Source organism: Neopelma chrysocephalum, unplaced genomic scaffold (genome assembly GCF_003984885.1).
Source record: "Neopelma chrysocephalum unplaced genomic scaffold, ASM398488v2 Primary Assembly neopelma1_89, whole genome shotgun sequence".
Taxonomy (NCBI): domain Eukaryota; kingdom Metazoa; phylum Chordata; class Aves; order Passeriformes; family Pipridae; genus Neopelma; species Neopelma chrysocephalum.
This window is the reverse complement of record NW_020897751.1, coordinates 2,939,887-2,995,630: the sequence shown is the minus strand read 5'-3', so window position 1 is coordinate 2,995,630 and position 55,744 is coordinate 2,939,887. Positions and strand designations below refer to the sequence as shown.

Here is a 55,744-nt window from a genome sequence, read left to right as displayed (position 1 = left end):
CATTCTTTTACACACATTCAGGTGTGGCATTTAAAAATTTTCGTCTTAACCTCCTTCACTTTTGTTTCTACCCTGGTTTGAAGCAGATATACAAGCATCAGCTCTTGGCACTCGTAGTTTGCTGTGTTACAAGCAGTAACTGTTTGTCTGCTGTCACTGTGCCATCCAAGCTGTCTCCTCACAGAAGATGGCATCTTGCACGAGTCTCCAGACAGAACTTTTATCTCAAGCAAACTGCCCTCGTCGGGTTGTTTTTAGAAGTATTCCTAGATATCACATGTTCTTTTTAGCAGAAAAGGGAACAAACAGATCTGTTAGTAACCCGCTATCAGTCTCGCAAAGTAAGTCTTCTTCCTGCGTGTTTGCCAAGACAGAAAACATCTCTTCAAGACAATCCCAAAAGAGCTGTGTTTTCTACTTATAAAAACCTCTGCAAACACCAAGGACCCCAGTCTTCCAGAAAAATGTTGCCGTTTGGGAAACATCCTTTAAAAACGCATTTATGTCTAAGTAACAACTTGCTCTCGAGAGGGCGAGAGGAAAATTTGTTTGTTCCTTCAACCCTGAAAAGAGCCTCTTTGGACGCATCATTGCAAGCTTTGCTAATCTTCACGTACACCTTCACATGATACCAGGAAACAGAGAGCTTGATTTGTTTAATATGGCTAAAAACACAGGTAGAAGGGAATATCTTGGTATAAATATGTGGGTGGGAGAGGAAGAGCCACAGCGGGGGGAAAGAGGAGCCATTTGAGTGAGAGGACAATGGTGGCACGAGAACAAATGGGTGCAGGTTGGCCTGGAACCCAGTTAGGCTTAGAATTGTGAGAGGGTTTGTAGCCATGAGAGCAATAACAGCCTACAAGCCTCAAAAGCCAGAGCCACCCTCCTCGAAACATGTTTTCATCCGAGAATACCTAAGGAGCTGGCTGATGTCATTGCAAGGCCTCTCTTGATTTTTGAGCTGTTTTGGGAATCTGGAGAGGTCCCAGCTGACTGGAAGCTGGCAAACACTGTCCTGATTTTCAAGAAGGGCAAGAAGGATGACCCTGGAAACTACAGGCTACATCACACTGAAAATCCTCAAAAGCATCCGTAACTGGTGTGGTGCAGATCAGACTAAGAAATTCGTCAGTCAAGCAGTTAATCTCCAAAACCTGGGGACATAATTACTGAATCATTTTCAGGAAATAATCTGACTGCTATCTAGGAACAAAAAGGAGCAGCAGCAAAGCTAAGTTTAGCAAAACTAAGTGATTCGTGAGGATCAAGACCTATATTTTCCATCCAAACATCCATGATGCCAACACAGCCCAAGTCAACTGCTTCTGTCATTTAGTTTTGTTAGTGTGGTTCTGTGCAAGTCTGGAGGGAGCAGAGGCCAGGAGAGATTTGATGGTAAAGGAGAACATTTTCTTCTCCCTTTCCCTTCCACCACTCCGTGGCTCACATCAGGCAGGTGGCCATGGCATTGCAAGCCCAGGGAGATCAGCTGAGTGACTGCTGGGGCACAACCCACCACATGGGATGCCAAATCATGCACCCGTTGGGCATAGAATCATAGAATACCCTGGGTTGGAAGGGGGCCACAAACCTAAACCTGATTTTGCCAAGATCAGATGTGATAAATCAGAGGCAACCACTCACGTACCTATGACTCAGGACACTTGTAACTCGACTGTGAGATGCTGTTGTAAGGACAGCCTGGATTTAGGCTGTTTACAACCCTGGGTTGCCTCAGAGGCAAATCTGGTCTTGAGCAGACACTCTGAGCCTCGTCTCAAAGTACAGCACCAGCTTAATCAAAATTTACAGGGCATAAAATTAAACACAGGAACACACCTTTGAGGAAGGAGGACTGGAAGAAAACTCACAGCAATCAGAGGAACAGAGTTTCAAAAAGCAATATAAAACCAAACGACCTCTAAAGGGCCCTCACAATGAAAGCCAAACATGGCTTTACATAAAGAAACATTATGCCTGGTTAGTCCAAAATTTTCCAGTTGATTTGATTTGTAACTAAACAGCTCAAAAACAGTAGCTGTTTTCTACACGAGCAAGTTCTCTCCTGCAATCTCATCCATACAACTTTATATTGTGCACATAGGGGCTCAGCTCCTGAAACAACTGTACACTATTCCTACTTGGCAGGCAGCAGAAGTTCTTGTCTTATGGAAAATTGCCCTGAAATTGAGGGAATTAAAAGGAATCTGATTTCTTTTCTTGTTTCCAAGTTGTTCAGGAGAGAAGCTACTCAAAGTGCTGAAATATGAGCCCTCAAAAATAGATATTTATGTTGTGCATCTTGTGATCTTGTGTATGTATTAAAGAACTACAGAGATCTGGTTTTATATAAACTCTACAGCAGTTAAAGGACAGCATAATACATTTTTAACATTTTCCTCCTGGAAACTTCAGAAGTGAATTAGCTTAATAACTGCAGCTCAAGACTGGGAAATGGCAAAGTAGTCAAAAAAATGGAAGTTCTCTGGAAGAAAAACAGGTACAGGGGATTATTTTTCCTCTTTCCTGTCCAGTTTTAAAGCCCCATATGTAGCTCCCCAGAGGAACTTGTTGCCTTTCAAAAAGAAATGAGCTGTTTGCGTTAGACACCATCTACCACGAGCTGAAAACAGGAAGCTTTCATCTCCTTGAACCACCCAGGATGCTGAGGAGCAGATTGCAACACCGACATTTCCTGGGCATCCTGAGGGCTTCCTGCCCGTGCTGACCCCACACCAGACATTTCTGACAATGTTTAGGGCAAGAACACTTCAAGCTTTCCTTTCCAGGGAACAGTCCTGCTCAAAGGACCCTGAGCTCCATCCTGTCCCAGTTAGCACCCACAGGATGTGCTTAGGGGCCAGCTGGGAGGTGACACCTCCTTGCAGCATTCCAGATCTGTTCCAGTGCCACCCTCTGGTCCTCCCAGCCTGTCCCTCCCATTAACACTATTGCTCTGGGAGTCTGCCCTTGTTCCTGTGCAGGTTCTGTGTCTGCTTTCACATCCCTGTGATCTCCATAGGTCTGACAATTGCCCTGCTCAAAACACACATTTCTTTCCAAAGTCACTGGATTTATTGAAGACCAGTGACATAAAAGGACAAGATGGACCAAGCTGCACCAGTGTAAGCACTGTCTTCCCAGGGCATTTGCGTGCATGAGATTTCACCATCAAGTGCCATCTCTACTGCCCCAGGAAACCCTCTAGACATGCACAGAGAGGTACCAAACAAATGTAAACATCATGTTGCTGCTGGGAGGCAGGTCCTGGCATTCCTGGATGCCCTCAGGTGCCACACTGCTGCCCTTTTTATTGAGGATGCTCTGGGTGCAGCAAACTGACAAGAGTCCTCACTCAAAGCAGGGGAGTTGTTTGTTTATTACTTTCTTAGTGCCACTCCTTATCCATAGAACCAAAAGACCCCTGGGAATCTAACCTAACAAATCCCCTCTTCTCCTCCTCCCCTGGCTCACTGGTAGTTCTCAGGTCTCACTGGGGAGCAGGTTAAAGGTACACAGGAGCTGGCAGAGCTCAGATTTTGGCCCTGGACTTTCTTCTATAGCTGCAAGAGTTCAGAGGTCTGGGTTAAGACACGTGTGAGATGCTTTCCAGCACCATGATCCTAAAACAGCTTAGGGAATCCAGTGTTTTGGATTCTGGTTTAGCTGCATAGCACACGCTACATGCAAAGGCACCTCAGAGGAGGTTTGAATGGGATCCTTACATTTGCAGCTTTCTTTTTGCTGCCTGCACAAGCATTTTGACAGTGTTTCACCACCCTGAGCACCAGGATACAGCCCAGTTTGGAGCAATTCCATGAATTACCACATCCTGCTGCATGCTGGTTTTGGTCAGCCATCCCAGCAGCAGACTAGCATCACTCCAGAATACACTGGGGTGGTTTGTTGTTTGGGGTTTGTTTTATTGCATCAGGTGATGCTCTTGGCAGTTGCAAAATAGACTTTAAAAATTAAGCCAGACTTGTAAAATCAAGAAGATGACAATTCCCAGTGTAATGGCAATGGTTCTTGTGATTGCTGCTTGTTCTAGAACAGATGTGTTGGTCACATAATCTGACCAGTGGATGTTTAGGATTGTGCGGAGGCAGCGTTGATGGAGCGTTCTAGGAGTCGCAGGTGGTGGCGGTAGATGACCCATGATTCAGATCCGTATAAGAGAGCAGACAGCACTATGGCTCTGTAAACACTGATCTTGGTACTTTTCTTCAAGTGTTTATTTCACCAAACTCTTTTATGAAGTCTTCCATATGGAGTATTGAGGCCATGTTGCTGAGAACACAGCTGCGCTGGGCAGGGCACATCTCCAGGATGAAGGACCAACCACCGCCTCCCTAAGATCCTGCTCTATGGTGAACTTGCCACTGGCTGCCGCAAGAGAGGAGCCCCGAAGAGAAGATACAAGGACTCCCTGAAACAACATCTCAGCCTTGGCCATATTGACCAACATAACTGGTCTACTCTGGCCTCCAATCGGGAGGCCTGGACACACACCATCTATAACGCTGCTGTTTCCTTTGAGAAAGCACCAGGATCACTCTAGAGGAGAAAAGACAATGCAGAAAGAATCGTGTTTTGCAGAATGTACCACCTAAGGAGTCTTTCTGCTGTGCCTTTTGCAACCGAATGTGCCTATCTCGTATTGGCCTTTTTAGCCACCAATGCGCTTGCAACAAGCGTGGGTAGAGCCCTTCCCAAATCTTCGTTCTCGAAGCCCGGCCATGATGATGATGATGATGGCAATGGTTCTACCATCGGACTGCATTAGCCCAATACATATTAAAAGAGTTGGATACAAGCTTCTTACCACTCCATCAGCTCAGTCCAGGTTGGAAAGCGATGCAAGCTGTTACCAAACATTTAGACCACAACCCAGACAGCTCCTAACACCTTTCCAGCAGAAACTGTCCAAATTCAAGAGAAAATCCTGCTTGCCAAGGACTAGGTAGAGGCACTGCTCCCTGCCAGAGGCACCTTTCCAACAGGATTTGCATTACTGCAACTAGTACCTCGTGGTGCTGCCTTCAGAGTGACTGTAGTGATGTTTGCAATTTCAACTCCTTCAGTGTTGCAATTGGTTTCCCACTGATTTCTTCAGAGCTGCTTGTCAATGAAGAACTTTCTAGCTCCGCTCTGGAGGCAGGAGAGAGAGGCAATAACCTCTCCCTTCAAAACAGAAACCCCACAGCACAGCAAGCAAGCAAGCAAGCAGAAATTAAAAGCCTTGCTTGTTACCAAAGATTGCTTGTTACCAAACAGGCCCCAAATCCTCTCCAATGTCACGTAAATGCCAAAGAATTTTCATCTTTGTTTCTTTTTTCTCGCACGCTGACAACAAACATATTCACTAACAGAGCAATAAAATATTGGCTATCCCATATTGCACAGTAAATTGAGCCCCAGCATGGGAGAATCACCCCGAGAAAGCTGATTGCAAGACGGGTGCCTGGAATACAGCTAAGCCCCATCTTGTAAAACCATATTCTACCATCTTCTGCATGTCCTCACAAATACCAGTTTACTATCTCCAAGCCTCACAGGGGACCTGGTCCTATAACACAGCCACAGCTGCCACCACTGTGTTGGTGTATGGACATGCAGAAGCACTTATGGTCCCTTGACAAAGTCTGTTGACAACCAACTACTCTCCACAGCCCCGTGGTGGGAATTAGCCTGAGACAACTGTATAATGCTCCTTGCTGTCTGTGTGGCACAGAAACCACAGCATGGATTTATGCCACTTCCCTGAAGTGCCTGGGATCAGAGCAGTGTGATCTGCAGCTGATGGAAAAGATTCAGCAGCAAGATTTTCCTGACCATGAATAGGCTGTGTGGCCTTTGGAGGTGTCCCTTCCTCTGCTGCTCCCAGCAGAGCAGCTCAGAGGTGACTGAGCTTCTGAGTGTTTCAATTTAAGCCCCCAAAGCAACAGAGGAGGAGCTGCTGCCCATGTTATACCTCACAGCTCTGCTAAGGAGCATCCAAACCCACGTGTGGCCAGCAGGTGGGGATGCAAACCCAAAATCCCATCTCCACATCCCTCTGCACTCAGTGCTCTGGTCTGGTTGACAAGGTGGGGGATTGGTCACAGGTTGGACTCAGTCTTGGAGGTCTTTTCCAGCCTAAATGATTGTGTGATTCTGATTGTTCAAAGCTCATTTACAAACTCTTTCACATCTCCAGTCACACCTTAGCAGGTGTGTAGGCCCAGACCCGTACACTTGAGAGATTTACCACCTCAAGTGGGATCTACACCACAATTTTAGGAAGAGGCAAGACTTCAACTACTAAACAGAGAATATCCAACTCTGCGAGAGCATCCTCTGTAAAGACATCCTGCAGGAAGGTGTCTCCCCCTCTTCTGACCATAGAGGGAGCTGAGTCTCCAGTGTTAACCTCTAAAAAAGAAAACAGAAAGCGCTCAAGCTCCAAGTCCAACTCCCAGAAATTCCATTGGCCCCATTTCCCAGCACAGTACCAAGACCTCCCACGTAGAGGAAAAAGGCAATGTAGATTAAATAATTAATGCTTCTGGATACTGTTTTCCCCTAAACTACAGATGATCACAGAGGAAAAAAAACCAAACCTAAAGATGATTGATTGCTCTTGCTGGCACAATAAGAGAAGGAGAAATCACACAGGAATATTCTCCATCATTCTGCTGAGGCTCTGTCAAACACTCTACCTCCTGCACTTCAATGAATAATAAATTGCTTTTAAGAAGTGACTTTTATGTCAGTGAGCATGTTATTATTGATTAATCTCATGCTGGAAAACACTCTTCAACCCCTGCTGCTCTTTGCATCGCCCAAAGAGTTTAGAGGCTGCTGTCTGACAAGCTCTTGAGTCATATCTTCCTTGTCAATCTTATCAACACCTTGTTTAATTGTAAAAATGTTAATAAAATGCAGCAAGCATTGGCCTAATGCCTCAGGACTCACATATCTCTTCCAAAGAGAGAAACACGAGATTCTTCAGCTGTACTTGAGGCTTGTAAAACATCATTTCAATTCTAAGCAAGTGCTGGTTCTCTCAGAGCCACAACCAGTGGTTTGAAGGATAACAAGACACATATGTCAGAGTCAGGAAAGCCTCCATGATTCCCTTATATCTGAGGAATATCAATTTAAATACCAGTTTAAGAGCACCTGGGACCGCCCATGACTTTGTTCTCTATCCTCACTATGAGAGACAGTGATGCTCTTGGTGGCAGCACAGATTAGGAGCAACTGGAAGATGATCCCAGCACTGGCTTTTCTGGCCGTTTTTGGTGTTTGTTTGTGAAGCCTGTTCCCATTTCCAGCTAGCTTTGATCATACTGGTAAATGCAACATCTTGCTTTCAATATCAGGATGCTCAGCAAAGTAACAGGATAGCCAGCACAAAGCGGAGCCTGGTAGTTACATCCCAGCATGTAAGCAAAGACATTGCTGATGTTATCATGTGTGTTGAAAAATTGATGGCCAAACAGGACCTGAATGAATACTGACACGAAGCTTTGCACATCCTCTGGATACTCCTGCTTGTGCAAGCCCAATCATCAAGTCTCAGGGGCTACATCATAGAATGGTTTGGGTTGGAACAGGCCTTAAAGATCATCCAGTTCCACTCCCCGCCATGGACCAGGTTGCTCTAACCCCTGTCCTGGAAACTGTGTTTCCACACAGGAAAGAAAGCCCTTACCCTCTGTCTCTCATGTGCAGTGTGTGGGCCACTCTTGGCACTCCATGGACACACAGAGCTTCCTGTGCTGGCACTGTTTGTCTGGGAGGAATCTTTGTCCATATTCAAATTTGGGAGTCAGACTGCCAATTCCAGCACAGAGCCAGAGCCAGGGACTGGAGCACTTAGGAGATGGTGAGTGGCAGAGCACTTAGGAGATGGTGCTCCTAAGAGCACTTAGGAGATGCTGAGTGGCAGAATGGTTGGGGTTTGGCCAATGTGCTGCTAAAGTCATGCATTGATTTTGGTTTCCTTTCTTGGAGCTGACAAAGAGAAGAACCCAGCGACTGCAGGAACCTCTGAGCCCGCCGAAGGGACGTGCTTTTGCAAGGTGGATTGACAGGCTGGCAGGAATCTTGGTATATATATGCAATTTTGGAGTAGGACTGGCAATTTCAGAGCAGGCCTCCGAGAAGTGAACGACAGCCCTTTTCCCCAGGAAAGAGAGCACATAACATCAATCTCTCAAGTGCAGCTGGTGGGACGCCCTGGGTACTCTGTGGGAAGCAAGAGCTTTCTGTCCTGGCACCTTTTGTCTGGCAGGAATCTTTGTCCATATTCAATTTTGGGAGTCGGACTGGCAATTTCAGCGCAGGGCTCCTGCAAGTGAACGACAGCCCTTCCCTCCAGGAAAGAAACCCCTTACCCTCGCTCTCTTTTCCTGTTCCTTAACATATAACCGGCAGGGGAACTTTCCGGGATCTCTTCTCTTGGGTATTGGGAAGAGACACCTGCTCCCACGTCTAACATCCCAGGCAAAACCATCCTTTTTAACACCTTGCCCAACCTTTTCCCAAAGCCGAGATTTTACAGGCGTCCCATAATTATGGCCCAATTCCCCAGGGGTGGAATTCATGTCCTCAATGACATCACTGCTGTCCCTGTGATGATTTTGGAATATAAATACAGTGATACCTGAAAGACCTCCCCCCTTCACAAGCAATCTATAATTATGTCATGATTTTGGGGTCTAAGAGCATCTTGGATTTTACTCGTGGAGCAAGACTGCCATCTAGCATCCATTTCTCCTGCGAGGGGCAGTCATTTTCCCAGACTGATCTTCTCGCTTGACAGCCCTCCCAGCATCTCTGATTGATCCATCTGAGCCCTAACCACTAAACTAAATGTTCTAGGACCAGCTAAGACACATCTATTCATCACTGGTTAAAGATAACTAGGACTTCCCATTAGCTTAAACAATATTTAAATGAATTTCTTCTTAACAGAACAATCTCTTATTGAACAAGTTTTCTGAGGCATGTAAGCTAATTTCTTGAAGGTGGGCATACGATACACTCTCTATTAGTTTCCATGTATCATCTACCTTCTACATCCTGAAACTAATTGTAGTCTTAAAAGAAAAGACCACTACTATGACAAGAAAGCAAATCTCTTTGTTGATTAGGATTTAATTTTTATCTAAGCTAAAACTTCTGATTTACTGAGTCATTTGGAAAGGGGATCCTCTCTCCTTTCAGTGCCTTTGTGACAATATGGGGCCTCACGTAATAACCAATGGAACACTGAACACTGCAGATTCCCATGGAATCAAGTGGCTATTGTGACACTCTAGGGCCTCAGGGAAGAGGGAGGACATGCAGAGAGGCCTAACAGTTCACATATTTTCTTTTCCTTCTACCCCGTCCCAAATGTGACAACAGCAAAGGAAAAGTTTTTATGCACCCATAAAAACCCCACAGAATAAAAGTCCAATAAAGGTATGTTCATACAAAACTCATATGGTCTTTAATTAAATGTAACATACACAAATTAACAGGTACAAAAAGACAGATGCATAAAATGAAAGTTAGTATATTTCTTGTGCCTGTTATTGAAATGTAGAGCATTTGTCTTCACTACCAATACTACGGAGGGAATAAAACACAGCATCACTAACTCAGATTTCAGCTTTTATTTACAGATTTTAGATGGTAACGTTGTAGAATATTCTTTCTTTTATAAAAAAAAAATCTTATAAAAGCTGGCTGTTATCTACCATTACTGGAGAGCTGTGCTGATGTCAGTGAGTATCAGTATTCATAGCTTGATTAACTGATTGCTGTTCCACAGTTCAGCCTATACCTGCAGTGATTATTTCAGTCAGTTCTGAGAGACAATGACTCCTCTCTTACCTGATCACCTTTCCATTGGACTCTTTCAAGGGTCTTTAGGGCTTTCAAATTTCAGTGCTAACACTGACTGCAGCATTAACGCAACAGGATAGAGACATGACAACCAAAAGGGATTAAATATAAAATACTTAACCATTTTACTCTTCTGTTTTTTTCAACTTCAATTTTGCCTTGTTACCCAAGGAAGTTCTGGCTCTGTCAGCTTTCTTTGCAGTTTCAGTAGGTTTCTTTTTTAGCCTTTTCTTTTTGGAACGCACCAGGTCTTCACGTCCCAGTTCAACCATTTTTGCTTCCCACGACTTCATTTCGTTCTCATACCGAACCTTATCATCTTCAGCAAGCTGCAGGTATGGCTGGAGGAAAATAAGGCATCAACAGTTACAGGAGGGGCTTTGGAAAAGTGCCATGACACAAAGGTGACTTAGAACAACACCTGGGCACTGGCACAGCCCAAGTATTTGCGTTCACCTCCAGATAATTAAAAAAAAAAAAATCAAACTTGCAGAAAAATACAAAACTTTAGCACTAAATTACGGTTATATCAAGAGCTGCCCACTCCTGAAGCAGAAGTTTATTCAATATTGCTACTAACAGCTAAGGCTTTTTATTTGAGCACTAGTTTGAGAGAGGTGGATTATGTGACGAACAGGAACAGATATCACTGCAGAATTATTTCAATTTTTTTTCTACAGTAAGATCATGAACCCAGGGTGTGTCCTAAGCACACTCAAAACTGATCTGGACAAAGGTCATTTGGGAGGAAGAACAGTAAGGTACAGAATACCTAAACTGTGACATTTTCAGATTAGATTTCAGTATAGCAGCCCTCATTTTTCATCTGGCCATGTGCAGATTTGTATTTCAGTATACTGAGAAAGCTGGCAGAGAATAATCCCCCAGACAACCAAAGTTAATAAATTACCCTATGCACATCATTTGTAGATTTGATGCTTTTCCCTGTCAAAAGTCTTTCCATGAGCAGCAAATTATTATGATGGTGTTTAAACATATTATGTATTATTAGAAAAAAGTCAGACTGTTGCACATTATTCCACCTTTCCCTCTAGACACTGCTCAGCATCCACTACCAGGCACACTGAACTTCCATCCTATCCCACTGGCTTACATTTCAACAACACTGTGAATAAAATGGTCACTACCACAATAAAGGTAACAATCTTTTTCAAGATGCATGAAGATCTTAGAGTATTTTCCTCAGTATTATATTTTGAGCAACTTAAGTTCAAGATTTTGTATGAATATATCAATTTTGACTCAAGTTTGTCATTTTCTGATTACATCAGAGCCTCATCCAAATCCACTGACATACCTGCTTTTGAGAAGTGGAGAGTTTATGCCATGCATCAAATACTTTCTTCAGCTTTGCCTACAGGATACAGAACATGAGGGTTACTTTAGGAACAGGCTGACCTCAGAGGGGTACAGATGAATGCCACACAAGTGAAAGTCAAACATAAACCAGTGCAAAAAAGCACAAAGTCACACAGGTTTAACCCCCACCCTTTTAATGTAGGTAAATAATACACTATATGGTTCAAAACAAGCTGCTGGGCATCATGTGAGCCATGTTTCCAGCCCAGGCCTCAGCTGACTGGAGAAGCCTGCCTTGTACATGGAAAACCAAGGAACAAACCAGATCCACCATCCCAATTTACTGATTAAATGTGTAGGGTAAGGAACATATTAGACACACAGGGGAGGTCTCCAACACTTTGAGTGCTGTAATCCACCAGTGTCATTTACATCACCCCAAAGTGCAGTTTAGTGCAGAACTTGTGAATTTGCTGAGGAACTCTGGCATATTCTGTAACACCACCTGAGCTATAGGAGGTACAATGAACTCGTATTGCAGGAACAGGAGCAGACCACCACAACTCTGAAAAACTAATGTGTTTCTACACCAAAACAAAGAGGAGAATAATTCTCTCCTTACAGAAGGAACAGATGAAGTCTGTAACACTGAAGTGCAAAAAATACTGCAAATCTTTAAAGTCTGTATACCCACACAGCAGTTCATAAAGGCCATGCCAGCGGCAGTATACAGGCAGATCACTGCAGCCTAAAAAAGGTAACCTAAGCAAAGCAACATGCAGATATTGAACTATTGAACAATTTCTTTGAAAATGACACAATCTAAACCAGATTTTTCTGAATGCAATGGATCTATTTTATAAAACAATCTTTCCTGGCTTACCGCAGGTGAAATTCCCTCACTTTCTTGAAATTTTTCGGACACAAAAATGTTAAGGGCGCTACGAGGTCTTTTAGGTTTTCCAAGCACAGTCAATTCCTTTAAAAACAACAAGAAAAGTTATTCCATCTACCAAGCATGCATTTTTTCCAAAACTAAGCTTACCGTTTGTCTTTATATTTTATACAAAAACCAAACACAAATTCTTTCTTTGGTGTTTTATTCTGTAAACTGGACTGTATGTCATGATGCTCTCTGTGCTTGTCAAGACTAATGCTGAACTAAACTAAGAAAAGCTAACAACTTGAGTTTTCACAGATATAGAAGAAGCATTTTAAACTGATTCTTACTTCAGCTAAGTGTTCCAGAAACCAAAGACTGTTATTAAATTCCTCTGTAAGAAAATAATGATGACAGGTTTTCTATTATTCTTCATAAGGCTTCTGTTTTTGCTGTGAAATACTCCCTGCTTGCAGAGAGGAGGGCAGGTGGTGGACTGTGGGAGGTGAGAAGGTGGAACAGAACCAATTTCCAGGGAAACAGAACTGGGTTTGCTATCAGAACACTTTGCCTGCAGGGATGATGGCACGAGAAGGAAAGTACAGCAAGTTATGAATGCAATTACACTTCTTGTTTTCTCCAGTCCTGACATTCCCACTGGAGCCTGGGTGCTGCAAATTAACATCTGCTTAGGTATTAAATATGCTAGCTAAATTCCTTGGGCTGCCATACTCTATAAAAAGGATCAAGACAATCACTGGGATTAAAAACTTCCTCTAAGTAGAGGTCTTTTAAACCAAATTAATTTCACTTTTGCTAGTTAGGGCAATGTCACAGTTTAATTCACAGAAATGAGCAAGCAATAGGTGATTTTGCTATGGGACCAATCCCAATATCATACCTTTGTAGATGGTTCTGTCTCTCAGGTTTATATATAAACCAGCTAAAAGGGAATAGGGAAGATGGTCTGCTTGAATATGCTAGAAAAGGATTCTAGTAAAGAGATGCCCCTCTGCAGCCCTAATTCACCATGGCAGCAGCAACACAGACAGCAAAGTCACAGAGTCCAAAGAAAGGAAGGAAAAAAGGCTCCTTCAAAGAGCTGCTCTCTGGTAGGGGCCAATGAGGTAAGAGATACAAGGCCTTTGTGAAAAGCTATTTCTGGACGTCTTCCCATCCAAAGGAAGTGTTGCTGGTCCAAATGCCTTTTATTACCTATCCTTTCTCTGGCAGCTCGAGGAATAGGGAGAAAAAAAGCATAGAGAAGCTACCTTTAAGCATAAAGATATGTGCTAGTTCTGTGTTCTTCAAGCACAGGAATGCCAAAACATCAGCAATTATATTTAGTCCATGGCATTTTTGGGGTTTTGTGTTTCTTGTGTATTTTCTTTTATTCTGAGTTGGTTCTGCATTTCTAAAACCATGCTTCAACTCTGCTCTATATACTAGACAGACTTCAGCTTCCTTGAGAGAAAAGAAACTTGAACTTCAAAATGCTTACTCTTTTTGCCCGGATTGATCTTCTCTTTGCCAGTTGTTTTCTCCTTTCCTCCTTCAAAGCTGCAGCCTGGGCTGGAGTTAGTTGGGCTTTATATTTGGCCAGCTGCTCTCCATATCTTTGCCAATCTGTCTTTTTTGCTTCCTCGTAAACCTACAGGACAAATCATCACCAGCCTTAAACAGATGCTTTCAGTCAGAACCACCTGATCATCAGACAAGCTAACACTTTTAAAAATTAAGACTGGAAAAAATTACCCTGGAACATCAGATTTTCATCTGTTTGACTTCCCCCCGTTATCCATTTCAGACACAAAAAGGGAAAAGCACACAGAGTGAGCAGTCCAAAAGGGATATGAGAGCACCTCAATTCTATTGAAAAAGGATACTACTTTAGCTAGAAAACTGCAATTAGTTCCTAGCTGCATTTAATTGCTAAGTGCAATTAGCAAATCCTAGAGTTGTTTTACATTATCGCTTGAAACGGCCACTCTTAGAGAAACTTCACTACTTATGACTAAAAGTTAATTTGATGGCTCTTCAATAAATTTACAAGTAGCAAAAAAAAGAGTTGGTCCTTTCATCAAAATTAACTGAGGTTTCACCTAACTTATGCACATGAAAGCAGAGTAACTTTACAAAACTTATATTATTATACATGTAATGCACCACGTACATAATTACCATGTAAAAAGGAAAAACATTCGGTTCCCAGCCCCACAGCCATATGGAGTGAGAGCTGTGCCCTTTCTCTGGCAACAGACTAAAATTATGAAAACCCAGGTCGTGTACAGGTATCAAAGTATCTTCCTGTATTGGGTTTGCATGGTCAGGCTTTGGTGGTGAGGGGGGTACAGGGCTGGCTCCCATGAGAAGCTGCTGTGTCCAATGGAGCCAATGCCAAGCAGCTTCCAGAGGCACCCACAGCTGGCCAAGGCTCAGCCCACCAGTGACAGTGGTGGTGCCTCTGGGATAAGAGCATTAAGAAGGGGAAAAAGAAAACTGCACAACTTCAGCCTGGGAGAGGAGTCAGATGTGAGAATGTGAGAAGATTATTCCTGCAGATCCATGGAGAAAGAGGGGAGGAGGTGCTCCAGGTGATGAAGAAGGTCCCCTGTGGCCTGTGGTGCAGCCCACGGTGAGGAAGCTGTGCCCCTGCAGCCCATGGAGGTTCACAGGGAGCAGAGATCCACCTGCAGCCCAGGGAGGAACACAGGGAGCAGAGATCCATCTGCAGCCCAGGGAGGAATCCCACACTGGAGCAGGGGAATGCCTGAAGGGGGCTGTGACTCCGGGGGGGTCCCACACTGGAAGAGCCTATTCATGAGGGACTGCACCCCATGGAAAGGGACCAATGCTGGAGCAGTTCCTGAAGAACTGCAGCGTGTGGGAAAGACTCACACTGGGAACAGTTCATGGAGGACTGTTTCCTGTAGGAAGGCCCCAGCAGGGGCAGAGTGTGAAGAGTTCTCCCTCTGAGCAGGAAGGAGCATCCAAGATGTGATGGACAGACCTTAGGCCCCACTCCCCATCCCCCTGTGCCACTGGCGGGCGGAACTAGAGAAACAGAGAATGAAATTGAGTCTGGGAAGAACAGGAGGTGCGGGGAAGGTGTTTTAAGATTTAAGTTTTTATTTCTCATTAGCCTACTCTGATTTGATTGGTCATAAACTGATTTCCCCAGGTGGAGTTTGTTTTGCCCTGACAGTAACTGGTGAGGGATCTCTCCCTGCCCTTATCCCAACTCATGAATCTTTGAGTATATTTTCTGTCCTCTGCCCAGCTGAGACTGGCTTTGCTGGGCACTCAGTGTCCAGACAGGGTCAACCCACCACATTGTGGGGTACTGATGTCTGAGCCTTTGTACACACGTGCTTTTTAAACCGTTGATTAAAAACAAACCAACCAACCAAAAAAATCACCACATGAAACAAAAAATCCACAAGGGACACCAAACCAAGTAAAACAACCACCAAGACTGTACAGAGTTCAAAGTACTCAGGGCAAAGATACACTCTTACCTGCTTCTGGGATGTTGGTAACTCCCTCCAAGCACCTGCTAATATTTTGGTCAGCTCTGTGCTGCTTGCTTCTGTATATTAAAAGGAGAAAGCATGAAAATAAAGATCAACATTGTATCTGTAGGAAGGTTCTTCAATTTTCCCAAGGAAAGGTGTCACAAGTATCTTTTTCCTGTAGAAACATTTTCATCCTTCCATAAAACTACCTTACTGTGGCAGTTAAACAGAACTGTAGTATTCTGGGGATGGGAAAGAGGCACCGCTCTTGGTTCAACCTGGAATGAAACGTGCAGTTATAAGATGAAGCACAATTTTAAGGCAGCTATTATCACTCCACAACAATTCAATTTTTTCCTTTTGAGATGGATATTTTTCTACACAATGCAAGATGGTCTGAATTTGGAGGGAGGAGCAGGGAAGAGACCAAAAGTAAAATTTCCAGTTCTCCTTTTTTAGCAAAGAGAGTCTGCTAAATTCTTCAAAGCAAGTATAATGTGACTTTATCCACCTGATATAGCACATATGACCTTCTCCTGTTCTACAGTGATCCTTGTGGGTCCCTTCCAACTCAGCACATTCTGTGATCTTTATTAAAGTCCTTTATTTACAATATTATTCAAAAGAAGTAAGGTTAAAAAAAAGGTAATTTCCTTCTCCTACAAACAAAATTGGTGACTTGAGTCTACTTTGGTTTTCAGCTGACTGCCTTTGACTCTGGCTCTTGTACCATGGTCATTTGATGAGGCCTTCAGCCAGACTTGAATTTGTGAAGGGGAGAAGAATAATAATAATTACAAAACCAAACCAAACCAACCAACCAACCAACCAAAAAAACCCCCAACCAAACTGAAGGGTGGTGCAAAAAGGATATAAGGTGGTCTTTTCTTGAAAAATCCTTTACAGGCTTTTCCTCTACTTCACAATTAAAAAAACCAAAAACAGATGAGCTTTTCTTCCACCTCAAATGTAAAGCTCAGCCACCTCAATGGTGGGAAAGCAGAACTAAGCTCTTCTCAGTAACCTGACTTCCAGAATTCTGGAAAAACAAGACAGATGGAGAGCTTTTAGTCCAAGTAGGTGAACCTTAAAACCTTTGAAAATATGATGCTTTGGCCAATGATAAAAGAGAACTAATAAATTATCAAGTTATTTTTGACCATTACCTCTATTGGAACAAGAAAACCAAAAGTTCTCAATTTGTATATAAGATCCAGTATATTTATTTGCAGATTATTCAAATTTTGAAAACGTGGAAAACACTGGTGTAGTATGTAACTACAATAAGCTCTGATAGTTCAGTTCCCAACCTTTTTGACTGTGGAACTGTTGAACTGCTGAGTGGGGTATCAAATGGTTTTCCCTACTTAAATTTACCTCAAGGGTTTGCTAATATGACCACAGTTTTTTAACCATGTTAACTTGAATTTCAACAATATTTCAAAACCAGCACAGCTTTCCATTTTGCTGCTCTCTGGCAAGAGTGACTGCACTGCCTGTAAATAAAGTTTTTGATAGCAAATTAAACATATTCACAGAAAACCATTTTCCTCTACATACATTTACTTTTTCTTCCATTTACAGCCAAGACAATCCAGTACCTGTAGTCTTTCAATTACCAGACGTCAAAATAAAATCATATGCACATTTTTAAAGTTATACGCGCGCTCATTGTTTTGAGTTATGATGCGCAGAAGGCGAAAATAACACACGTGTGCGCAGTAAGTACGGCCATGCTGGATTCGCTTGGGGCATGCTATGGATAAACACATGGGTTGGGTTTCTAAAATCAGGGTAATGGATAATTCCTGCACGCGGTTCGGTTTTACACAGACAGAGGCTGTTCCGGTTCCCAGCTCAGCCCAGCTCGGGGGGCACAGGCCGCGCCCCCGCTCCCGCACGGAGCAAACCGCGGGCCCCGCGGACTCGCCTCCCCTCCCCTCATCCCTCGTACCTGGGTTCTTTTCCCTAAACGCCGAACGGTTTTCCTTAATAAAACGAAAATAGGCGGTGAGAGGCCGCTTCGGGCGCTGATCCGAGCTGATCCCCCGGGACAGGCACTGCTCCGCCGCGCCACCGGCCCTGCACACAACGGCACCGCCGGTCACCGCCGCCCCACCGAGGCGGTCACCGCCACCCCACCGAGGCGGTCACCGGCACCCTACCGAGGCGGTCCCCGCTCCCCGCAGCCCCGCTCCCGCCCCGCACCTGAGGAGCCGCCGCCCTGCCGTGAGCAGGCCCAGGCCCAGGCCCAGGCCCAGGCCCAGCCCCAGGCCCGCGGCCCGGCCCAGCACCGCCGCCGCCGCCATTGCCGGCCCGCCGCGCCTGCGCGGGACGGCGGCCGAGGGCAGGGGCGGGGCCGCGGCGGCCGCACAAGGTGACCGTGAGCGCGGGCGGCGGGGACGGGGCTGTGCCCGGCCCTGCAGGGGGGGCGCGCACGCAGGAAACTAAAATACAGAGTCCGACTACGCGCTAATTAATTAATTCAGCTGATGACCTGTGGCCAAGATCCGCACGGTTTCACTGGTTTCCTCTTAATGGCAAGGTTTTGGGTACAGCTGTGTCTAAAAACGCACCACAGCACCAACCAGTTCTCGGGGGAAAGTTATTTTCTTTTCCATCACAGTAAACAACACAGAGTGGAGTAATGTTTCAGCTCTAATTCCCTGCACCCCCTACTGCCTTAAAAGAGCGTTTCTATAAAAAGCATTAACGGAGTTCTGAAGGAGCAGTAGTGATGTTTATCTCCAGATTAAGATCTTGCTTTATGGTGAACTTGCCACTGGCTGCCGCAAGAGAGGAGCCCCGAAGAGAAGATACAAGGACTCCCTGAAACAACATCTCAGCCTTGGCCATATTGACCAACATAACTGGTCTACTCTGGTCTCCAATCTGGAGGTCTGGACACACACCATCTATAACGCTGCTGATGCCTTTGAGAAAGCACCAGGATCACTCCTGAGGAGAAAAGACAACGCAGAAAGAATCGTGCCCTGCAGAATGTACCACCTAAGGAGTCTTTCTGCTGTGCCTTTTGCAACTGGACGTGCCTATCTCGTATTGGCCTTTTTAGCCACCAACACGCTTGCAACAAACGTGGGTAGAGCCCTTCCCAAATCTTCGTTCGCGAAGCCTGGCCATGATGATGAAACCCAACAACCTCACTGAACAAGTGAAGTTTTGAATAATGTATTTATAATTTCATTCCTATAATTCCAAAAGCAGTAAGGCTGAACTGCTACAAGGATCATAAGCATCCTTATGATGACTTATGATGATGCTGTTTTAGAGGTGTGAAGCTAAGACATTCCTTTTTTAGTATCTACATATGCCTAACATGCCTTACCACATGGGTGTTGGGTTTCACATCCTTCTGCTGGTTTCATACCATGATGCAAAGTCATTCTCGGGTGCGTTGCACACATCAGAAACATTAGCAGTTAAAGTAAAAATGTTTTCAAACCACCCCTAACACAAACTGACAAACCAAAAGAAAGTGAGTATCTCGAAATACAATACAAACTTCCAATTTTCATACAGGTCAGTACAGGTATTGCAAACATTTAAATGACTTCTAATACACACAGATTACTACTGATCTAGAAAAAATAAAAGCTCTGGGAACACATTGTGATGGTCAAAGTTTTTTACCATCATTTGAGAAGAAGTGTAAATGATGGCTTTGCCTTCCTAGCTACGTTGTCCTGGTTCACATATAATGAAGCACTTTGTAACAAAAAAATCCATTTTTTCAGTTTGCAAACTGAACGGGGATATTTTAAGATGAATAGAGCCACTCTCGACCAATCTGTTGTTTCAAATATCATTACATCATAGATAAAACTGTAGCACAGAAATTACATTTTCCCATATGTGACCCTTTAGGTCAGTAAATTGGCAAACACAAAAATTAATATTCCACTGGTAGGGAAAAAAGCTCCTACTGTGCACGCTTACCACTCATACCCTAAATTCCAATTTAGCATATATTAGAATAATAAAAAAACCCCAAATCAAATATATCTCTCATCTTAAAAATATATATTTTATGTTGACAAATTTCCCAACTGGAAGTCAGTTTTCTTTCATGTGCGAGGTACAGAGAAAAACATTTAGTCACCCATTTTTATTTTCAGATAACCAAGAAGAATGCACAGTAGGAAATCAGAGTTTTTCTGCTTCTAATCTACCTTTTAAGAACAAATTGCCCCTCTCCAGCACTACTGGTTTTCCACATGCATACTCTGAAGCAACTGAAGTGCCAGTTAATGGAAAAGTTACCTTTAAGTGTGAGGAGTTTACTGTAACGTTCTGATATTGCAAATACATCACCTTAACTAAGTGGCTGATGTTGAGACACTTGTGGTTATCTCCTCCATAGATGAATACAGGTGTAAAATGGCCTTAAACTACTTGAAATCCTATATTCAGCAATGGGCATAGCATGCTAAATTAGGCTAAAGGTAGCATAAAAATTAATTGCAACCCAGTTCTAAGTAGTAGATGATGCGTAGCTTTATTTGTCCTTCTCTTTACAAGACACATGCACATATACTATTGGTGATTCTGTAATGTTAGAACAAGTACTTTAAAGATACCCGTGAGTTAAAATAAAAAAAAAACAACCTCCAAGAAAAGTAGTAGAAAATGCATTTTATTTATATGGAAAAGGCTACATTTGGATTTGTAAAAGATCTATGATAGTGTTACGTCAAAAATCAGTTGTGAATAGCAACAAAATGGTTACATATCTCTCTACATAGCAGTGCAATTAGTTCTCATTGCAATAAAATTAAGTATGCAACAGAATCAAAACGAAGTGTTTCTCCATAATCAGCATACAAAGAATTACAGTGCAAAGATCATTTTAGGTTTTAAGAAATCTGCAGTCAGTCTTTAGAATATCCTAATGGGTGGGATACTCCAATTATTTTCATTACTAGCAGTTGTATCTTGTCAATACTGTGCACACACAAGTAAGTCTAAAATGAAATTACTGACATTGTAAATAAAATATTTAGTCTATACAGTAAAAAAATACAAATTATTAAGTGAACTAACAAAAAGAAATTTGAATACACTTATGAAACAACAACATACTTCAATGACAAACATACAGTATTTATCACATAAAACCAGCTACTTTTCCCAGCAAAAATAATTCGGTTGCTTTACAACTGCATTACAGATCTTGTAGTCTGAAGATGCAGACGTCCAACTCTTAAAAACCATAATAAATGTCTTCTGCAAAGCATACAAAGAGGATAAATATTCTCATCACAGTCATAAGGTTATTTTTGGAAGTTTATTCTCCCTTGCTCCAGAAACACACTTACGTGGGTGAAAAAAAATTCAAGGGGAGTCACGTTACATCAAAACCATAAATTGTGCTCCATTTCCTTCTAATTTTGAAAAAAGCCTAGAATTTACAGTACTCTGTGGTATATGAAAAAGTCTTCACAAGTTTACATTGCATATTTCTGAGTCCACTCTCTTGCATGTCTGTTGTATCTGTATGTGCAGAAAGAAGGCATTACAGTGAAGAGCTGTTAGTGAGACATTGACAATGGCCACATATTTACTTAATACAGGTGTTATTGAGCTTTTCACCTCTGAGCACTGAGTCGAAGAAGTTAAAATAGTCTAAGAGCCAAAAAAAATATACCCACTGTCTGTTCACTTTCTAAGGTTACCTATTACAGCTGTTCAGACTCAAAACCAATCTCACAGGTTTGCATTAAAATGCACATCATTGTGCCTACTTAATTTGCGTTTCACAGCCGGTTCCCTTATTTGTACCTTAACAGGAAATTGTTGTTAATTACTTCTAGATGCAAATGTTATTAACAGTCTGACAAAGTCCACGCATTTTAGTTGCATAAAATTCAGTAAAATTAACTGGAGTTTTATTCTGCCTTCTGCCCTGCCATCATCATTGCAGAACTTGAAAGGAAAATTTTCTGAAAAGCATTTTTTACTAGATTTTAAGTCTTTTCCTTCTGGCATGAAGCTGATTAGCAATCCCAAAGATAAATGACCTTAGAGAGTTCATAACTTCCCCTCTGATCTTTATGTTTGCTACATTCTGCTTTTCAGACTAGATTCACTTTCTTCTGGGTCATCAGAGAAAAATGCTGACAAAATTTTAAATCTGTTTCTTAAGATCAGTATAACAACTCATGAACTAACTGGTTTTCTTCTTAAAAATATGCTACCATACAAGTCTTAGGATCTTTACTTATACTGAAATATTCAGATAAATGCTATGGGGTAACCAGCCATATAATTAATTTCCTAAATTCAAGATGAGATAAAAATAATTTAATAGGTGATCAGCAGAAGAAGATAAAGCTATAGTCAAGACATTTTTCTCAAGATACATTTTCTCACTTTCTCTAGCAATGATTAAATTTTGAGTTTTGGAGAGAAAACACCTTCACAAACAGGAGGCACAATAGCTGAAACCACTAGTAAGTAGGTAGGTGGACAAAAGTTGAGACACAAATGGGGAGAAGCTGATGCTCAATTTATTCTCCCTTCTGCCCTGCCATCATCATTTCAGAACTTGAAAGGAAAATTTTCTGAAAAGCATTTTTTACTAGATTTTAAGTCTTTTCCTTCTGGCATGAAGCTGATTAGCAGTCCCAAAGATAAACGACCTTCGAGAGTTCATAACTTCCCCTCTGATAACATCCTCAATTTGAACACTGTCTGCTTTGCAGAACAAGCTGCAGAGTTCAAGTGGTCCAAAAGTGAGTTACATGATTTGACTGTGCCAGACTGCCAGAAAGAGGCCATTTTAATAATTCTTACTCTAGGGAGAGAAATACTAGACCACAGACTTCCATGTAACTTCTACATCACTCCTTTTTTTATCCACTGCTCAAGGTAAAAACAATACTCAAATCTTCCTGAAGCTGTGACATGTGATGAGCCACAGGCCACCAGCATAACACTGCAAGAGGTCTTCAGTGGCTCAATACTGAATACAATACAAAAAATAGGTACCAAAAAACTCAGTTAACCAAAAAGTCAAAAATTCTTCTGTACAGGTTTTACAAACAGAGGATTGCAGTAGCAAGAGATAACTCATGTTTGGGAAATGTTTTTTCAAGCAGTGAATATAAGATGAGACACAGAAGTGTGATGGTTTTATGTAACTAAGTACAAAAAATTAGGTACCCAGCAACACCTATGTAGGCATACACAATACCTACAGTTTTCTACTTGCCATAGCTATTTTCAAGATTTGAAAATCTAATCCTAATCCTGTAGAAATCTATGAAAAGAGTATTGCTAAAGTTAAGATAGAAGGCGCTTAGCAGGTAACCATCTGCAAGTACCACACACACAATTATATATACACGTTATACTCACTTTTCCTTGTCTGACTTGTAGATCTGTGCAATATCTGGTACTAAAGGATCATCTGGATTAGGATCACAAAGTAAGGAGCATATGGACAATAAAACTAAATAAAAGAGACACTAGATTAAAAAAGTTAGTTTGCTTTATTCCTATAATACATGAATATATGCCAGTACACTGAAGGAAAGTGGTGGAAGATTGGAAAAAGAATGCATATTAGTATTAAGCTGTCATACAGCAGTTCTGTTCAGAAATGTTTATACAGCATCATTTTTTTATGGCCTAAGTAAACAACACCTGATACGAGCCTAAAGAATTTTTTTTTAACCTATGAACATTAAACAAACTACAGACTGCACAGTTACATATAAATATTTGTTCAAACTAAGCATTTAATCTGCAATTATTTAAGATAACTAATATTGTTAATATGACATTGTCATGCAGTACTCTATATGTGCTGTGCTGACAGTTGTTCTCTCAATCATATGAATACTTTACCCAAGCATGACTTCCATTTTGAGAAAATGCTTCATCAGCATTATGTGCAGGTATTCACTTACAATTCCATATTCACTTCCTGGTATTGAACCAAGGAGGTTTGATTTTTTTTCAGGAAATTTCTATTTTTATACTCAGAACTAAAAGCATACAAGAGTACACAGTTAAACCACTGTAAATATGTTATAAAAGGGAACTTAATGCTACCATAAGAACCTGCTGTAGAATATCTTTTTTCCCCCCCTGCTTTGTCTTGTTACCCAAGAGCCCACACCTATTTTCAGCAGTAGCAAGTTCAGCCACTTCAATACTGACATATTTATTAAGTGCCAGTAATATTAGAAAATCAGGTTAGAATACACAGTCACACCAATCAGAGGTGTTATCAGTATGTTTTAAACCTTTGATTCAGTAAAACAAGGACTAGAAAGGAGAAACTTCCATGAGTCACTGAAATTTTCAGTTTATAAAATATTAATTTTCAGTTAATAAAATATATAACATGCAAGCAGGTTAAAGGCACGTCACATCAGAACATGAGACTAGCAGACTGCTCTGTTTTATAAACAAGACAGAAAGGTGCTGAAGATCTAAAAACTGAGAGTTTTCAATTGTAGGCACCAAGTGTGAAACCTAAACGCCAACTTTCATTTGCTAAATAATTAGAAACAAGAAAATTTTTGCCTATCTACAAAACGACTAATTTCTGTGAAAAGCTGATACCAAGGACACACAAGAGCAACTCATATATTCAGCAATGACTTCAGGAAACAGTATTAGACCTAGATTTTATACAGCTTGTCAGATTACTGCACAAGGCTGTGTGCAGGAGAAGTTGCTCTTCCAAGGAGGGATGGCAACTGGACTTGCACAGACCAATTTCCATTGGACAAAGACTAACATTTTTTTTCTTTGCTTGTACACCCAATGCAATGACACTGTTCTAAAAAAAGACACAGCTTAGGGAGCTCCCAAGCACAGGACAAGATGTGATACTGTTTAACCTTTTGAGTCACGTGAGAAATTCTGTAATATGACTTAAGTGTGCCTTAGCATTTTGAAGGTGGATGAGAAAAAACAACAGCACCCACATTTTAAGCAGCTTTTGAAGTGACACAAAATGCCTCCAACAAAAGAACTGCTGAACTGTTAATTCAATGTTCCAAAAATTTACAGTGTTTAACTAGAGAAAGTTTAACTACAGGACAAGAATACTTTAATAAATCTTTTACTGATGACTTTGAAAGGAGCTACGTTTTAAAATATTCATCTTACAGAGGAACGCAAACCAGAACAATTTATCTCATTTTAAAATAAAGTGTAATTAAGACCTTAGCCCACACAAGTGTGCTCAGGCTACCCAAAGAGTCATCACAGGCAATCACCTAAGCCCACACTTGTCACTATCAGGGTCTTCCATTTACATCCAAATTCATTTGACTTTGAAGCCCAGCTCACCAGTTTCTCCTCAGCTATAATACAGAAGTTGCATTTCAGGCTGATTGGACATTTATTACCTTACTCAACTTGTTTTAGAACATTTCTCTGCCATGCACATATTTTTCTGTAATGTGACACTCCCAATAAGCTGTTCCAAGATCTTGGATCATAAAAAGAATTCCAATGCCCTTTCTGAAATGTGCAGGATAAACGAGTTCCCACTGTGCAATAATACACAAAAAAAATGCCATGGCAGTGCAATGCAATTTCATAATGCATTATCAAATCAGTGAGCTTACCTTTAGATACAGTCAGAGCTGGTGACCATTGTGATCTCAGGATATCAAGACAAATACTCCCATTACTGTTTATGTTTGGGTGATATATTTTTGTTGTAAAAGCAATCTGTAATAAAAAAATAAAACCAAACCAACTAACATAAAATTATGTTTATTACATTTGGAATCCTTAACATCATCCCTCCCTTTCCAGTCATACTGGATCTGCCAACACAATTTTTTTACAGTCTTATCTGTCATCCACAATGAACATGTGGATTGCTCACCTTTCTGGTTTTAACTTCCAAAATTAAGCCTCAAAGAACTAAGACACAGAAACAAAGTTTTGACCAAAAATATGTGATAAGTTCAAAGAAAGGACTTACTTTTGGTGGTTTGAAAGGATAGTCTGTTGGAAAGTGTACTGTGAGAAAAAATACACCCCCTTGATATGCACTATCAGGCTGGGGAAAAAAACAGAACAAATAAAACACATTAATGCATTTCAGCCATTTTAGAGTTTCCCTTTTGAATGCAGATAACCTTCCAAAGCAAATCTGTTTTTTCCCCAGCACACAGCCCACTATGGGCCATATACTGGGAAGGCACAGAGGGAATTGAACCCTCCCACTGACCTGCAGAGCTAAAGTAGAGCCAATCGTGGCTGCTACTGCAGAGGCACAAAACAGCTACTGAGCACTGCCCTTCTGGGCAGAGAAAAGGAGGGAGCAGTGTTCCACTGGGGAAGCTACAAATCTGCAGAGCAATAGACTCACTGCACTGAGGGGAATACAAAAACCAAAGCAAGTCCTCCAAATCCTGTCGCTGTGCAAGACCACAGCTGTTCTGATCCTCCTCCATCCTTAAGCTACAAATATACTTACCTTAAGAAGTGGTTTCTCTTTGCAGATGCAAAGAGTAGGATTTTCCAACATAATTCAGTTCATCATGATGACATCGGGGAGTTTTAAAACACACAACATCTTTGTGACCTGTACAAATCTGTGAACATGCATTTTGTTAGAAAACATGTGCACAGGTTTACGTCCAGGTTGCACAGAGCTAATACAAATAACTCAGTTGTAGTCATCTGTTGAAGAACTCTCATTTTTATTAACAAAAAAAAAATGAGTGGAAAAGTCTCGATGCTGAATGATAGAGAACAGTTCTGCCACTTCTGATTAAGGGAAAGAAGAAAACCACTCTCATTACATGGTAAGTTTAAAACAGCAACATAGGAAGTCAGTCTCAGGAAAGCTGCAGAAGATTGAGGTTTGGGGTTTTCTTATGGAAACAAAGGCAGACTGTTTCTAAAAATCTTTACCTTGGAAATTAATGGTTTTAGAGATGACTATATGACTGTAAGAGGTAGAGCCACAAATGGTCCACTAAGACATGTTTTCTTACACACTTAAAGTGCAGACAGTGTTGCAATGTAAGGCAGGTTATATATAGTCATACTAAGTCAGCATTAGGTAACATCAGAAGAGGTTGCCACAGTAATTCCAATTAGGTTTGAAAGGACTGCTTGCTTGAATACTAAATGGATTTTTCAAAGTTAAAATAAGCTGAAGATGAGACAAGTTCAGTGTCAGAGAGAAGGCAAAGTGAAGTCACACTATGTTTTATGAGTAGGGTATATACAACAAATTGATGACATCCACAGACAGAAGAGGTTACCCTACTTCCACACATAGGAAACGAATTCTGAAGGTAAGCTTGAGTCCTATGTTTCCATCAGGAAACATACAGGATGCACATCCCTAATTTCCTTTTGTTATCACAATAAAGGATTAATATCCTGGGGTATTCTCTTCCTGTATCTCTGCAGACAGGGCTGAGAAAGGTTGGCAAGAGATGCTCATTCTTATCCTTAACTAGAGACATCTGAGTAACCTGAAGCAAAGAAAAGAATACTTTCCACTACAGAATATGAAAGGTAAACTGCAAGCTGGAGAAGAAAATAGAATTTAAGCCAAAATTTATGTTCTAGTATTTCCCTCACTCATGTCATCAGAGTTATTCAGGACAGACATTACTGATGGCAATCAGCACATAAGCATTATTAACTCTGCTGCTTTGCTGTTGACCCTTTATCTCAGTGCAAAATGGCAAGGGTCAGAAGAATTTTGTATGTGAAAGAACATGATTGGTCAAGAAAAGTAGCAAAAGCATTAGTACAGTACAGAAAAACAGTTGCTGCTGGGCCACTGACAAGTTGGACAACAGATTCCAGTGCACCACTGGCAAATTAGTGACTGATCTTTCACTGCTTCAGAACAGCTGTGCTGAAAATGAAGAAATAGTCTTAAAGGAGACACAATTCAACTTTTCTACAGCATGCAATGCTGCATCTTAATGGATTAAGTATTATCTCAAAATTTCACCTCGCACAGTAACTCAGCTCAGTGTCTGAAGTAGAGACGTGTCTTTCCAAATTAGTACGTCTAAAAGGAAAACACTAGGAATACAAATTCCTTACCAGGATATTAATAAACACACCTTCCATCCGATCATGTTGTTCTTTGTTCTTATTTTTGCTAAAATTCTTTTCAGTTTTCCTTTAAAACTTTCTGGTTTTAAGTTTTATTGTCCTTTCTTATGTCATTTCCTTAACAAGGGTCATAATTAGGGTCTTTACAGAGCTCCCTCAACCCAAGGAAAGCACCTTTCTCACACAGAAACCAGCAAAAGCACCCCAAACTGCTGGCCTGTAATTTGCAAAAGTCATCTGCTTTTGCCAGAGCCACATCACAGCCATCAAATAAAATAAGCTCCGTCTAAAAGCCCCAAAATCACCCTGTGCAACTCCACTCTTGTTTACAGTTACCAGCTTTAATACTGGATTTCATCTACTCTTTGTCCTTTCAGATGGATGAATCTTCCAGAATTGATCTGATCATCTTTGAAAAGCCAGCTCTTTGTAGGCCCCCCTACCAAATCAAACACCACAGCACGGATTTTTGAAGTTACAGAAAGCAACTAGTACCAGACTACTCTGAACAACATCACCCTAAATCTTCAATCTATACACAGAACAGCTGAATGGAACTGCTATATTTATAGAAACCCAACTAAATTCTTCCATAACAAAAAGAGAAGCAAGGTCTTACATTCTAAGGGGCACAAATTATATACTTACAGGTCCCATAATAGTTGCTTGCCAATGAAACACTGAAAGTAAAAAAGATAAAAAATTAGAGATTTTCCAAGTTTTTTCATAACTGAAAAAAAGGTAAAAAATCTGACTATGTACTATGAAGAGCTTACAGTCATCTCCAACAGGTCCAGCAGAACAGTGGGCTGGTGGGTCACGCTGCAGGTCACTTAGTTCCTGTAAGAAACACGAAAATTTGAAAGACACCTGTGTGAAAATACACACACTTGGCAGCATCCCTTCAAAAGTAAGAACACAAACCAATTTTATTAAACCTGTGAGGTTTTTCTTGTGGTATTTTGATACGACAATCAACACTTGAAATGCACGTTGGGACTGAAAAAGTTTTTTTGTCAGATGGTCTGCAGCTAATACTGTGCTAGAAATTAATATCTGAAAGCATTTAAGAGTTGCAACTAGGCTCATAGTAAGGAGAATATACTTAAGTAGACAGGAAAAAAAAGAAAAGGATTTCTTAATTTGTCTGAAAATTCACTGTTTAATTTAGAGTTATGTGCTAATTGGATTATTCCATTATCTTTTGATTTTACAAAAGTTTCTGCATTGGCCTAGTCTATGTACATTAGCTAAACCTGCCTGGAGATGATATATGAATATAACATAAAGGTTCCTAACTAAACTAGAAACTAAAGGAAAAATATTAGTTCTTACACCATTTTTATTATACCTTGATTTAATTCCCTGAATGCCTTTTTTTTTTTAAATGACTACTAAAACACCCCAAAAGGAATTTGAAACTTAAGCACTCACAGAAGCTTTTGTGATTTATTTTTCTAGCAGGAGTCCACACAATGGACTAAATTATTAGTGGTCTAATAATTTAAAATTATTATTTGATTACACAAAACCAGCTCAGTTTTTCATCTATCATTGCTAATATCAAACAGAAAACAAGCCATGCATTAATGTTAGTTCCTTTTCCTTGTTTAATTCAATATACTACTTTTGATGTCTGAACTTTCACTGTACTAAGGATGAACAACTTTTTCCAATTCTAGGCTGATAGGAATTGTGCTGGGGTAACTTAATGACTACGTGTAAATACTTCCTTTGAAATAAGTTAAAAGATACGTGCTAAATCAGTGTTTGTAAGTAATTCAATTCATTACTCAAAACATATGCATTTAAGTCAACAATGGACATAAGCAGGCCTGCAAATACCTCGAATTTACTTTAAGGAGTAACAAGTCCTACTCAAAAAACATTAGTCAAGGCAACTACTTCCAAAATCAAGGTTTAAATTGAAACTAAGTTTAACTCAAGTGTAGAATTTGTGTATTTAGTGTGATCGGACCTTACAAACAATTTGAAGCGTTAAAAATCTGCACTTCTCAACTGCTGTGATCTATTTTTACATAGGTAAATATTTTAACTCAATCTGCCATGCATCTGGCACCTAAATTCAGCCAGACTTTACAAGTCCACTCTAGGCCATGAATTCAAAGAAAGGCACTGCACCATATCTTACTACATCTCTGAAGTCACTTCTCACAATCTTTGTAATTTAAAACAAGAGAGACACTTTCATATACTGAAATAGCTCAGGTTGCCAACTAGCATTACTTGTTTGCACTTTATTCTCTTGGTGAAACTGTATGTTGGTCAAGAAACAACACTCTGGGCTAAACTTTAACTAATAAAGGCAGTAGAAAAAGGTGCAGTTCCCGTTTTAATCGGAGGATTCAAATTTCGTTTAGGAGTGATCCAGAGAACCAGCCACCTGTGCAAAGCCAAGCCACTGCCAGGACACACAGGAGTCAACCAGTGTCAAGTTTCCAGCAGTCACCAGAGTGGTCACAAACACGACCAGCAGCAGAGCTGTTGCAGCCACTGTCTTCTCTAATTTGCAACTCAAGATATAACCTAACAAGAGAAGATGAAGTCTTGCATACGCACTAAAAAAAAAAAAGGTAAAAAAATAAATTAAAAAAAAAATCAAACAGCTACACGGAACTGTCAGCCAAAACAGAGAACTCAGACTACAAACCATGCATTTTATAATGGTCATTGTTGAACACTAGATTCAAGGCAATGATGGGGAAAAATATGTAGCTTAAAGTCATCAGAAAGTCTCTAAAGTATATGCAAACATTCTCTACACAGATGCAAACATCCAGGCAAGTACTTTTAATTTTAGAGTCCCAAGTCTGTAACAGCACTCTCATTTGCTAAATGTTTTCCTTGAGATCTTTACATACCTCCAAACCTACACAAATTGGTTTTCTTTCAGATATACATGTGTACTTCAGAATTGGCAGAACTGGGGAAGGCTTCTCTGGCATACACTTTCAATTTGTTCAGGCTAAAGGCACTGAAATTTGTTCATGATAAAAAAAACCCATTTTTAATCATACCTTGATGAGACCTAGAACTATCAACTCCTGTTATTAACGTTTCCTAATAACAATGAAGAAAAGTCTCTTCAACCAACTTCACTAAATGAGAGCAATGTTCACAAATACATTCAGAGACCTTCTGCAGCTAGGAAGCAAAGCCAGAGCAAAGTTCAAAACCTTCATAGTGCAAATTCAAGCCTTATTTTGCAACCATATGAAATTACATACTGAAGCTAATGTGGTTTAAAAATACAAGTGGTAATATGATCAAATTTGCAAATTGCAATGGACCATATGAAGAGTTTGAATCCTTACATTCAGAAATTCCAGATCAAGCTGTGATAAAAAATAACTACTCGGCTTTATATTGTTAATAATGCTGTTTAAGCTTCAGAATCAAATCAAAATCATCTAAGATTTAGGCTTCAAGCTTCCCTACGCCTTTTGAAATGATGCAAGGAGACAGAATGCCCCTGAATCAAACTGACTTGTCAGTGCCCAGAATTGAACACTGCAGAACAAGTGTGTGGACTCTCTAAAGTAGATGTAAAAAACTGCTTCACAACTTCACATATTCACAAAAGAATTATTTGTATAGGGAATTCTTTTATTCAATGTCTCAAAAATGCTCTTCACAAGAACACCAAAACTTTGTTTTGTCAAGGGACAAGGCTGAAGGTTTACAAAGCTTAATGTGCTGAAACCTCACCAAGAAAGGCAAGAGAACTTCATGGGAGGCACTACACAGTCAACACTAGAGATCCCCCTGTAATTTTAAGTTAATTGCTTAGAGCAGCTTTGTCCATACTTTATGGATTATCATCATGTAGCTGCATGATGCAGGTCTTGTCACTTCAAGGCCTGGTCTACATGAATATTTTTAGGCACTAGTATAGAAAATGCTGGTGCAAGACTTTGATGTACACACTAACAAACGGGATCTATAGCTCAAAGCAGTGCAGATTCACTTTCAGAAGAGAAAGTGAATTACAGTGTACACTGGTGCAACATGTTTTATCAGAATACACAAACCCTAAATTCTGCCTGCAGGAGATGCATCAGAAGTATCAGTTATTTCAAACACTGGTGAGTATCACAGCATAAAAGCATCTGTCAAGAGCTCTAAGACACACTCACTACACTGTCCCAGAACAGCCAGGATAAACTATACAGAGAAAAATAGCTAAGCTGGGAACTTGAAGGAATAAGTCTTCTAGTCCTCTCAAACATACAAAATAGTACACGGTAGAATAGAATACTATTGACTAGAATACTCCTGGAGATGGACACCACAAAGCTTCCAAATTATCACCTTTCCTTGCACCACACACACTCCAAAACACCCCTGTAGCAGCATGAGACAAAAATTTAAGATTCAAGTTTAGCAGCTGTGAAACACAAGCTACAGTATGCTATAAATGCTGGAGACATTTCTGACTGTGCAGACTAATATTCATGGTCAAAGAATAATACAGGATGTATTTCATAAAAGTATAAAGTTGAAGACTGCAAGGGCAATTTAACACTGACATTCTTGATTAGCAGCCAGGCTTCTCTCCCAAAAAGCTACTAGAACAACATTGTAAAGGATACTTTGGTAACAAGGAGATAAATCTTTTCCACATAGTACTCAGGGATACTCAGTGACTATGAGCATGAGTAGCAAAAACAACAAAAAAACCCCCTAGAAGTGTCTTTTTTTTCAGTTTAAAATAATCAGAAAAAAGACTGCAGATTATCAGAAGCCCAAAATAAACTGCACACAGCATCACTAAAAGCTATTTTCATTCTCTAATCAACACAAAACCACAACCAGAACCTTTTGCCACACCATTATTTAAAATACAGAGGTTTATCTTTGTCAGCTATGTTCTTCATTTCTTGCACAAAATGCACTGTAGACCACAGACTCATTTCCTACCAACTCCATGCATACACCACTGCTTGGAACCATCTGTTCCACAAAAAGCTCCACAGTGGTCACACTTAAGACTACTTAAAGAATTCTCTGTTCTTCATAAATTTGGTAAATGTAGAGCACATATTTATCAGAACATTTATTGATATAATTGTTAGTCAGTAATAAAGTACATATTCTATTTCCATACATGCAAAAAACAATGTTGCTGTGATATCACAGCTGATATTTTGAAAGCAAATTAAAACACGTTATGTTACAGCCAAAAAAGTTGTCTCAGTATGCTTATTACCATCTAAAACCAGCATGTTTAAAATAAAAATCTAAACCACAAATATCAATAAATTTTGAGTCAATTTACAATAGCAAAAGGTATTTTCAACATCAATTTTCAAGTCCATATGTCCTGTTAGCCTACACATCTATGAAACACACTTTGAAGCAGATATATTTAACTAAATGTTTGAATGCTTCTGTTCTTACTGAGTTGTAGGAGAAAAACAATCAAGCAGTATGTACCAATACGATAAAACAACAGCTATTTTTAAACCAGTCTTCAAATCTATCGCTTCTAAATCTCTTCCAAACTCTCCTTAAATCCAATTTTTTTATGCCTGTTACAAAAGTACATATGTACTTGTTTTGTAAGTATTGCAAGCCAGCCTGAGCATTAACAAGCACAACATCAACTGCCCATTAACACTGGAGGAGTACCCAGGTACAGGACTTATGATGAAAACAATCTCCTCAACCGTGATATGGAACTGACAGGACAACAAACTGCACAATTAGGTGCACGAACAAAGAATTCAGAACAGGAACCCCCAAAAAAAGGCTCTGCATAAGACAGATGGGCAGAACAGCCCTACACACTAACTTGCATAACCTGACAGCCTGAATTATTTTCTACCTCACACAAAAGCCATGGAGTCTCAATTTCCAGAGGTGGGAAGAATAAAGGCTTCTTTGCACAATACCCCTTCCCAACTAAAGCCGACACAATTTGTTTTGTTTTCGTCATTTGCAACATCTGGAGTTTAAAATGCCCACAAAACCATGCATTATTCTTTCAATGGTGCGTCACAGACTACAGAGAAGCAACTCCTGCTCCAAGGAACATCTATTCTACATCACACACAGCACAGTGTAGAAATACAGTGTAGAAATACAGTGCCTCTCTAATGCAATGGTAAAACAAAGCACTGACAAGGTAAATGAACTCAGGTTCCTCAGCTTAAGATGAGTAAGAATCCCCCAACCTAAGCTTCTCTGAGGAAGTCCAAGATGAATTTGTCATGGAGGCAGCACTGATGGCTGTGCCTGCAGAGCAAGGCTTCATGTCCTCATTGTTCTTCCACCTGCAGGACTAAGATCAACATCCTTCCATGTGCAGTTATCAGCTTGCCCACTTTTTAAGGAAGTTCCCAAGTGAAATACGTCATTCTATGTCTAATGTATAGTCTTAAGTCCATATGCTGTCCTCCTTTGAGGAGTCATTCAAGACTGATCAACCAATGGCAGGATGCAAAGAAACAGATCCCAGTGGCAAAACGATTTAGAAATCAGAATCCCCACCAGTATGAGAAAAAATATGCTTACTAACATGTCTGCATATTACAGCTTTGCCTCCTCTGTAGGTGTTATCATACTGAACACATAAATTATTAAAATTACTGTGAACAAACAATCAGGCTTGCCACCAAAATCACAATTCTGCACCACCCTAAATCCACCCAAGCTTAACTTCAGACAGTATGTCTAGACTGACAAGCTCCCAAGCAACACCACTGTTTTCTAACAGCACTTTGTTCTCCAAAGAATTTCTCTAGGCACTCTGTGAAACTATGAAGTTCTTACAGCATTTCCTCCACTCCAGATCTTATCCCTTCCTACCCCTTAGGACACAACATAGCTATCAGCCTTTATAGCCAGTCTGAAACATCAGGAAGTCAGACAGGATCAACATTTCATCTAGCATTAAACTTCCAGTTTCGTGATTTTCAGGAAAGCTCTATTTATTACAGGGACACCAAAACAGTTTGCCTTTTTGAACGTCTCCCCTTCATTTTAACTTTCTATTTGAAACAATCCTATTTCCTTGCCACTCTCTCTCCTCTTCTAGTGCTCCAGAGACAGGCTGGTGGCCAAATCCCTCTAGTAGAACTTTCTTCTTCCCCTGGAAAGGCAGCAGAGAGTGATGAGGGTAGTTAATGAAAAAAAAAAAGAAAACCAGCAGCAGTCAATTCTGCAGCAAACTAGAAGTAAGCAGTAACTAGCTCTGAATTTAATCTCTACTCTTCTGGGAGGTCCTTACCTGGTATCTCTTCATGTTTTGTGCAGAAGTTATTGCATAACCAGGAAATCTCATACTACCTTGCAGTCAGCACGTTGGAAAGCATTGCTTCATTTTGAAAGAGTAGAAACAGAATCTAATAAGGCTAACAGGATGAAAGATACTTTCATAAACAGTCTAACCATAATTTAACATCTATCAAATGCAAAGTTCTTAAACGCCACACTAAAGAAAATTGTGGGTTTCCAAATCATATGGAGGTCTTTAAAGCAGAAAGAAAAATTACACAGGGAACATCATAAAAGTATGAAGAACAATCCTATTCTAGCAGGACCTCGTATGGAAAGCCACAAACAACCACTCCAGCTCAAAAATACCAGATTATCAGACTGTCTTTTGTCTATTTACCTCAGAAGAATGAAACTGAACAAGAAGTGGAAAGAGATGGTATTCAGAACAGAGGTAGGAAATTAAAATGGCAACAAATGGTAGACCATTCCCATAATAAGTAGAAGCATGACAGAGTTACTGCTAGAGAAAATCACTGTAGTTATTTATTAATATTTGATATAATGGTCAAATGGAACGTTCTCAACAAGTGACAGGAAGTAACAAAAATCTCCCTTAATTGCACTACCCGTAAAGGTGTAAGCTTTGTAGCTCGAGTTATGACTACCAACTTCTGGTAGAAATCCATCCAAGTGACTTGGTACCTACTGTAGGGTGTCCTAAATCTGCTTGCTGTGGGGTTAACCAGTCACTATAGAATCCTACTTCTGCAATACCAATGGCTTCCAGGAGCAAAAGGGAATCCTGAACAAGAAACTGGAGGAATGTCACAGAACCAGGATAGCACCAATGCCGACTAAACATGGCACATCGACAGCAACCAAACACCACGGATTCTTTTATCACGGCCACAGCACTAACCTTAACTCCACTCCTGTGCTGGCCACCCGCGGTGCTCTTTTTGTCTGCACTGAACAGCGACCAGCTCGGCCTTGCAAAACAAAAGGAAACTAGGAACTCGCTCCACAGCTTGAACCTGGCCATTTTAAAATATCAGCCCAAACCACTACAGCTGAGATACATTCCAACGTCATAGCAAACACTGTGCTGACAGCACTGCCTAACCTGGGAAACAACTTGGGCACAGGGCTGACCAAAGCGCGCACAAAGGGAGCCCAGCGCCTGGGCGAGAGATATCCCCGCACCTCTGCTGAGGGCACCCCCTCAGCACCGCCTCGGCCTCCCCCGCTCGGGGCACCGCGGGCGGCCCCTGAACGCCAGGGTAAAGCACCGACTCGGGGTGCGGGGCCTTTGAGGAGGCCGACGAGAGGCCTCACGCCCGCTCCCCCTCGCCGGCTGCCGGCGACGGACAGGGAAGGACGGGTCCCGGCGGAGACAGTGCGGGGCAGCAGCTGCCGCGACGCCTCTCGCTGAGCCGAGCCGAGCCCGGCCCGGCCCTGCCCGGCCGCCGCCGCCAACCCCCGGCAACAACGGGACGGTTCCGAGGGCTCCCCCAGGGCGGGGAGCCGCCACCTCCCGCGGCTCGGCCCCACTCACTTTCTGTATCCGCTTCAGCGCCATGGGAGCGCGGGGCGGGAGCGCGCGGCGGGAGCGCGCGGCCGGGGGGAGGCGGGGCGAGCGCGCGGCCGGGGAGGGGCGGGGCGTGCGCGCTCTCGCCGAGCCCTTTGTGTCCGCCTGCGCCTGCGCAGCCCCGGCCAGCGCGGGGGGCGCCGGGAAGCGCAGTCCGCGGGGAGAGCGGTGCGCGCCCCCTAGCGGCCGGCGGTGCGAGCGGCTCGGCCGGGCCCGTCCCGCCCGCGGGGCTGCGGGGTGCGGGGGGAGAACAACGGGGGTCTGCGGGTAACCAGAATTATTGCTCTCACATTGCTCTCACTTTGAGTAGGTCATAGAATCATGAAGGTTGGAAGAGACCTCTAAGATCGAGTCCAACCATAAACTAGTTCCCAGACTGGCAAGTCCCTAATCAGGTACAGAACTCCGATAATAAGTTTTTAAAGTAAAGACTAGTAATTCTCACATCAATACCCAAGCTTGTGAGGTTCGAGGTGGCTATTGCTGGGAGGAGGTCACTCTTTAGCTCACCTCTCCACTGGAGAGGGCTCACAGGGCGATCTGTCCTAAGTGGTTCGCAGAGCTGCTGCGAACTCACAGCATCAGTAGCAGAGGGAACGCGAGGCTGCGGTGAGCCTGTGTCCGCTCAGGACGCACAGTGGTGCCCAACACCCATTTTACAGCTGCCGAGGCCTCACTGGGGGCGCTGTTCTGGGCATCAGGCCAGCGATAGCTCTCGTTCGCTCCTCCCTCCCTCTGTCCGCGACGCCGTACCCCCACCGACCCTCCCCGACCTCCTTGTCTTTACGGGGCGGCCCCGCCGCCATCTTGGCGGGAGGTGCGCGTGCGCGGAGCGGCGCTGCGCGTGCGCGGTGTGGCGTGGGAGCAGGAGCGATGGGGCCGGGGCAGAACAGCGCTGTGCGGGGTACGGCCAGCCGGGGGTGCGGGGCACGGCACAGCTGGGCTGGGCTGGGCTGGGCGTGCGGGATGGGCTGGGCGTGCGGGATGAGGTCGGCCGGCGGTGCGGGGTACGGGCCGGTGGGGGGTGCGGGACTGAACGCGGGCAGGACGGGGCCACCCCGCGGGGGTGGTGGGGGGCGGCTCCGCCCCGCGTCTCGCGCCCCGCCGGCCCCCGGGACAAAATGGCGGCACCCCTGGTCCCTACCCCGCCCCTCCCCGCGGGACGCGCTGCGCCAGGGCAGGGCTGGAAGCGGCCGGGGCGATCCGCAGTACGATAAAATGCCCTCTGCGGCCGGCGAAGAGGGGCATGGTAACCTTAAGTAACCCCCCTGGCCCCTTGTGAGAGCTCGGACCCGCCGAGCTGCCCGCCGGGCCCTTGCGGGCACTTTAGCCCTCGGAGCGGACCCGGCCGCCCGCCAGGTTTTATCTGTGCTGGAGACAGCCCGTTTCAGGCACCTTTGTTTTATTTCTGCCTTTTCACGTGTTTGAGTGTAAACGTCATGAAAACCGGTACATTTCAGGAGTTTTGCCTGGCTCTCCAAGCCCGACACTGTACAACAGAGGTAACGGTGCCATTTGCGCTGCGTAATTATTGACCTGAACCTGAGATAGCGTTCCTTGTTTTAAATGCTGTTGCACAACCGAATGGGATGAAAGAGTTGGGGTGGGTGGAGGACAGAGTAGAGTCCCAATTACCTAATGTTTTCTATAAAGTGAGCTTCACCTGCTTGACTGTGGTTTCTACTTGCAAAGCTGCTCGTGGCTTATGTGCTTAATTCAGTGGGCCGATAGTTTTGGCTTGTTTTTCTTTCGGGGTGGAGGGTGTACACTGCTGGTACAGAGGTTGTTGGCAAAGACATTAGTCAAAAATGGGTTGCAGTGATTTAAAACAATGAAAGCACTGAGGATGACTTGGTAATAGTTTGCATCCAGGTTGTGTTCCTAAGGGCAGCTTGCTGTCATTTATACGCTTGCAAGAATTAGAAGAGTTCCTATACATTAGGAATTGAGAAGAAAAACTTTGTGAGGACGGAAGAAGAGCATGCTCCTAGTCGAACTGCAAATACCCTTCTTGTCTCAGGGAAGCAGGGGGAGCAGTCCTAGAAGCTTCTCTGTTTAGGAGGAGATGAGGTTAGGTTATTGTGATTTCTGACAAGATTAAACTTGAAAAGTGCCTGATGACTGGCCGGTCACAGTTCTTTCTCCAGTTTCCGTGTGTCTGATGAAATTTTGAAATCATTTATTCCACTACTAAAAACTAGACACCAGAACTTTATTTTTGTGAGATTTAATTCCTGGTAGTAATTTTGGAGTTAATTACTTCTGTGCATTTGTGCCCTTTGGAAGGCAGTGAGTAGCGCAGCTGATGCTTTTTGTTGTGAGAGGTGTGGGTGGTTGCAGGTGTGACCCCACATCGACTATAGATCTGATCACAATGACTTGTCTTGTGCTGCTAACTGGCAAAATCCAACATTCTTTCTCCCTCAGGTGGCCTCTTTATGGCTTCAGTTAAATTAAACTTGTCAGTCATAATGCCATGTTTTGTGGATGCTGTGGAGTGGTAGAAGTGATTTTGTCAGCTTGACTGCTTGGCTTTTCCTGTTAGGCTTTTTGTGCAGCCAGTTGTCCTGGATGACTCTTGAGCATGGCTTTTCGTTGTTGACAGTGACACTGCTGGACTATCGTAAACAACTCTTCTGCAATAGTAGTCTCTTAATTGGCAACAAAATGAGGAGACAAATGCTTGAAAGTTACAAGCACTTCTGGAGACATAAAGTATGGGTTTTCATGTTTGGAGTTATTACTCTGTCACTTTTGAATAATATAAACATTTTCTAAGCAGCAGAGGTAACTAGAAAATTGCTTCTTAGGACTGTCTTGGACTAACTTTTTGGGGTGAAACTCTCTCTCTCATGTTGCCAGTTCCTGGAATGTAAATTGATCTGTGTCCTAACAAGGATCTTGTACTCCTGGTGGACGTAAGACCACCTCAGTTTCTTCTTGTGCTTCTCAGTGCAGATGGCAAATGCCTGTTCTTCCTGCAGATAAAATCTGTCTGAGCTCTCTGGCAGATCCAAAAACCACCTCTGTAGCCTGGATCTGGAAACACCCAGAGCAATGTTCTAGATGTTTAGAGAAGAGGGGAGAAACTCATCTAAATAAATCTCTTTTCCATTAGGATATATCCAAAGAATACAGAAGAGAAAAAATTCCTATCAGTGGCTTGTTGCTGTTCTCATCTTCTGAATTTTGTTTACTTCTGTGTGCTGCCTCCTGGGACTTCATTCTGTCTTCCCTTCTCTTCTCTTTGCGTGTTAATTTTCCTGGAGTTTTAGCCAAACTTTTTTCCATTGTTTAGTGATTATGACATGGAAACAATTTTTCCTGTCATGTTACACAAGCCTGTAGTATCTTGTCTTGTAGTCACTTGTATCACTGTGTTTTTGTATTATACTAGAATTGGGAGTTCTTTAATAATGACTCAAAAGTTACTCCTACTGCTTTTTATTTTATAAAGAAATAAAAAAACCCTTGACATTCCACATCAGTTTCACTCTGTTAACAGATGCCTTGTACGTGACCTTATGAGTTTGGCAGCAAACTGTTGAATTGGCACCAGAGATCTCTTGAAACAGCATTTAAAATCATCTGAAAAGTGTTTTCCTTCCAGGTGCATTTTATGGTTGACTTAGAAAGATGAAATGAGCATTCAGCTTTTCCAGATCTGTTTCTGAAACAAGACAACAGCTGAAGACAAAACTCACTGCCTCTGAAGCCCTGCAGATGATTTAAGAGAGAGTCTTTTGATTAAGTTAAAAAACTTCTCCTAAAATTTCATGATGTTTATTAAGGCAGTGCTAGAATTTAAAAAATAGACTGCTTTAAATGTATTATCAGTTGATACAATTTTCTGCCCTGACACAGCTCCAGAGAAGCAGTGAAGAAAAGCTAATACAGTAGAGAAGACATTGCTCTGTTATGAGGAAAAAATACCCAAAGCTGTTTGTATACAAGTTGCCCGAGCGTGTAACAGATGACCCTTGGGAGAAGAGGTAGAGGATCACAGCAATACAAGATAACAAATCAATCATCTCTGCTTGTTGTGGGTGGCTACGTGAGGGCTGGCCCAAGGGATGGTCAGAAGGATCTGGGTTAGCTGCAGATGTGCAGAACAGCTCTTCTGACTGTGCTGCTGAATTTTAGTACAGACTTTTCCTGCTTGCGGTGTGAGTCACAGAAATATAATCAAATTTTTTTTTTTCTCTTCTGGTTTGCTAAATCGACCTGGACTTTTGGAGAGGTGCAAGAAAAGATCACCTTCCTTAAGGTGCAGCACCTTAAAAGGGTGCTTCAGTTTCAGGAGTCATCCTTGGTCTTCATTAAAGTCACTCCCTCCCCTGAGATTCTATAAGGAAATGGATACAATGAACCACTGTTCTTTAATTTCACCTCCTCACTTCTTTATTAAAAATCTGCATTACTCTGGCTAGTTTGTAAGGGGGAGATAAAGGGTGAGAACTCACTGGATGGGTATAAAACACAGAAGTCACCACATGATCTCTGGGGCTTTTATTGTTTTAGGGACTTTGGAAGCAGGGAAATATGCCCAAAATTCTTTGATGTTAATGATGGTTTTCTGTATCTTAATATCACCTTGTTACAGGGAGGGTTTGTCAGTCATTTGCGGGGGAAATCTCAGAGTATGTTGGTCTCTTCTGCATCATTTACTTAAAAAAGGAACTCTGAAGGATTTTTGCATCTTTTACTCCTTTAGTAAGACCCTAAAGGAGTGCCTGCCTTCCCTGATCTTACATGGCTGCAGACACTGTACAGATATTTGTCTGATTCCACACATTGCTACCTCCAGGCCCCTGTGGATCAGCAAAGTGCCTGTGAGCTAACATTGTGTTTTAGCTGAGGAAGGGGCTTGGTATGGATTCTAGAAAAGTCTATGGGACAGGGGCAGAAAACCTTGATCCTTTTAGACCAATCTCATGTTGGCAATACAGCAAGTGAGTTGCTCATGGAAAGTAGCAAGAACTAACAAAGGGTTTTTGTCTCTAAAAAATAAACGCGTGCTGTGATTCTTAAATATAATCCTTTTGGACCTTTGTTCTTTCCTCTCCACAACAGTAGGGATTTAATCTAAGCTGGCTCTTATTACTGGAAGCAATATATTTAATAATTTTCCCATTGCCAAACAGCTGGTTTTAGGTTTTTTAGTTACAAGATGCATTATATTAAAAGCTACTCATTGCCTCTGCCTTGGGGGCATCCTGCTTGAGTTGTTGGTGCTGGCTGTTGTTCTTTAGTGACTTTTCCTGCAGCTCAAACAAACAAGACAAGTTTTTTCCTGCTACAGAGTGTACTTACAGCTGGTTTAATATGCTGAACTTTGAAACAATATACTACCCATGTTGATATCGGTTTCCCAAATAAAAGGTTAAAAAAAAAAACCAACAAAAAAACAACCAACCCAAAAAACCCCCAAAACCCTGCCAGGTTAATCCTCACCCTTACATACAAGGGACTTGGGTGAAGTAGAACTCTGATTAGTAGAAAGGAGTAGATTAACTAGGTGAGTGTCAAAGGAAAATATTCTTCTGAAGTACAGAGTTACTACTACAGAACAAAAACATTTATTGGAAAGTAAAGATGTTGCTGCAAGCAGGAAGACTTTTACTACTGAGTAGTTTTAATAGAACATTGTGGTCAAAAATTGACAGTCTCTCATTTTTTTCTTTTATTCTAGTTGAATGGATTGCTGCAGTCTCCTTAGCTGCTGGAGCAGCTGCTGTTGGGTATCTAGCTTACAAAAAATTTCTCTCTAAAGACAAATGCTGCAAAGCAATGGTGAATCCCCATATCCAGAAGGATAATCCCAAGGTAGTCCATGCATTTGATATGGAAGATCTGGGAGACAAGGCTGTGTACTGTCGTTGTTGGAGGTCTAAGAAGGTAAGAGACGACTGAATGGTCCAATGTAGTTCATGTGCCTGCATCTTTCAGCAAAACTATTTTTAAGCTGCTTTATTTAGAGGAAACTAACGTCTTTTCACCTAAACTATTCAACAGTGAGATGTAGCAGTATTTTAATCCATAAAGCTATGCAGATTTGTGCTGGCGCTCAGAGTAAAGGCTGCAGATCAGTGCTAATAGTGGAAAAATGTTTCTGTAGCTCTGAAGAAGAAGATCTCTTGAAAGGAGAGCCACTGTCTGGAGCACGATCATGAATGACAGATGACATTTTGTGTGCTTCCTGTGCTAATACTGTGGCTTATCCAAAACTATTGGCCTGTTGGCAGCAGGAGCTCAGGAACCACAGTCTGAGAGGACCTTAAACAGCTTTTTTTTTGGAGAAAGTTGGAAGCTTACTCAGTCATAAGGTACCTTGCTACTAGTCCATAGTTCATGGCAGTGCAATCACAGTGGCATAGTTTAAGCTTCTATTTTTAAGCAATTAAAACTCTGGCCTAGACACTGGTCCAGCTTACTTGCCTTTGAAGTTGAGTTGCCTCAGTTGCCTAAAATTAGTGGTAACCTAGCCTTTCAATAACACTACCTCAGATTTAAATCTGATCTTAGAGATGCATGACTCTTGATGTAGCTGAGAGGTGTACAATTTATCTATAGTGGGAGTTCTGGGATGTGCAATGAGAGAAAGCGAATTGCATGATTAGTCCTGTCCATTTATCTCCAGTGCATGTTTGAAAGGTTTCTTAGAATGTGCTAATGTGTGGAGGCTAAAATAATACAGGCCTTCGAAGCCAGATAACTGCCTTGAAATTTAGCTCTCTGTCCATCAGTGAAGTGAGTAATAGACTTGTAAAGTCTTAGACACTTGTCTAATCAGGCCATACTCGGCTGTTTTCCAGGTGCTATGACTTCTGGTTCTTGCTGTTGTCAAATCTGACTTCATCACCTTGTGGGTAACTCAGGAGCTCGCACATTTGTAGCAGAATTTGGTTTAACAGTAAAATACTGCTAAGGATTAAGCAGCATCATGACTTGATTCTGAAATAGTCCTGTGGAGATGGTCTTGTCTTCTCTGTTCTGTCTAGGCTCTGAACTGAAAAACATACAAAAAAAATTCCTACCTTGAACCTTGGCATTTGTGCTTTCTGCTTCCTACTCAATTTTCTAAACAGAAATAGAAGACAGTGTCTGGTTATAGCGGTTGCATTGCAGCTCCTGCCAGTTATTTGCCATTGTTTGATATTATCTTTTTTTGTGTGAAATAAAAACCTTAAGAAGTACGTTTTTGCACAGTGTAGGAACATATTGTCCTACTGAATCAGGGCTCTAATCACATGAAAGGAAGTAGATGGGGCTATAATGTGTGCGTTCTTAGAACTCTGATCTGAAAAGTCTTGTAAAGGCATTAAGGAGGTCAGTGGAAATTTTGGGAAGCATTTGTTTTCTTTTACTGGTGTTTAATGATGAGTATTTGAGTCAGAATGTTCTGTTCCAAAGACAGTAGTTTCCAGTTTTGCTGCCTTCCTCTTGCCCTGGTGGGCTGACCTCGCAGGATGGGAAGCATAATCTTTAAGATGGTGTATGTGCTTCTTCTCATGTTCCGTTATTGCCAAGCAGTAATAAAATACATCATTCTCACATGCTTGTCATCTTTGGAAATTGTTAGATAACAGTTTCAGAACTGTAAGAACCAGATAATGCTAAAATTTGTAATAATATGGTGTCAAAATGTGGAATGTGTGTGCTGCCAATGTGGGAAATCAAAATCACTTCAAACGCATTAAGTACCTGCTGTGTTTTTGTTATATAAGTGGCGTGTAAAATTTAGAAGAGATGCCCTTTTGTATCAATGTGTGTACTTCTCATCAGATTTTGCCTCACCTGAGGCATGAAGCTGTTAATAGAGCCACTAGTGTTAGGAACTATAGGCTACTTCTGTTGCATTGATGGCACTTGTGCACTTACACCTCAGGGTGTTCCTCCTCTGCAGGGAATAACAAAACAGTTGGACTATACCAGGGTATTTTGGAGTAACTCTTGAAAAAGAGCAGGATTATTTGCAGTTGGGTTTTTTTGGTTTGGTTTTTTTTTCCCGAAATAGTGTACTTTAGAGGCTTTTGTGCTGGCCAGTGTCTTTGTGGAGTGTATGTGTTTAAAAAAACCCCACATATGGTATCTTCAAATAAGTCTGTCTTGGGGTGTAATTATCTGTTAATAATAGGTAGGTAGTTCTTTAAATGACCCTTTTCTGTTCAGCGCAGTTGTCAAGTTTTGTGAAGAAACCCAGTGTTCAAACTTATCAGTGTAGAGGCAGTAGTTTTGTCTTGACACTAAACTGTAATTAAAGTTAGAACACTTGTTTTCTTCCTTATCTTCATTTTTAACTGTGTGAGTTGGGGGATGGGAGACTTAATTTCCTTTCTTTTACAATGACCTGCAGCCTTTGTATCTTCCAGAGAAGTATTAGTCCCCAGTCTGTGGGTTGAGGAATATTGCTGCAGACTATCAGCAGAAATAGAGGTAGAGAATCCAAGCCTGTTTGGTGTCAAGGGAAATCAGCTGAGCTGTCCAGATCAGTGCACAATTCCCTCAGGGTTTGAGCTTTGGCCACTATTGCTAGCCTGCTTTATGTTAATCAGGGATGAACACGTGTCAGGCCAGGGATTCATCTATTCAGTAACTGGGCTTCAAGTGGGTGCTCCGGAAAAGGGTTTGGTTTGGTCTTTTTCCTGAGAAACTGAAATCTAGTGTACCAGCCCTGGGAGCCAGTGTTTCTGGGCCCAGCTGACCAGTAGGATGAACTCAGAGCAGTCAGCACTGTTAAAGATGTCTTGAGCTATCTGCAGCCTATGAATCCTGCTATTTTTGTCACTTGCACAGTTGAAGTGATGATGTTGGACCTTGGGCTTGCTTCCTTGGAGCTTGCCAAATGTTAATGTCTGATGGAAGCTGTGTTGATGCTTCTGTGCAGACCAGCATACTGCAGTGTTGCATGGAAAAACAACTGGCCCAGGAAGTTCTGGGTTGGAAGCTGGTCAGTGTCCCATGAACATACATGCCTGTTTGCTCAGATTTTGTCCAAGTATCTGTCACTACTTACTCATTGAGTCACAAATGACTGATGGGATGATAAAGTTTCTGCATGGATCAGCTTACATGAGCATTCTCTGAATTCAAGGTTTCTTTATTCATAAACATCACCTGACACTTTTAGTGTAGGTTTTAACATTTTGTAACTGTGAAAAAAACAGAAAAAAACACCTGACCTCTCCTTCCCTTCCAACACTACCCTACAGAGCAGGTGAGGTTATTTTTAAAGCTCTGTATATTGTTTCATTATATTGGTTTTGTGCAGTACTTTGAAATTTTTTATTCCAAGCATGGGTGATAGGATATTAATGTTTTAAAAGGCTGTGACTCAGGCATGAACATTGGGATTGCTGGAGCATTGAAGACCAACTGTGACGGTACTGCAAGGGAATAATGCTGTTGCAAAGGCAAAAATGGAGTAATGCCCAACTTCGGTTCCCATTACTTCTAAGCAAACAAAATAGTAACTGAATGGGAAATACCAGTGTGTGATTTCTGTGATTGTCTCCAGAGTTTCCTATAAGAGGAGGCATAGCCCCGAAATACATCCTTGAGAAGTGATGGGATCTAACCTCATTCTTGCTGCCTCACAGAATGTCTTTTGGCTCTTGTATGTGAAAAGGGCTGCCCAGAACCAGAGTGGTTGTCACCAGTCTGGGACCTGGGCAGTTACAGCTGGCTAGAGTTGTCCCCGTAGTTCTTGCTCTGACCAGCCTGTTCTAGGGTGGGGGTTGTTTTGTTTTTTTTTTTTTAAATGAAACAAAACATTTCTTGAAATTACTTCCAACTGACATGGCTCTTAAGGGCAGCACTGAGGAAGTGCAGCTTATTTCCATTAGTCAGTCAGAGTCCTAATGTGGAAGCCAGTTTGTGCAAAGGGATGGTTGTGTGGATGAGATAAGCTGTGTCAGGATGGAGGAAAGCTGGCTCACCACTCCAGCTGTCTGGAATCAGGACTAGTATGTATGTGTGTCTCTCATTTAAGAGGTGAGCCAAGGAAACTGTCCTTTTTCTTATCATATGCTATGGAAAACCAGGGAAATAATGGAGCTAAGGATCTCTTCGTGTTTCTCTTTCTCACCCCACTTACTATCTGGTACTGCACTCAACTCTGGCTGTCACCTGGGAAAATGGAGTGTGGGGCAAGATTGAGAGCAAGGTGCTCCAGGTAGGTTATAGTTGAAGGTCTGCTCAGGCTGCACTTTCCTTATGCTGGCCTGAGGCAGGAACACCAAACAGAGTGCAGGTTAGTGGCTGCTTTTTTAGAATAAGCCTCTTGTCCACTCTATAGTAACAAGGGTAAAACTAGCATTCAGCCAAAACTCTGGGATACCTGAATTGCCAGCACAAAAGTTGTAGTCTGTGGTCGCAGTGGATTTAATGAGAAAATGTCTAATAAACTTTCAGTCTAGGTTCTCAATTCTGACTCTGGATGTACTTTAGATGTGTTTATATTTTCTTTTTTCAGTTCCCACTTTGTGATGGCTCTCACACAAAGCACAACGAGGAAACTGGCGACAACGTTGGGCCTCTGATCATCAAGAGGAAGGAGGCGTAGAGTGGACAGTAGAAGCTACAAAATGAATGTCTGACAAATCCTCTGCTCAATTGTAATTGGGGGGGGAAAAAAACCCCACAAATCCTTTGTCGTGTCACTGAAGACTTCCCAATGTAGTATATACATTAGGCTTCAGCATGTGTATTTTCTCTGGTGCTTGTTGTCCTTCAATCACTACAATGCATAATTTACTGAATAGTCATGGTTTAAATTTTTGGTCCTGTAAAGTGTGTGTACCCTCTCACTGAGTATGAAACTAAAATGACGCACAGAATGTACTTCATTGGGAAATAGGTATTAAATTATTTTCAAATACATGTATATCAAAAGGTAGATCCTAAAATCTTGGAGAGGTTCTAAAGTCACAAAGCTGGGTAGATTTCCATGTAAAAGGCAGTGGCAGGGAAGAAATCATGGTCTCAAAATGCAGCTTAATCTCTGATTATGCTGCATGTTCTGTAGGTGTCATGTTTGGCCTGTTACACTACTGTGCTGTGTGGCTTCCGTAGAAGAATGAATTCAAAATTGCTAGCTATGAACAGGCAACAGAAAAGGCTGATAGTAAGATTGGGTTAGAGGGCAACTTTACCTTTGATTTTACAGCAGTATTGAAACTTGACCCTACTTCCATATGGTATCAAGAACATATTATCCAAACCTGTATTTAGAATAGGATTAGGAAAATGGTCTCTGCGAGAGCTTTCTTAATAGACTAGGGAATGACACAAAGTGCACTAAGGGGGGTGGACAGGGGGTGGCAGGGTTGTCTTTGCTGCCAGAAAACCTTAGTTTCACTTGCAGTCTCAGAGTGAAGCCAGCTTCCCCAGACCACAGGACACTTCTGTGGGGAGGCTATGCTGATTGATTCCAGAATCTAAAAAAAAAAAACCACCAAAACCCCACGCATCATCACAGTCTGCTTCACCAGGGGTCTGGCCATGGTGAAGCTCTCCAGAGCTGGAGAGCTCTTCCCACTGCAGAGGGAGGAGGTGTACCTTTCTTACTATGTGGCCTTAGGCTCTATGTGTCTTAAATAACTCCTGCCTCCCTGGGCTGTTAATGTGGTTCAGCTGATTTTGCCAAAAAAACCTGGCATGGACAAGGAAAGGCTTTGGGAACAGATGGAAACAGAAAAGGAAGGAAGGAAAAGACAGAGCTCTTACCCTCCTTTCCTTTCCTATGGCACTTGTCTACTTGTCTGGCATGGTTGCATTAATGGCTGTCATGTTGGTTTCCTTAAATTAAATAGCTTTGATTTATTAACATGAAAATGACTACAAAGCAAAACCCAAAGAGAGGGGTGGCAGAATGCAGTATTTTAATAAATCCAGTCTATTTAACTGCGGCCTGTGCAAGATTGAGCTCTTGATGTCCTGGGACAGAAACTACCTCAGGGCTGGATGAAAGGCCTTGCTAAGAAGCTGACATTTTAACCTGCACCCTTAAGGGTTCTTCAGATGATTGGAGCAGTAAAGGGTTGTTTTTTTTTTAAGGGTTGTTGGTATGACTGGTTAAGACCGAGGATGATGTTTTGCATATTCTGGATGTGAGGCTTTCAGAGGCTGAGGTCTTGGCCAACTGGTCTGAACTTGGGCAGAAGGCTCAAAAAGTAGACAAGGCGGCATAGGCAGAGAAAGGATTTGGAGGTGGAGTATTGTAGTAGGGGCACCTCTACTTGAAGTTGCAGTCAAATATGTTAGTTTGTCTTTTCTGCCTGTCTTTAGTGTAAAGGTACTGGATGTGTTTTTTTACTTGGCCAAGTACCAATGCATATGGAAAGTTGTTTTAACCTTGAATTATTGAATACCTTGCTTTTATCCAAAGCAAAGTAACTTCTGTATGATTAAAATATGACACTGGATATTTCTGTATTTTTGTCAAATACACATTTGAGCTCATCTTAATCTCGAGGCCGTAACGTGTGTGTTCTCATGGGTGTGCTGTTTCTTTGAATGGAGTTACACTGTGAGTAGTGCTGTACACCAGTGCTGCTGTAATCATAAACCTGTGTCTGGGGTGGGTTTTCCTTTTGAGGCTCCTTCTTCTGTCAGCAGCAAAGCCTGGCTGCATCTGAAGGAATAGAAGTTCACTGAAAACTGCACTAATGGTCTGGGAGATGAAGTCTTGTAGTTTCAGATGAGTCTCCCGAGTCAAAACTATTTCCTGGAGTTTGGGCATCAAGGAAATGGGCCACGTGGGAAGTTTTTATTCCTGGGAAGCACAATTGTAGAAGCTGAGTCTGTGTTGACGTACATCCTGGTGACTTTTGTTTTGGGTGTCACGTTTTTGAATGTTGATTTGAAGTGGTCAGATCTTATTTTGAGGTATGTACAATTTCCTGTACTGTACCTAAAAGTTCTCATTATGTATGTGAGCTGTTTGAACATGATAATGAGAAGAGATACTTGGATTTGAGTAAACAAACTTGCCAGCAGTCTCCATGAGCATCACAGAGCACACTTCATTTTTTCCCTTAGTACCATAATAGGGTACCATGTTCTGATGGGCTGAGTGCTTGCCTGTTCTGGTGTTTTCTGAAATCTCTTTAGTGCTTTCCTCACATCATCTCTGGAGTATGAAGTGAATTGGTTACATTTCTACAAAGTTTCAACCATTTAAAAAATTCTGCACATGTGCAATTTTGACCTTACATTGAAACTCCTGTTGGAAATGTGGTACAAATCCTCTTGAAAGCAGTGAAGAATTCCTCCCCCAGAGTAAAACTTTCTGTTCCTCGACATGTAAGTGGTTGTTGGGAAGGTGAACAAATTAAAATACCGATTCTTGAGTAACTGAGTGTGACTCATCAAACAGTCTAAATGTCAAATATTTGAGTGCTTCTAGAGTCAGCATCCTTGAAGAGGAGAGGCTGAGCATTGTTAACCTGAAGGCTAAAGATGTGGTGGAGGCCAGCACTGCAGTCACATGCTGCTCTGCTGGGAGGAAAGAGACGCTGTGCAGTGGGGCCTCAGTGAGGGCAGTGCTGGTTTAGGAGCTTTCTCTGCAGCCATATATTTAGGGGGTTTCAGCAGCAGTGCTGGCTGGCTGAGTCCAGGCATCTAGAAGTGCTGCATAAGTGTTTTAGGGACTGAGCAGCTTTTCATGCACAGAGACTCATGCACTTTGAGTCTAAGAGTTGTATCGCCAGTTCCCCAACAGCCGGCTCCAGAGCTGACTGCAGGCCTTGCTAAAGTCACCACACTGTTGCAGTTTGAGCCTTGTTCTGGTGCTGCTGGGGTCTGTAAAAAACTTTGTGCAGTTGTGCAGCAGTTAGACTGGGATTTTCCTTTCAGTGTAATGCAGCTAAAGGCATGGAAATATGAGTTCAGTGCTGTATCACGGTTGCTCAGTCCCACAAATGGAAAAATATTGTATAATAGCAGGAAGGATAAGAACATAGGCATGAAACTAAACATTGGTGTTGCAAGGAAACTTTGTCAGCTGGCTTTTGTTTCAAGTCCTGAAGCTTCGAGGCTGACAAACCCCACCCTGAGCCCTGACTGGATTAGACAGAGGAGCAGAGTCTCCCAACTGCATGTGGGCAGAGAGGGGATGCCCAACACCACTGCCAGCAGGCGGAGTTTATTGGTGATCAACATCTCTATTTCATGCAGACCTACTGAAAAGACTAAATGCCTTTTCCTTGTTGCTGACACACATTCAGCCCAGCAGGGTTAGATACCTGTTCTCTTAATTGCTTTCTGCACCCAGACTTGTCTGCTCCAGTTTTCCTGCATGGATGAGCAGCTTCTCTGCACTGTCAGGTGAATGATCATTTTCCTAGAGCCATGATTAATTTAGGATGGGTACCAGGGGCTGCTGTTTGAAGCTCTCAACTGCTTGTTTTCTGTAGCTGTGCTGCCAGCAGTGTGTGGTGTGTTTCTAGGTAGGATGATTTCCAAGCTGCCTAATGCTGAAATTAATGCAGAGGTCAGCTGAATAAACAATAATAAACATATAAATAAAGAAAGAAGGAGAGGAAAAATGAGGAAAAAAAAAGGTGGCAGATGGGAGGAGAGCATAAGCTAGAAGATTTATCATGTAACAGCACTATGTGGTAGCAAAAAGGGCTAAATCAAACGACAAAATGGTGTGTTGCATTTCATTATACACCTTACCAGAGCCAAGTATAAGATGTACAAAGTGTCTATTCATTAGTGTCTGAGGCTAGGCAGTTCTATTAGCCAAAACCCTTGCTCCTCAGAGTCGAAGTTGTTACGTGCTCCAGCAAACATCTGTGGTTTTTCTTTCTGAATTGTTTGTGAAATCCCACAGTGCTGGACAGAAAGCAACATACACTTGTGCCATGAGTCCTGCTAATGGTCTAATGTTCCTCCACACCCCCCTTTGTAAACTGTTTAATTAGATATGCAATTACAATAAATAGAAGGAGTATTTAACAGTATGGTCCCAGAAGTCAGTAAAATCACAGTAGGTTTACATGCCTGTAGCAAAGCAGGATGCAGTCCACCTTTCCCATGTACAGTTTGGGCTGGTAAGAAAGGATTTATCAGGCTTCTCAAGCAACGTCTGTTTCCTTTGATACACAGAAGCTAAAGGTCTCACATAAGCACGTAGAGATCATGTGTCTTATGTTTTTCCCAGCTGAAGACTGAACAATCTCTCCTGTCCAATTTGATATTGCGCTGCCCTTAATCCACTCTGCTCCGCATCCTTTTTGTTATGCGGACTGCAGTTTTCTTTTGCTGTGGCATTAATGTGTGGCACATTTTTTTTTTTTATAAAAGTGCCTTGTGCTCTCTGGGAGAAGCCTGTGCAAAAGAAAAAGGAGCTTTCTGAGTGTCCCAGAAATTACAGCTTTAATGTGTGAAGCATTCAAAATTCAGCGTACTGCAAGGGTCTGCTCAGTAACTGCAATGTTTGTTCCATTCAGTCAAGTCAGCTGGCAACAGAAAGGCAGCAAAATGAATGATAAGGTAACTGACTGCGGAACTTTTCTCAAATTCATTTCTACAACTGGCAAATATCACCATACACGGATATGACACAGTCAAGACGCACTTGTCTGTTCACCGCTGAGGCTCTTGCTCAAGACTTGGGTACCAAAACAATGGTCAGCGCAGACTTTTACTGAAGTAATTAAATTTGTTGCTCTTTTCAAACAGTGTGATCTTGCTCTTTCAATCTCATTCTTGGGTCCAACAGCTGTGCGGGTTAAATTACTTTTTAAGGGTTGTGATTCTGTTGCTTTGCAGATAAATTTTGGCAGTAGAATACCATTTAATAGGAGAGACTTTTAATGCCAGTGCGTTTAAACAATAAATAGGTGTTTAATTTTGCTGCACATGGAGGCAATGTAAGTCCCCTCTAGGGAAAGACAGGCACTTTAAATAAACCTCTTGGCCTGTTAATAACCCTAAATCAAGTCCTGGGCTTATCCTAAAGTGATGTGACTCATAAAATGTCATCATGCATTTGTAAACCGTGAGCCAATCCCCCAATAGTGGTACAACACTGTACTTGGAAAATCTTTAGAAGGACAAAGGGAGTATCTGTACCTATCTGTAAGCCACGAAATCAGGAGATGGTACCAAAGACTTTGATCTAATGTCTCTGTTTCAGAAAGAACCACAGCTTCTTACTCAAGGATGTCAAAGCACACACATTTCTCGTTGCCATTTTGTAGGGCTGGAGGCAGCTACATGTTGCATCTATATAGACTCTCCACAAATCATGTTTTAATTCCATCCTCTGCACCGATAATTAATGGTATGTTCCTATTTGCTGTGAGAGACCAAGCATGGAAGCTGGACTCGATATGTGGCATGCTGAGGGTACACAGAGCAACAAAATGATGTCTTTTTCCCTCAACAACCTTCCTGCTGCTGCCCAATGTTGGCTTATTTTGGCTGCAGATGCACGCTGGGCTGATGATCTCAGACAACTGTTAACAGTGACTTCAGGATCTCTTTCTTGGGCCGTGACAGCCAGTTCCAGTGTCAGCATCAAAGAGCTTTGGTTTGGATTGTTTTCCTCCAAGTGCGTTACCACTTAGAGGTTTATCCACACTAGAGCTCCTATCCCAATATTGTGCCTTTTGTTCAGTTTTTTGGGATCCTGCAGGACTTCATTGTCATTGGCATGGCATTTGACTGCCCTAAGGAGGTCAGGAATATCCACAGACCTTGAGACTTTGTGCACACTCCCTTCTGCGGGTTTTGGCATGAAGATGTTGAATAAAAGCAGTCTCAGCAAACATCCACTGCTGTGTCCTCTCTACCATAAAAGCCCTTCCATTTGCTTTACATCCCTCAACCTCCTCTCTTTTCAAAAATGAACCTTTCCTCCAAATACTCTGCTTAGTTTCTTCAAGAAAATAAAGAAAAAAAATAAAAACCAAGAAAATAAAATCCAAGGATTCTGAGGAAGAAAAGAACTATTGAAATGAGCTTCTCACTTTTATAGTCCTTTTATCTTTCAAATTCAAAACAGACATCCCAAAATTTACAGCTGCGGTTCGGATTGTAGAAAAGGTGATCCAGAAAACACACAACTGCCATGAGTTAACCTCACAGTAATTTTTAAAATGTACTATATTATTCCCAGAGAATGTAGGTTGGCTTTTGACAGCATCCTTTTGTTTCCATTCTGGAAAACCCCAGATGTACCAGTTGCCAGGGAGGAGAGTAGTGTCAAAGAGTTTGCATCAGTTTGCCAAGTAAAATATTAATCATTGTGGGACCTGATGCTTAAGTGACAAGGCCATATCTAGGAAAGAAAGCAAGACAGCAACATTGAGTTTTACAGCCAAAGAAGACAAGGGCACGTTTAGATTTTCCTTTACTTAACAAGCACAAAACAGCACAGAACTTCTGTGAATTTACCAAAGGATTAAAAGCCTTGAGCAATTTTAAGAGACCACGATACAGCAACACTTCTGCTGTGAAAGGGCCAAGAAAAAAGAACTGCAACGCAGCTACAACTTCCATGCTGCTGTGACAGTGTCTGCCTTGTGCTGAATGAGTGGGACAGGCCCTCCTGCCCGCAGGAGCCCCACTGCAAATGCTCTCGCCTGTCCAGCTGTTTTTGCTGATGGACATTTGTTCTCAGGGCCACGTGTATGGTCCAGGCCAGCTCTGTTACAATCTGATGGGCCAGCAGAAGCTACACAGACGTGGCCGCCCACTGCAGGAAGTGGCTTTGTGGGGGCAGCGGGGTCGACATCTCTCGCATAGACGTTGCACAGAAAACACGGCAGAAAAGCATTTTTGTATTTTTGGTGAGGTGGGGATGAATTGGCTGTGAACCATGCGAAGGGACAGTGAAAAATCCAGCAGTGCTTGCTGTCAGCATACCTCTAGAGTGCCAATATTTTGGCCAAGACCCAGCCCCGCTATTTTGTTTACCTAATGTCCTCCTGCACTTCCACTGAAGTATGAGCTTATTTCCTGTCCTAAACTACTGTGCATCTTGCAGTTGGTTATTAACTAGCTGTTGTGTTTGAAAAAAGGGCTTTATTTCAGCAGAAAGTGATTCTTTTGTAGTCCTCAGTCAGTTCAGGGGAGCTGTGCAACCTGCCAGTGAGACATCCTCTGGCAGCGCAAACGCACGCCTGGGATTTTTTAGGCATTGTTAATCTGTACGTTTTCATCAGATTGAGTGAGGCAACACTGATTTCCAGCAACAGCGAGAAAGAGGAATCCAGAATTAAACACAATTTTGCCAAATGCATTCTGGGGGGGGGGGGAAGACTTGGAGGAGGTTCCCAATCAAATGCCCCTCCTTGAGGAGCTGTTTGCAGCCTGTCTTGCTTTCCCTTGGAGTGCAGTTGCACAGCCCTGAGAGGTTTCTTTGGGAATCCTGCTGGTAGGTTCAGCTTTCAGTGCAAACTCTTACAGTATCACACTCAGTGGGGAAATGAATTATTTGCCTTTTCTGGTATTCCCTCTGTTTCATTTAGGAGAAGTTCCTAGATAAGATTAGTGAACTCCATGTGCTGAACTGTGAGGGTGGAATGAGTGAGCAGAGGATAGTCTCACATCATTTGATTTCTATACGCATGAATCTGACTAAAGCAAATATCAGGGGAAAGAGTTAGTGTTTGCTTATTCCAATTACTCATGCTTTATTATTTCTTTTAATCCTCTCCAGGCCTACTTCTGTTAGCTGCAAGGATATCTAGCAGCTATCTGTTGAGGACTTGAATAGTCTTTAAATTCCAATTTTATTGCCTTTTAATTCCGTTCTTTTTTCCATTAAGATTTTGAGTTCAGGTAGATTGCAGTTTTAGAGGGGCAAGTTTGAAATGCCATCTCTCTTTTTCTCTCTGAGTTTTGACCCAGATTAGCCAAAGTATCTTGCATCTCTGCAGGGGGAAATATCTTTCTGTAAGGCTCAGGTTGGCATGCAAACCTTACAGCAGCTGTTGCCACTGAGACCAGGAGCCTTCTCTCTGCCAAATGCATGCTACTTGTGGGTTTTTTTCACTGTACTCCTCAGTAATTCCTGTGCAAGGGTTGGCCAGCTGTGGTATTTCTCTCCTGTGCCAGCAACCCCCTGGGAAAATTCAGCGTTGGGGATCTGAAGATAGGAGCTTACTCTTGCAGCCATCTGACTCCTAATCTTTAGAGCTGGACAGTAATGACTGATGAGAAGGGGATATTCATGAGGGAAAAACATTTCCTGATCAGCCTTGTTACTTCAGAAAG

General features: G+C 42.1%; 3 protein-coding genes across 5 annotated transcripts; 1 reads left to right on the top strand and 2 right to left on the bottom strand.

Moving 5' to 3' along the window:
• Positions 1 to 9,986: 9,986 nt before the first annotated feature.
• Positions 9,987 to 17,909, bottom strand: TFAM (transcription factor A, mitochondrial). The gene is made up of 7 exons (XM_027693026.1): positions 17,809 to 17,909; positions 17,555 to 17,682; positions 15,604 to 15,674; positions 13,587 to 13,736; positions 12,089 to 12,184; positions 11,204 to 11,260; positions 9,987 to 10,226 (listed from the first exon to the last, which is right to left on the bottom strand). The coding sequence occupies exons 1-7, from the start codon at positions 17,907 to 17,909 to the stop codon at positions 10,011 to 10,013; spliced, it is 819 nt and encodes a 272-aa protein (XP_027548827.1). The 3' UTR covers positions 9,987 to 10,010.
• Positions 17,910 to 20,238: 2,329 nt separating this feature from the next.
• On the bottom strand, positions 20,239 to 36,560 carry UBE2D1 (ubiquitin conjugating enzyme E2 D1). 3 transcript variants are annotated; one of them, XM_027692945.1, is made up of 8 exons: positions 36,479 to 36,537; positions 28,458 to 28,521; positions 28,330 to 28,361; positions 26,072 to 26,189; positions 25,574 to 25,651; positions 25,209 to 25,314; positions 22,978 to 23,071; positions 20,239 to 21,111 (listed from the first exon to the last, which is right to left on the bottom strand). In XM_027692945.1, the coding sequence occupies exons 4-8, from the start codon at positions 26,120 to 26,122 to the stop codon at positions 21,066 to 21,068; spliced, it is 375 nt and encodes a 124-aa protein (XP_027548746.1). In that variant the 5' UTR covers positions 26,123 to 26,189; positions 28,330 to 28,361; positions 28,458 to 28,521; positions 36,479 to 36,537; the 3' UTR covers positions 20,239 to 21,065. The 3 variants fall into 3 exon arrangements, with proteins under 3 accessions (XP_027548746.1, XP_027548747.1, XP_027548745.1); XM_027692946.1 differs by lacking the exon at positions 36,479 to 36,537 and adding an exon at positions 35,843 to 35,861; XM_027692944.1 differs by lacking the exon at positions 26,072 to 26,189 and having other exon boundaries at positions 36,479 to 36,560.
• Positions 36,561 to 37,282: 722 nt separating this feature from the next.
• Positions 37,283 to 52,198, top strand: CISD1 (CDGSH iron sulfur domain 1). Its single transcript, XM_027692995.1, has 3 exons — positions 37,283 to 37,415; positions 42,204 to 42,409; positions 46,986 to 52,198. The coding sequence occupies exons 1-3, from the start codon at positions 37,385 to 37,387 to the stop codon at positions 47,073 to 47,075; spliced, it is 327 nt and encodes a 108-aa protein (XP_027548796.1). The 5' UTR covers positions 37,283 to 37,384; the 3' UTR covers positions 47,076 to 52,198.
• The last annotated feature ends 3,546 nt before the right edge of the window (positions 52,199 to 55,744 follow it).

Coding starts and splice junctions, on each gene's coding strand:
- CISD1 (XM_027692995.1), top strand. CDS start 37,385: ATGGGGCCGGGGCAGAACAGCGCTGTGCGGG. Junction 37,416..42,203: donor GCAGAACAGCGCTGTGCGGG/GTACGGCCAGCC, acceptor CTTTTATTCTAG/TTGAATGGATTGCTGCAGTC. Junction 42,410..46,985: donor GTTGTTGGAGGTCTAAGAAG/GTAAGAGACGAC, acceptor TTCTTTTTTCAG/TTCCCACTTTGTGATGGCTC.
- UBE2D1 (XM_027692944.1), bottom strand. CDS start 36,502: ATGGCGCTGAAGCGGATACAGAAA. Junction 28,362..28,457: donor TGGACCTGTTGGAGATGACT/GTAAGCTCTTCA, acceptor TTTTACTTTCAG/TGTTTCATTGGCAAGCAACT. Junction 23,072..25,208: donor AGCTCTGACTGTATCTAAAG/GTAAGCTCACTG, acceptor TCTTTTATTTAG/TTTTATTGTCCATATGCTCC.
- TFAM (XM_027693026.1), bottom strand. CDS start 17,909: ATGGCGGCGGCGGCGGTGCTGGGCCGGGCCGCGGGCCTGGGGCTGGGC. Junction 17,683..17,808: donor GCAGGGCGGCGGCTCCTCAG/GTGCGGGGCGGG, acceptor CGTTGTGTGCAG/GGCCGGTGGCGCGGCGGAGC. Junction 10,227..11,203: donor TCTCCACTTCTCAAAAGCAG/GTATGTCAGTGG, acceptor ATTTTCCTCCAG/CCATACCTGCAGCTTGCTGA.